At 39.3% G+C, this 72,089-nt stretch overlaps 2 protein-coding genes across 2 annotated transcripts; one reads left to right on the top strand and one right to left on the bottom strand.

Moving 5' to 3' along the window:
* Positions 1-18,029: 18,029 nt before the first annotated feature.
* On the bottom strand, positions 18,030-26,176 carry LOC107646142 (ATPase 10, plasma membrane-type). Its single transcript, XM_016350336.3, has 22 exons — positions 26,004-26,176; positions 25,830-25,902; positions 25,603-25,722; positions 22,756-22,854; positions 22,530-22,667; positions 22,275-22,409; positions 22,010-22,189; positions 21,706-21,912; positions 21,511-21,630; positions 21,319-21,438; positions 21,118-21,240; positions 20,893-20,997; positions 20,675-20,819; positions 20,390-20,551; positions 19,964-20,202; positions 19,830-19,862; positions 19,661-19,742; positions 19,350-19,510; positions 19,101-19,274; positions 18,835-19,017; positions 18,578-18,741; positions 18,030-18,318 (listed from the first exon to the last, which is right to left on the bottom strand). Exons 1-22 carry the CDS (start codon positions 26,123-26,125, stop codon positions 18,222-18,224), a joined length of 2,982 nt encoding a protein of 993 aa, XP_016205822.2. The 5' UTR covers positions 26,126-26,176; the 3' UTR covers positions 18,030-18,221.
* Positions 26,177-55,507: 29,331 nt separating this feature from the next.
* On the top strand, positions 55,508-60,158 carry LOC107646141 (uncharacterized). Its single transcript, XM_016350334.3, has 3 exons — positions 55,508-56,305; positions 57,859-58,707; positions 59,363-60,158. Exons 2-3 carry the CDS (start codon positions 58,039-58,041, stop codon positions 59,939-59,941), a joined length of 1,248 nt encoding a protein of 415 aa, XP_016205820.1. The 5' UTR covers positions 55,508-56,305; positions 57,859-58,038; the 3' UTR covers positions 59,942-60,158.
* Positions 60,159-72,089: the final 11,931 nt, after the last annotated feature.

Raw genomic sequence — 72,089 nt, 5'->3', positions numbered from 1 at the left:
AAGAGGATTACAAAAATAATTTAGAAGGAACCAACACAAGGAAATCGGTTCTAAAATCAACAAGTTATAAAAAGTAACACCTGAAAGAGACTCCACGAGGGTCCGAGAAAGAGGGTTACTAGAAATAACTTAGGCAAGACTGACATAAAGAAGTCGGCCTCCCCCAAACAAGTTGCAAGAGTAATTCCTAAAATAAGACCCAACAAGGTACAAAAGAAAAGATTGCTAGAAGTAACTGAAATGACGAAGTCGGCTCCCAAAAACCTTAACGTTATAAAGGTAAACAATAACAAAGGTCCCAACAAATAGGGTTATTAGAAATAACTTCAAGCCTACATAAGGAAGCCGCATACAAGTTAGATCCAAGCAACTACAACCTCAGAGGAATCAAGCCACAAGTATGAAGGCAATCTAAAGAGGTCAACAAAGCTCCAACACTCCGAAAAGCCTAAAAAGATACCAAGGCAGATGCAAACAGACATGATATGAAAAACATAAAGTTATAATAATAACAAGCTCAAGAGGCTGCCAAAATTAGCCCCAAGAGCTTGGAAACTATTTTGTTTTTCAAAATAAAGTTGCCAAACAAGCAACCAAAAGAGTGTCAACAGTCAGCAAACATCATAAAGAGTTTAAAAGCCCACAAGCCGGGCTATCTACACAAACATCTAGAAAACTATTTGTCTGAAGGCTTCTCGGCAACATCAACACGGGGTGAAGGAGGGCGAGTCCGAAGAGGTACTGCATCCACTATCCCATCATCCCTATTCAAGATTTGGCAATCAGGATCTGATTCAGGATGAACGACCTCAGAGGAAGGAGCTGAAGAAGTCGGCATAACAAAAGCTTTGGCCACAGGCACAGAGGGAGGCTCAACATCGTCATCATCAGGGTCGTCAGGGACAATTTGGCCATCCTTTACAACATTATCCAGACTGAATAGAGCAAGGTCGACCTCGGGAGCAAGAACCCGAACCTGCTCCTTCAGGTTCTCATAAGCAGCATTTACGCTGCCTACAAGGTAACCCTAGAGCTCGGCATAATCAACCCGGACAGACTCCAACTCCTCCCTAAGACGCATCACTTCCCTGTAGGTCGTGATATAGCTGTCCTTGTGCCTCAATGCCGTATCTTCAGCCAACCTCACAGAAGCCGCCAAGGCAACAGAACTAGCCTTTTCGACCTCCAATTCCTTCTCCAACTTGGTCACCTTCGCTTGGAGTTCCTCCTTCAAACCCTTCATCCGGTCGAACTCCTGTTTAGCCTCCTCCATGAAGGCTTTGGTGGCATGAAGAGAAAGATCTTGGGCAGTTCGGTACAGGGCAGCCCCCATATGTGACATCTTAATACTACTCCGAGTTATAAAATCTAAATGACGAAGGAGAGATACATCATCCATAGGGAGGGCACCATAAGGACCGATCTGCTGGTCGACAAAGCCAACAGCATCGAAATCAGGCGCATCCAGATTGAAGGGCTCGACAGTTCGGGGTCTTTTGGAAGGAGGAACGACAGGAGGGTAAGAAACGGCGGCAGAAGACTACAAAGGATCAAGTGCACAGACTCGAGGAGTAGGGATCATTCTCCTCGGTCCAGGTGAACTCGGTACAGATGGCTTCGGCAGAACCTGAGAGGACCCTTCTCCATCCGTCCTGGTCGAGATGTTCTGGGCCGCAGTAGCCTTTCTTGCTTTCTTGAAAGCCTTCATCGATTCATTATTCTTAGCCATCTCTGAAAAATGAAGAACAAACAGCTTTACAAACTAGAAAAAGAAGAAGGCAGCAAAGAAAAAACAAGAAACAAAATATATCAAGCAAATACCCAATGCAGTTCGGATAAGGGAGGGGTCCTCAAAAGATTTTTTAGTGTCCAAATGAGGAGGTTCCCCCCAAATGTCCTCCTCGTTCTCATCCAGAAAGAAAGGCCGAGCTCCTTCAACAGCCCGGACCTTAAAGAAGTAATTCTTAAAATCCCGAAAGGACTCATCATACATAGAAAAAACATTTTGCCCCTGGGCATACCTAAAAGAAATCCAAGAAGCCTTCTTCTTGGTAGTCCCAGGCTTGGTCAACACAAAAAGATACAAAAAGAGAGTTTGAGAAGGAGTAACAGCAAATTATCGACAAACCAACTGAAAAATCTTGATAAAACCCCAAGAGTTTGGGTAAAGCTGAGAAGGGGCAACATTACAGAACCATAACAGGTCAGTTTCAAAAGAAGTAAAGGGAAGAGTGATGTTCATTTGACTAAAAAAGAAATCATATGCATAGAAAAAGGGACGCTCTCCCTAAGTCAGAACAGGGAAGCAAACCCTATCGTCAGAATCAGGTGCTACCAACTCGTAACTATTCTCCTGATCTCCACTGCTACAAATTCGGTGATGTTTTCTAAGCTATACGCAAAATTCAGAATTGGCTAAAGAAACACACAGCAACACAAGGGAGTCCAACCAATCAGACATCCCCTCAGGAACCTTAGAAGATGCCTCAACAATATTTTTGCGAGAAGACATGGACAACTAGTCCTACAAACAAGAAAAGAAGATTGGATTACTAAAAAAAAAACATCTCGGACGAAACCAAAAGAACTCGGCCAACGTAACCCAGCGCAATACAAGCAACAAAAGGAAACCCCAGGATCCACATCAAAAAAAGATCCAGGGGCATCCTTGGGAGGCAGTTAATAGGACAAGAATTCAGGAAAACCTACAAGCTCACATACATCCTAACAGAAAAATAATAAACCCCCCTTTTGATCTGCAACTAAAGTGACATTTCAAAAAGAAAGCTGCGAGCCACAAATCGAGCAAAGTCATCAAAATAAACTACCTTCAAGACTCACCATCCCAGTTTCAATCAACAAACGAAGCTACTAAGCAACAAAATATCATCAAAGACGTAACCTTGTCCTCAGAGAAATAAAATCCCCCGAACAAGCGAAGTAAAGTCAAAACAAACACCGATATTCTTTTACAAAAATTCAGCAGCAAGAAAAAGCTACCAATAGGGCAAAAATCAAGGGGCAATCTTTGCAGAAGTAAACAAATGCAGTTTTTGAGTATCAAAAAACAACCAGAAGCAAGCAGTAAAACATGTAAAAGCCCTAAAAAGCCTTGATGAGCGGATAATTTATACGCTTTTTGGCATTATTTTTAGTATGTTTTTAGTATATTTTAATTAGTTTTTATTATATTTTTATTAGTTTTTAAATAAACATCACTCTTCTGGACTTTACTATGAGTTTGTGTGTTTTTCTGTGATTTCAAGTATTTTCTGGCTGAAATTGAGAGACCTGAGCAAAAATCTGATTCAGAGGCTGAAAAAGGACTGTAGATGCTGTTGGATTCTGACCTCCCTAAACTCAAAGTGGCTTTTCTGGAGCTACAAAAGCCCAATTGACGCGCTCTCAATTGCTTTGGAAAGTAGACATCCTGGGCTTTCCAGCAATATATAATAGTTCATACTTTGCCCGAGATTTGATGGCCCAAACAGGCGTTCCAAGTCAGCTCAAAAATTCTGGCGTTTAACGCCGGAACTGGCATAAAAGCTGGAGTTAAACACCCAAACTGGCACAAAAGCTGGCGTTTAACTCCAAGAAAAGTCTCTATACATGGAAGCTTCAACGCTCAGCCCAAGCACACACCAAGTGGGCGCGGAAGAAGATTTCTGCATTAATTACTGATTTCTGTAAACCCTAGGCTACTAGTTCTCTATAAATAGGACCTTATACTATTGTATTTTCAATCTTTGGACGTTTAGTCCCTAAACCTTGGAGGCTGGCCATTCGGCCATGCTTACACTATTATCACTTATGTATTTTCAACGGTGGAGTTTCTACACACCATAGATTAAGGTGTAGAGCTCTGCTGTTCTTCATGAATTAATACAAGTACTATTGTTTTTCTATTCAACTCAAGTCTATTTCTTCTCCAAGATATTCATTCGCACCCATGAACATGATGAATGTGATGATTATGTGACACTCATCACCATTCTCACCTATGAACGCGTGACTAACAACCACTTCCATTCTATATGCAAACAAGCTTGAATGTGTATCTTTTGGGTTTCTAATCTAAGATTAGAACCTTCGTGGTATAGGCTAGAATTATTGGCGGCCATTCCTGAGATCCGGAACGTCTAAACCTTGTCTGTGGTATTCTGAGTAGGATCTGGGAAGGGATGACTGTGACGAGCTTCAAACTCGCGATTGTTGGGCGTGTGACAGACGCAAAAGGATCAATGGATCCTATTCCAACATGATCGAGAACCGACAGATGATTAGCCGTGCAGTGACAGCGTGCGTAGAACATTTTTACTGAGAGGACGGGAAGTAGGCATTGACAACGGTGATGCCCAACATAAAGCTTGCCATGGAAAGGAGTATGAATGATTGGAAGAAGGCAATAGGAAAGCAGAGGTTCAGGAGGAACAAAGCATCTTCATACGCTTATCTAAAATTCCAACCAAAGAATTACATAAGTATCTCTATCTTTATTTTATGTTTTATTTATCTTTTAATTATCAATTCTCCATCACCATCTGAATTTGCCTGACTGAGATTTACAAGGTGACCATAGCTTGCTTCAAGCCGACAGTCTCCGTGGGATCGACCGTTACTCACGTAAGGTATTACTTGGACGACCCAGTGCACTTGCTGGTTAGTTGTGCGGAATTGTGACAAAGTGTGATTCACGTTTGAGAGCTCCAAGTTCTTTAGCGCCATTGTTGATGATCACAATTTTGTGCACCAAGTTTTTGGCGCCATTGCCGGGGATTGTTCGAGTTTGGACAACTGACGGTTCATCTTGTTGCTTAGATTAGGTACTTTTCTTTTTATTTTTCAGAATTTTTAAGAATGAATTCTAGAGTTTCAAGGTGATGTTCTTATCATCACAAAAGCTGATTGATTCTCATCAATTTAGCTGTTGAATGTAATGTCCTGCTGAAGCTTGACTAGCCATGTCTAATCCTCTTTGGACTGAAGCTTTAGACTAACATTGCATGATTCCTGGAATTCTTATTAAAAAGTTTTGAATCTCTTTATTCTCTTTTCCATATAAGTTTCGAAAATCACAAAAAAATTTATAAAATCATAAAAATTAAAAATATTTTATGCTTCTTGTTTGAGTCTAGTGTCTAATTTTAAGTTTGGTATCCTGCATGCATTGTTTATTTGATCTTAGTTGCATTTTTTTATTGTTTCTCATCATTAAAAATTCAAAAATATTTTCAAATTGTGTCTTTTCAAGTCAATAATACAGAGAATTGAAGATTCAGAACATTCAGCAGAGGAATTAAACAGAAAAGCTAGGCGTTCAAAACGCGCAATGAAGAAGGAAAACTGGCGTTTAACGCCCAAAAAGGTAGCATTTTGGGCGTTAAACGCCAGAATGGATGCCATTCTGGGCGTTTAACGCCAGGATGACACTAGAGGGAAGATTTTGTTTTCAATTCAAATCTTTTTCAAATCATATATTTTCAATCATATCTCTTCAAAATCAATTTCTTTCCATTTTTTTATTATTTTCGAAAATCCTTGCTATAATTAATGATTTACTTCAAAATTTTCAAGTTGTTACTTGCCTATTAAGAAAGGATCAAATTTTAAATTTTAGAATCATGTCTTTTAATTTCTTGTTAGTCAAGTAATCAACTTTAATTTTAAAAACTTTCTTTTTCTAAATTGATTTTCAATCATATCTTCTCAATCATATCTTGTCAACCACATCTTTTTCAAAATTACTTTTTAATCATATCTTTTTAATTTCTAATTCCAAAATCTTTTTCAAAAATCACTTAATTTCTTTCCCAATCTTAATTTTCGAAAATCTCAACCAAATTTTCAAATTTCTTTTTATTATTTCAAAATATTTTTAATTTATTTTCAAAAATTCTTCCCCTCTTCTCACATCCTTCTATTTAAGGGACTAACACTGCTCCTCAAGGTGCAATTCGAACTCTATCCCTCTTGATAAGTTCGAATTCTCTTCTATCTACCTCCTCCTTCTATTCTTCTTTTCCTCTTACACCTCAAGGAATCTCTATACTGTGACATAGAGGATTCCATACTTTCTTGTTCTCTTCTCTTTCATATGAGAAGGAACAAAGATAAAGGCATACTTGTTCAAGCTGATCCTGAACCTGAAAGGACCTTAAAGAGAAAGCTAAGAGAAGCTAAAGCACAATTCTCTCTAGAGGGCCTAACAGAGTTTTTCAAGGAAGAAGAAACCATGGCAGCCAAAAACAACAATGCCAACAATGCAAGGAAGGTGCTTGGTGACTTTACTGCACCTACTCCCGACTTCTATGAGAGAAGCATCTCAATCCCTGCCATTGGAGCAAACAACTTTGAGCTTAAGCTTCAATTAGTTTCTCGAATGCAACAGAATTGCAAGTTTCATGGACTTCCATTGGAAGATCCTCATCAGTTCTTAGCTGAATTCTTGCAAATATGTGACACTGTTAAGACCAATGGGGTTGACCCTGAAGTCTACAGACTTATGCTCTTCCCTTTTGCTGTAAGAGACAAAGCTAGGACATGGTTGGACTCACAACCTAAAGAAAGCCTGAACTCTTGGGAAAAGCTAGTTAATGCCTTCTTGGCAAAGTTCTTTCCACCTCAAAAATTGAGCAAGCTTAGAGTGAAAGTCCAAATCTTCAGACAGAAGGAAGGTGAATCCCTCTATGAAGCTTGAAAAAGATACAAGCAATTGATCAGAAGGTTCCCTTCTGACATGCTTTCAGAATAGAGTATCATAGGAATCTTCTATGATGGTCTGTCTGAACTGTCCAAGATGTCATTGGACAGCTCTGCTGGAGGATCTCTTCATATGAAGAAGATGCCTGCAGAAGCTCAGGAACTTATTGAAATGGTTGCAAATAACCAATTCATGTACACTTCTGAAAGGAATCCTATGAATAATGGGACAAATCAGAAGAAAGGAGTTCTTGAGATTAATACTCTGAATGCCATACTAGCTCAGAATAAAATATTGGCTCAACAAGTCAATATGATTTCTCAGAGTCTGTCTGGAATGCAAGCAGCAACAGGCAGTACTAAGGAAGCTTCCTCTGAAGAAGAAGCTTATGATCCTGAGAACCCAGCAATGGAAGAGGTGAATTACATGGGAGAACCCTATGGAAACACCTATAATCCTTCATGGAGAAATCATCCAAATCTCTCATGGAAGGATCAACAGAGACCTCAACAAGGTTTCAACAACAATAATGGTGGAAGAAATAGGTTTAGCAATGGCAAACCTTTCCCACCATCTTCTCAGCAACAGATAGAAAATTATAAGCAAAGCCACTCTGACTTAGCAACCATTGTCTCTGATCTAATCAAAACCACTCAAAGTTTCATGACTGAAACAAGGTCCTCCATTAGAAATTTGGAGGCACAAGTAGGTCAGCTGAGTAAGAAAATTACTGAACTCCCTCCTAGTACTCTCCCAAGCAATACAGAAGAGAATCCAAAGAGAGAGTGCAAAGCCATAAACTCGTCTCACATGGCCGAACCTGGAGAGGAGGAAGAGGCAGTGATCTCCACTGAGGAAGACCTCAGTGGACGTCCACTGACCTCCATGGAGTTCCCTGATAAGGAACCATGGGAATCTGAGACTCACACAAAGACCATAGAGATTCCATTGAATTTACTTTTGCCATTCATGAGCTCTAATGAGTATTCTTCCTTTGAAGAGGATGAAGATGTTACTGAAGAAAAAGTTGCTAAGTATCTTGGAGCAATCATAAAGCTAAATGCCAAGTTATTTGGTAATGAGACTTAGGAGGATGAACACCCATTGCTCATCAAAGAACTGGATGACTTGACTAGACAGAGATTACCTCTGAAGAGACAAGATCCTGGAAAGTTCTCAATACCTTGTACCATAGGCACCATGACCTTTGAGAAGGCTCTGTGTGACCTAGGGTCAAGCATAAACCTCATGCCTCTCTCTGTAATGGAGAAGCTAGGGATCATTGAGGCACAAGCTGCAAGAATCTCATTGGAGATGGCAGACAATTCAAAGAAACAGGCTTATGGACTTGTAGAGGATGTCTTGGTAAAGGTTGAAGACCACTACATCCCTGCTGACTTCATAATCCTAGAGACTGGAAAGTGCATGGATGAATCCATCATCCTTGGCAGACCCTTCCTAGCCACAGCAGAAGCTGTGATTGATGTTGACAGAGGAGAATTGATCATTCAAGTGAATGAAGACTCCCTTGTATTTAAAGCTCAAGGATATCCCTCTGTAACCATGGAGAGGAAGCATGAAGAGCTTCTCTCAATACAGAGTCAAACAGAGCCCCCACAATCAAACTCTAAGTTTGGTGTTGGGAGGCCACAACCAAACTTTAAGTTTGGTGTTGAACCCCCACATTCAAACTCTAAGTTGGTGTTGGGAGGTTCCAACATTGCTCTGAACATCTGTGAGGCTCCATGAGAGCCCACTGTCAAGCTATTGACATTAAAGAAGCGCTTGTTAGGAGGCAACCCAATTTTACTTATCTATGTTATTTTCCATTGTTATTTTATATTTTCTGTAGGTTGATGATAATGTGAAGTCACAAAAACAATTGAAAAATCAAAAACAGAATAAAAAACAGAACACCCTGGAGGAGAAACTTACTGGCGTTTAAACGCTAGTAAGGGTAGCAGAATGGGCGTTAAACGCCCAGCCTGGCACCATTCTGGGCGTTTAACGCCAGAAATGGGCACAGAGCTGGCGTTTAACGCCAGAAAAGGGCAAAAAGCTGGCGTTAAACGCCAGAAATGGGCAGCAACCTGGCGTTTAACGCCAAGATTGGCAGCAAGGGGCATTTTGCACACCACATGGTGCAGGGATGAAAAATCCTTGACACCTCAGGATCTGTGGACCTCACAGGATCCCCACCTACCCCACCTCTCTCTCTCTTCTTCACCCATTCACCAATCACCTCAATACCTCTTCCCCAAAAACCCCTCACCTATCAAATCCCACCATTCTCTTTACCACTCACATCCATCCTTCATAAAACCCCACCTACCTCACTATTCAAATTCAAACCACTTTCCCTCCCAAACCCACCCATAATGACCAAACCATACCCCCCCCCCTCTCCACTCCTATATCAGCCCATCTTCACTAGTTTCATTTTCACACAACATCCACACTACTTCTCCCCCTTGGCCGAAACACTAAGCCCCCTCCATCTCCTCTATTTCTTCTTCTTCTACTCTCTTCTTTCTTCTTTTGCTCGAAGACGAGCAACCTTCTAAGTTTGGTGTGGTAAAAGCTAAAGCTTTTTTGTTTTTCCATAACCATTAATGGCACCAAAGGCCAGAGAAACCTCTAGAAAGAGGAAAGGGAAGGCAAAAGCTTCCACCTCCGAGTCATGGGAGATGGAGAGATTCCTCTCAAGGGTGTATCAAGACCACTTCTATGAAGTTGTGGCCAAGAAGAAAGTGATCCCCGAGGTCCCTTTTAAGCTCAAAAAGAATGAGTATCCGGAGATCCGACATGAGATCCGAAGGAGAGGTTGGGAAGTTCTCACCAACCCCATTCAACAAGTCGAAATCTTAATGGTTCAAGAGTTCTATGCCAATGCATGGATCACCAAGAACCATGATCAAAGTGTGAACCCGGACCCTAAGAATTGGCTTACAATGGTCCGAGGGAAATACTTAGACTTTAGTCCGGAAAATGTAAGGTTGGCATTCAATTTGCCTATGATGCAAAGAAATGCACACCCATACACTAGAAGGGTCAACTTTGATAAAAGGTTGGACCAAGTCCTCATGGACATCTGTGAAGAGGGCGCTCAATGGAAGAGAGATTCAAGAGGGAAGCCGGTTCAACTAAGAAGGCATGACCTCAAGCCCGTGGCTAGGGGATGGTTGGAGTTCATCCAACGCTCAATCATTCCTACTAGCAAGCGATCTAAAGTTACTACAGACTGGCCTATCATGATTCATAGCATCATGATTAGAGAGGAAGTAGAAGTTCATGAGGTTATATCCCAAGAACTCTACAAGGTGGCAGACAAGTCCTCTACTGTGGCAAGGTTGGCCTTCCCTCATCTCATTTGTCACCTCTGCAATTCAGCTAGAATTGACATAGAGGAAGACATCCTCATTGATGAGGACAAGTCCATCACAAAGAAAAGGATGGAGCAAACAAGAGATCCCACTCATGGACAAGAGCATGAGGAAACTCCTCATCATGAAATCCCTGAGATGCCTCAAGGGATACAATTTCCTCCAGAAAACTATTGGGAGCAAATCAACACCTCCCTAGGAGAATTAAGTTCCAACATGGGACAACTAAGGGTGGAGCACCAAGAGAATTCCATCCTCCTCCATGAAATTAGAGAAGACCAAAGAACCATGAGAGAGGAGCAACAAAGGCAAGGAAGAGACATTGAGGAGCTTAAGCACTCCATAAGATCTTCAAGAGGAAGAACAAGCCGCCATCACTAAGGTGGACCCGTTCTTTAATTTCCTTGTTCTTTATTTTCTGTTTTTCAAATTTTTATGCTTTATGTTTATTTATGTTTGTGTCTTTATTACATGATCATTAGTGTCTAAGTGTCTATGCCTTAAAGCTATGAAAATGAATCCATCACCTTTCTTAAATGAAAAATGTTTTTAATTGAAAAAGAAAAAGAAGTACTTGAATTTCGAATTTTAAAATAGTTAATTATTTTGATGTGGTGGCAATACTATTATTTTTCTGAATGAATGCTTGAACAGTGCATATTTTTTTTGAATATGTTGATTCATGAATGTTAAAATTGTTGGCTCTTGAAAGAATGATGGGAAAAGGAGAAATGTTATCTGATGATCTGAAAAATCATAAAATTGATTCTTGAAGCAAGAAAAAGCAGTGAAAAGCTTGCAGAAAAAAAAGAGAGGCGAAAAAAAAGAGAAAAGAAAATGAAAGAAAAAGAAAAGCAAGCAGAAAAAGTCAATACCCCTTTAAACCAAAAGGCAAGGGTGATAAAAAGGATCCAAGGCTTTGAGCATCAGTGGATAGGAGGGCCCACAGGAATAAAATTCTGGCCTAAGCAGCTAAACCAAGCTGTCCCTAACCATGTGCTTGTGGCGTGAAGGTGTCAAGTAAAAACTTGAGATTGAGCGGTTAAATTCGTGGTCCAAAAGCAAAAAGAGTGTGCTTAAGAGCTCTGGACACTTCTAATTGGGGACTCTAGCAAAGCTGAGTCACAATCTGAAAAGGTTCACCCAGTTATGTATCTGTGGCATTTATGTATCCGGTGGTAATACTGGAAAACAAAATGCTTAGAGTCACGGCCAAGACTCATAAAGTAGCTGTGTTCAAGAATCAACATACTTAACTAGGAGAATCAATAATACTATCTGGATTCTGAGTTCCTATAGAAGCCAATCATTCTGAACTTCAAAGGATAAAGTGAGATGCCAAAACTGTTCAGAAGCAAAAAGCTAAAAGCCCCGCTCATCTAATTAATACTGATCTTCATAGATGTTTTTGGAATTCATTGTATATTCTCTTCTTTTTATCCTATTTGATTTTCAGTTGCTTGGAGACAAGCAACAATTTAAGTTTGGTGTTGTGATGAGCGGATAATTTATACGCTTTTTGGCATTGTTTTTAGTATATTTTAATTAGTTTTTATTATATTTTTATTAGTTTTTAAATAAAAATCACTCTTCTGGACTTTACTATGAGTTTGTGTGTTTTTCTGTGATTTCAAGTATTTTCTGGCTGAAATTGAGGGACCTGAGCAAAAATCTGATTTAGAGGCTGAAAAAGGACTGCAGATGCTGTTGGATTCTGACCTCCCTGAACTCAAAGTGGCTTTTCTGGAGCTACAAAAGCCCAATTGACGCGCTCTCAATTGTTTTGAAAAGTAGACATTTTGGGCTTTCCAGCAATATATAATAGTTCATACTTTGCCCGAGATTTGATGGCCCAAACAGGCGTTCCAAGTCAGCTCAAAAATTCTGGCGTTTAACGCCGGAACTGGCATAAAAGCTGGAGTTAAACGCCCAAACTGGCACAAAAGCTGACGTTTAACTCCAAGAAAAGTCTCTACACATGGAAGCTTCAACGCTCAGTCCAAGCACATACCAAGTGGGCCCGGAAGAAGATTTCTGCATTAATTACTGATTTCTGTAAACCCTAGGCTACTAGTTCTCTATAAATAGGACCTTATACTATTGTATTTTCAATCTTTGGACGTTTAGTCCCTAGACCTTGGAGGCTGGCCATTCGGCCATGCTTACACTATTATCACTTATGTATTTTCAACGGTGGAGTTCCTACACACCATAGATTAAGGTGTAGAGCTCTGCTGTTCTTCATGAATTAATACAAGTACTATTATTTTTCTATTCAAATCAAGTTTATTTCTTCTCCAAGATATTCATTCGTACCCAAGAACATGATGAATGTGATGATTATGTGACACTCATCACCATTCTCACCTATGAACGCGTGACTGACAACCACTTCCGTTCTATATGCAAACAAGCTTGAATGTGTATCTCTTGGGTTTCTAATCTAAGATTAGAACCTTCGTGGTATAGGCTAGAATTATTGGCGGCCATTTCTGAGATCCGGAACGTCTAAACCTTGTATGTGGTATTTTGAGTAGGATCTGGGAAGGGATGACTGTGACAAGCTTCAAACTCGCGATTGTTGGGCGTGTGACAGACGCAAAAGGATCAATGGATCCTATTCCAACATGATCGAGAACCGACAGATGATTAGCCTTGCGGTGACAGCGTGCGTAGAACATTTTCACTGAGAGGACGGGAAGTAGCCATTGACAACGGTGATGCCCAACATAAAGCTTGTCATGGAAAGGAGTATGAATGATTGGAAGAAGGCAATAGGAAAGCAGAGGTTCAGGAGGAACAAAGCATCTTCATACGCTTATCTGAAATTCCAACCAAAGAATTACATAAGTATCTCTATCTTTATTTTATGTTTTATTTATCTTTTAATTATCAATTCTCCATCACCATCTGAATTCGCCTGACTGAGATTTACAAGGTGACCATAGCTTGCTTCAAGCCGATAGTCTCCGTGGGATCGACCCTTACTCACGTAAGGTATTACTTGGACGACCCAGTACACTTGCTGGTTAGTTGTGTGGAATTGTGACAAAGTGTGATTCACGTTTGAGAACTCCAAGTTCTTTGGCACCATTGTTGATGATCACAATTTCGTGCACCAAGCCTCCACAGAAGTACTAGGAGTACGCATAAAGACGAAAAGGAAGCCAAAAAATACATCACAGTGACGAACAAACACAAAGACCACAAAGAGGTTCAAGCTTTCCAACATACATTCAGAATCAAAGTTTTACCAGAAAAATGATGAGAACAAGAAAGTAAGAAAAAACCAACCTGGAAAAAGCAGAAAGCCTCGAGAGAAAGTTGAAGAGAGGAGCAGAATCTGGAATCGCCCTTCCACAGCCAGAAGGAAACAATAACCAAGCAATGTCGCAAGGAAAGAGGCGAAAGCTACAAACTCCAGGCGAAACAGAAAGAGAGAAAGAACAGGGAGGTTATAGAGAAGAGAAACCGTTTTTCTGAAATGTGAAATTCAAAATAAAGAGGCTAAGAGAAACAAGGTAATTAAAACCAATTAATGAGGGTATTAAACCCTCGCACGTTCCCAAGAACAGAGCGCTAATACAAAAGCGCGCGCTTTCAGAAGAAAACATTCCACATTCAAAAAGGAAGATTCTACAAAGAAAGAAGTCAACAAATGCTCGAGTTCGGCTTCACCCGAGAAGGATCGAAGTCCTAAGACTAAGACTCGATCTCAAAAAAAAAGACCGAGCTCGAGCAGGGGCACTGTTCATACCCTGGGTCGAGTTGTCCGACCCGGGATGTTTAGCGACAAGGCGACCGACCTCTTCAGGTCCGACTATCCGACCTCTTCTCAAAGAGATCGGCCAAATTGCCAAGAAAGCCCAGTAAAGGGCCCAAATAGAGGAACACGACCCATATCCAAAAGCAGTCCAAGCCTATAGAGATAAGGGCGGTTTCCTTAAAGATAAGCTGACCTCACCCAAAGATAAGATAAGATAAGATAAGATAACTAACTTATCTTACCTAAGAAGGTCAGCCCACGACCATTATAAATACACTGGAGCACCCATGTATAACTCATACTCTGATTCTACTAAAAACCTACTTAATACCCTTGCTAACTTAAGCATCGGAGTCCCTTGCAGGTACCCCCCACCCTCCGGTGGCGAAGGATCAGCAGTGCAGCCAAGCTCAACAAGTCGGATACGATAGCTCCGGCCTCCACTCACAGTCGGACCCATCATCTCCGATCAGCACAGAAGATCTCGACCGAGATCGACCTACAGTTTCAGGTAACCCTCGGAACAAATATCGTCCATGCTTATAAAGCTATGGAGAAGGACATGTTTCTCACAAATCGCCACAGCATCAAAGCCTTAATCATATACACTCCTTGATTCGAAGGTTTTACATTTTTTAGGCTTTGGTTCGGGAAAAGGAGGTGCAAGAGAAATTGTTTGATTATCAAAGTCAGCAGGAGGAGTAAGAGGAGGCGAAGTCGGATTAGAAACAACCTTAACCAATGTAGAAGCACCTGAGTTCGACTTAGAAGGAGAGGAGAGGTCACCCGATTTACCGACCTCCTTCAGTTGAATAACTCGGACAACAATATTCATTGTACGAAGAGTTTTCAAGGCTCCCGACCCACTAGTCATCTTTTCTACAAACCCAAAACATCAAAGTCGGATTGCATCAGCATATAAATTGTCAATAAAAGAAGTATCTACAAAATACAAAGAAATACTACCTAGCTCGAGACGAACATGGCTTGACTTTCCTAGTAAGAATTTTTTGGTGTCAAGATTGGGAGCTCGACCTCAACACTCCTGGAACAAGGCAACTACACATTCCTCTACCTCATCCAAATCATCAAGGTTATACTTAATAGCTATAGAGGACTCCTCCCAGGATAAACTAAAAAGGGCTTCATCCCTCTCATTAAAAAAGAAAGGTCGGAGACCTTCGATAGATCAGATTTTGAAGAAATAATTTTTGAAATCATGGAAAGAATCATCAAAAATGGCAAAGACCTTCCTCTCCTGAATAGCTCGGAAGGAGATCCAGCCCTGCTTCTTAGAACTGAATGGTTTGGTAAGTTGGAAGAGATAAAGAAAACTTTCGAAGAAAGAGGGAGGTCGAGTTCACGGCAAAGCAGCTGGTGAATTTTCAAAAAACCCCAAGAATTAAGATGGAGCTGAGAAGGGGCAACTTTACAATGACTAAAAATCTCGAACTCAAAATCAGAAAAAAGGAAGACTAACTCCCAACTTTGTAAAAAAGCATTCGTACACATATATGAAATGGTGTTCCGACTTGTCAAGTCGAGGGAAACAAACTCTCTCCTCGGGATTGACAACTATAATTTTATATTTACTCTCATCGTCCCAATCTCTACACAACCTATGCTGTCTACGAAAGGTCTCGGCATATTCATTATCAATAACAGGGACAGCAGTAAGCACGGTTATATCTACCCAATCTAGGTTGGACGGGACTTTAGACGACATGTTAAGTATTACTAAATGAGATATAAAGCTATACCTACAAATACAACAAAAAGAAAATCATCACTACAAGTCGATAAGCCAGGCAAGACAAATAGAAACATTCCGATAAAGTCACAAGAGGTTGGACCACCTCCAACAAGCAAAAAAAAGAACTTAAAAGTTCTCAAAACCTCTTATGAACCAAATCATTGAACAACACCACTACAAGTTTGAAATGGCACCATTTCTAGAAGGGAAAAATGACACCATTTGGGCACCAAAAGGCAAAACCCCACACTCAAATGCACAACAAAAAAATAAAATTTTCAAAAAAAAAAAAAATAACAAAGCAATCACAAAGAGCATACCAACAAGAAATCGTTATCACTTACGTCAAAAGATAGTACCAAAAGTATGTCACCCAGCAAAAACACAAAAATATAGAAAATAAAGCTTAAAAGGCCAAAGAACCAACCTTAAGGAAATACGAAGCGGGAAGAATGTATGAAAATAGCAAACACACGAACGTTCTAAACTTCCCAGGAAAAATGCGAAGCAAAAATTTAGAACCTCAAGACAGAGAAATCTTGAAAAGGTTGTGATGAAGAAAATGAAAGGCTTGGAGAAAGGGAGAGTGATGCATAAAACATTTCAAAAGAAGCAAAAAAGAAGAAAAAGAAAAGGGTTTGAGTATTTATAAGACACTAGGGGCAAAAGGGTAATTTCACCCCTCCCATTTATGACGTGCAACGTTACCAAAGTAACCATAGAGAAACGTATAAATGATTGCGAAAAGACATGACACCTCAAGTTCATAAACACACGTCGAATACCCGACCTAACCCCTAGAAAGGCAGCATGCCCGACATGATGCACTAACACACATGAGACCAGTCTAATATACAAATGCTCGAGTCTGACCTCATGAAGCTCGGACTCAAGCAGAGGCACTATTCATACCCTGGCCCAAAAACATAGCTAGACCCAAAATGAATGAGGTCCAATTAAGAGAATCGATCCAGTAAATACCTACCCGACCTTGTAGAAGTCAGACACTGCGACAAGAGTCTGTCCCTACTTATCCAAATAAGTAATCGACTCCTAAGATATCTCTAATTCATTTGGAAGGGAGATCTCAATGACTTTCCTAAAAAGAGAGAACGGTTATCCACCAACAAAGGTGGAACTACTCTAAAAAATGGTTATCTATTCTACTATAAATATACTGACACCCTTAGGTATATTCAGAACCCAATCTACTAAAAACATGCTTAAACCCTTGCTAACTTAAACATCGGAGTCCCTTACAGGTACTATCCCCCACCTCTTCACAAACAATTCGGACAAATTCACCCTCGTTGGAGAAAACGTCGGACATACGATTCAAAAGCACTTGGACCTCATATTCAAGCCCAAAGCAATCCAATTTAGGTAACCCTCAGACAATATTCATATAACTAATCATAATTTTCTTTTAAGAAGAAGTTTATTCTTACAATTGGAGGATGCGCTACAAAAAGCAAATAGCACTAAATAGTTATTTTTAACTTACAAATATAAACAATTAGTTCATTTATAAAAAAATTATAAATAAAAATGTTTTAAATATCTTATCAGACATATATTCAATATTAACTTTTAACGTCTTTCTATTAAAAATAATTTTGCACAAATATTTTTTATTAAAAATAATTTAAAAATAATTTTTTTATATATAAAAATTATTTCATTTTAGTTTTGCGTAACATGTAAGTCTAAATCTAGTTGTAATTAATTTAAAAATTATGCTACATGTATATCCAAATCAATTATTAATATAAAATATATATTAAAATACAAAATACACATTAAAAATAAATTAAACAATACATATATTTATATATAAATACACAATGGTTAATTTTGATGATTAATTTTAATATACAAATAACATTTTTATTATTTTAGGATGGTGACTAGACAACACAGCCACAATCCACAAATTTTTCACTTTATTTATCGGTGTGATTATTTGGCCAAAGGTTTGTGTGATAGATATTTTATAACGTAATCAATTGTAGGTCTTATAATAGAAAAATCAAAAATGATTAGTCGCAGAGTTTAAAGATCCCCATAGATGTAGACAGAAAACCCCACGTTTGAAATGTTACAAAAGCACTTTGCAAGGGTACTGGATGGAAAATACTATAAACTATAAAGTGTGTCCGAAGGAGGGAATTGTTATACTTATTTGGAATGACACCACTTGTGCAATACATTGGCCTCAACAATAGCCATGAAGAAACATTCCATGTTCAACAATGAACATATAACTCTGATGAAAGTGATAGAACCAAAGCATAGGAAGCTAATTTCAAGTTCTGAATTAAATTATTATTATGTGTTTGTGAGACATCAATTTATAAATGCAGAGTCACGATTCAGCGGTCCTCCTAGGTAATAATTGGATCGAAGCCAATAATTGATGAATGAAACTTTCATGGTAACCTTATTATCAAAACACTAGAATACAAAATTTATGGTGTCAGGAGGAATCCCACCCGTGAAGCGTTTCAGTGAGAGTCCACTATACTACGGACAGTGTAATTCATTTGAAGTTCTGTTTGGTGTGAAATCTCTTTCATTGCCATGACATGAAGAAGAAGAAAAACATAATTAGCATATTAATTAGACTGTGTGTGCTGATTGGATCATTTTCAAATCTAACTTTTTGAGTCTCACAACAGACTCTACATGTCCTCTCAAAGTGTGCAATTCCCCCAGCCTGCATGCATTCATTATCAAATGGGACTTGTCAAGGATTCTTATATATGGGAGTGGGACTTGTCCAGAAAGGTAGCATATATAACATTTCTCATAAAATTATGTTGAAAACTCACGTACAGTTGGCTAGATGTGAAGTTGATAATTGAGAACTGTTAAATAATTTGACTAAATTACCATCTAGTGATTTTTAACTATCAACTTCACGTGAAGACACCTACATGTGAGATTCCACCTAAAATTATATTATATTAAAGTACCTGGCTATTTCGGCGCGGCGCCTGGCTTGTTCAGCTATCCAAGAAGAGCTCCTCTCGTTGGCCCCGAGGTCCACAGCCATGAGTCCTTGCAGACTCCTCTGAGAAAGAACCCACTTTGCAGCCCTGTCTTCCTTTCCATAGTCTTTCTTTGATGTAAAAGCAGTCTTTTGAAACACACAAGAACATTTCAATAAGCAAGATCATATCATATCTTATTGGGACCAAAGTCAATAAAAGAAAAAAATATCTGCACTAACCTTCTTGTCAAATACCAGATTCCAGGCTTCTCCACTCAAAGCATAGCGCACTATGAACTTAATGATGTCCAAAGGCACATAAAACACTAAACTATATAACCATATAACACCAGCCCACCGCCATCCAATTCCTCTTATATAAGCAAAACTGATGTGTGCATAGACAGCAATCAAGGTGGCTACCTGAACAGTTGGAGCGTTAAAAACAAACCCATTCGAAATTCGAGTCATACTTATTTGCAGTTGACATTTTGAGTAAACCTTACCAATTGAGCTATTACAAAGGCACACATTAGTAGAACTCCTGGTCTCTCTAGGAATGACCAGCCGCGGCTGCGAGTCACAAAAATTAAAGCTTGGCTGATGATGCTAACTTGCAGATATACAGCGGATGCAACTTTCTCACTGTCGCTGGATAAGGATGCTACATGGAAGTGAGTCTGCAGTAATGCAACATTCAGCTTTAAAAAAATGTTTGTCCACGAATAAGGTCTAATTACAAATTAGTTTTGTACCTCAAAGAAAGTGGTGTCAACTACTGCCCAGTAGAATAGGACAGTAACCAAAGCAAGGTACGTGCCAATGACAATTCCTGTGGCAAATATCTCTGGCAGCTTCCAACTATCAGGTGTAGGGGATGGCTTCACTCGGTCTTTCGATATGGTCATGATCGTACCTAAACAATAAAATTATGAGTACAAAGTGGGGGTGTTCGCGATGTGGTTTGGATCAATCCAATCTGAAGTATACTACAAAGTACGTATGGACCTTTGTAAAATCAAGTTTAAAAAATGGAAGCGAAAACCGACGTGTGAAGAAGTATTACCATCATTCAGTATTGCAATAATAAGGACCATGAAAGGTGGGAAATCAAACTCCCAAATCAAAGCTAGGAGCACAAAACCAAGCTGCAAGAGAGTTTAGGTAGATAAGTTATATGGAAGTCTAGAAAGTAGAAATGCGTGTGGAATAGAATTGGAACTTTGTTTAATTACCACTATCCTTATTGTGATGGAAACAGCATATATCTGCATGTAACAAAGCTGTCAATTTTGCCTCAAGTAAATGTGAAGTATCATGTAAGACTACTTTCTGGGAATCATGCTTTCAAGTTTAATTTCAACTCAACTGTATAATTTTTCATTCTCTGAAATATAGCTCGGCTAGTTAAGACGGCGCTGATGATGACACTTAAGCCAGGCTCAGTTAAGACCAGATCAGCGGCACCTCTTGCAGCATCTGTAGCATCTGACACAGCTATTCCAATATCTGCTTTCTTCAGTGCTGGGGCATCATTCACTCCATCTCCTGTCATTCCAACTACATGCTTCTTTTCTTGCAAAATTTTCACTATTTCATATTTATGTTCTGAAAGTATCACATTGATAAAATAATCAGTTAAACAGATCTAGCGAAACGGTATCATTTACAGAAATAATAGATAACATCATTCAAAAGAAATTCATTTGGATCACTTCTTATTTGGATGCTAAGTATGGTTTACTTTTCTTAGAACAATTCTCAGACTTTTGCACCGAGAATCAGAATAATGTACCAGGAAATACACCAGCAAAGCCATCTGCCTTTTCGATGAGCTCGTCGACTGGGAGTGCTTCATTTTCATCTTTTTCACGTCCCAATAAAGATGAAGAAGGATACATGTTTGTCCCCATACCAAGTCTTCTGCCAGTCTCCTTTGCAATTGCCAACTGATCCCCTGCATATTTACATACATTAATCTTTTGGCCTAGAAATAAATATTTCCTTGCATAATAAGGGAGAAAAGTACCGAATTGGAGGCATATGTTATATCATTTTAATATCATTACTACATACTTACCTGTGATCATCTTAACACAGACTCCCAGGTTAAGTGCTCTCCTGATGGTCTCAGCACTATCATGCCTTGGAGGATCAAAAAGAGGCAACAAACCACAAAATGTCCATGGACCTCCAGGACCATCCGTGAATTTTTCAGGAATTTCCTGAAAGATTTTACCTTGAGTAAGTCCATTCAATTACCAAGCATGGAAATAGAGGAATGGCATGCCACGCTACCTGATAAGCCACTGCAAGAGATCGCAGTCCCCTCTCAGCAAATTTGTCAATGATTGCATGCACTTTTCTAGCAATCTCGTCTTTCTCTTGGCACATATTTAGAATCTGGTTTTCAAGAAACATGTTAAAGAAGCTTTATGAATTTTTTATACAAAACTAAAGGAAATGACAAGCATCTTATACTAGGACTAAAACTCGTGTGCGAAAAATGTGTGTCAGAAACACCTGTTCGGGTGCTCCTTTGCTGGCCCTGTAAAAGTTACCATCTGTATCAATATATGTGATTGCTGTGCGTTTATCTACTGGATTGAAAGGTAGAAAATGAAGCTCAGTAATGTTTGCACGTGCCTGCAGAGAAATCATAGAAGGGGGTTTGAAAACATATGCATTGGCATTGTTGTATCAAAGTAACACGGATGTCTTTACCTCCTTTGGATCAGCTAGCATGTTAACAATGGCACTGTCAATGGCATCTTGGTTTTCCAGTCTGGATGCTCTGGCTGCTAATAGAATAACCATATCTCTGTCCATGTTTCTGTTAAAGACCTGTTCAACAAAATCTCAATAAGGACAATAACAACAGAGATAATGACCTTGTATGTCATCTCCTTCTCTTACCTCTACAAGGTTTCGATCAACGGTTAGCCGGTTTAGTGTAAGAGTTCCAGTTTTATCACTGCATAGGACATCCATCCCAGCCATTTCTTCAATGGCTGTCATTCTCTTTGTGATGGCTCCCTTGAAAGAAGAACAAAGAGCTTATTCAGTATCAAGCATAAATATCTTCCAATAACAAATTGTTGAGAGTTTTACCTGCTGAGAAAGACGATGAGAGCCGATTGCAAGTGTCACAGACAGTACTGTAGGCATGGCAATGGGTATTCCTCCAATCAAGAGAACAAGAAGGTTGTTAATTCCATCCCTGTATGAACGATGCTCCACTGGGAACATTATGATTATTTCAAGTAGCATCCCTATAGCTATAGAGCAAATGCAGAAGTTACCAATTGAAGTAAGGACCTGCACAAAAGATACCAAAAACACTCATCCATACTTAAATAATTGGGCTTGTTAAAATTACCTGATACAAAATATGTTAACAAGTTTCCAAATTTACCTTCTGAAAGTGCCCAACAACTTCTGTGCTATCTACCAAATGTGCTGCCTTTCCGAAAAAGGAATGAACTCCTGTTGCTATCACTACAGCTTCAATCTCTCCCTGCTTACATGTTGAACCCGAAAATACCTCATTGCCCGTTCTCTTTGTGACAGGTAAAGATTCTCCGGTAAGCGCCGACTGCATAAGAAAGCATCTTGATTCTTGATACCATTAAACAAAAAATAATTGTAGTATTAGATTTCTTTCTTTGAGAATGACTTGCCTGGTCAATTTTTAGAGGGTCCCCTTCAAGCAATCGAGCATCGGCTGGAATGATATCTCCTAGCTTTATGCTGATTATGTCTCCAGGTACTAATATAGCTGCATCTTGCTCTTGCCATAGCCCATCTCTTAGAACCTGCAAAATTGCATATAATGCAATTATACTCATTAATGGCAAGGAATCACTCTATGTAACATATGCATATAATATAGCTAATGAATTCCAGAAACAGATGTCAAAGAGAAAGAATAATACCTTTGTTTTAGGAGCTAAACGAGCCATTAGTGCTGCTGCAGCATTACCAGCATTATTTTCTTCTATGAAACTTATTGTTGAGTTTATTACCAGAAGGCATAAAATTCCTACAAAGTCTTGCCAATCAGGACCTTCCCCCTGAAAATATCTCTCCAAATAAGTACCCAATGAATGGTTAAAGAACCATGTGGATTGAAGAGTGAAGGCGAATATGTTCTCTACTTACTCCCCCATTAGCAAGGATAATTGCCATCAATGCTGCAGCTTCCATAACCCATGACAGAGGATTCCACATAAAACTTAGAAATTTCAGTATTTTATTCTCCTGCAATAACAGTTGAGGATGAGGTTATAGTTACAATAATTTCTTCAATTATATGCATAAGTTCTTGCTAGTCAATTAGCTATGCATGGTGACCTTTGATACCAAATCCATCGGCCCTTTCAGCTTTATAATAAATTAGTACAAAATTTATAGATTATATAGAACATAAATAATTTAAATTAAGATTTTTTGTTTCAATTATGGTTCAAAATTTTTCGATTTACATCAAATGTATCTCTGAAAACTAAATTTTTAAGACGTTTAGGACTAATGTATTAATAATACTTGACAACTAAGAGTTAATTTATTTGTGTTAAAAATTGTTCTTATGAAATTCTTAATAAATTAATCTTAAACTTCTTAAAAAATTAGTTGCTACGGGTACATTTGATATAAATCGAAAATTTTTTATACAAATTAAAATAAAATAAAACTTATGAGTATTTTTTAAATTTTTAAAAAATTTTAAAAATAAAAGATATACTTTGTCCTGAAATCAAATTTCTATAAATAATATGATACTAGATTTCTTGTGGTGGAAGAAACAAACAGGAACATCTTGAACTTTGATCAATACGAACAAATGACAGCAGCATGCTCATATTCAACCTCCAATCTATCTATTACAATTTAATAAAGGAAAGCCCAAAGTAGTGTTACCGTGAATAAATGACACATAAAATTTTAAATTTTATATAAAATTGTCACGTTATCCATTGTAACATAGAAAAATACATTTATCTTAAAATTACATTTATACTACCATAGAGAATAGCATCTATATTATCAACCTAGCATTAATCTCATAATTTCACACACTAAATTGTCTAATTCTAAAAAGAAATGATATGAAAAATATTAATTCATATCAATATTTTAAATTTTAATATTCTATATCTTATTTGAAGAATAAATTTCATTCTATGAAAATCTATTTATTTATTCATCTATCTACCTATCAATTGCCTTCTAATGTTACAACATGAACATTTTAGTAAAATTGTCATTTTAAAATTTTTCTATCGCTATATCACATCACTTTTTATTCTTTTTATATAGTATTTAGTCTTACCTTTGAATTTTTTTACTCTTTATTTTTATGTAGTTTGCTATATGCCTTTAGTAATAATGTTATTTCTCTTTAATAAATATACATTAATTAATAAATTTATTCTATTTTTTTATTCTCACTCATGTTGATGTTTACTATATAAATCAACATTTATTTTACATATTTTTTTTAACTCTTCTCACATAATGTTATGTCTCTCACTCTTTCTCCTTATCTTTGCTAATATTTTACATAATTATTTAAAAAATTTAGTTAATGATCACAATTTCTTATTCTAGTTTGTTAAATAATTTGTTCATTATATGTTGGATAATGAACTCCTAAAATATTATAATGTATGATGTTCTTACAATGTTTTTAAGTTTTCATTTTCTATTTTTGATCTAATTGTGTTTATCAATTATATATTGTTTTTATCATTTATATATCCTTTTTTTTTCACAGTTTATATTTTTAAATATTATTTAGTTGTTATAATAATGTTAAAAATATACGATGTCATGATTTATGAAAAGATGAATGTTATTTTTAATTATTAAAATATGTTTATGTTTGAATTACATTTATTCTTGCGCTATAGTATTTAAATTTGCTAAATATATATATTAAATGATGAATTTCTTCAAAAAATAAAATATATAATATCTTTATAATTTTATTTAAATTTAATATTAATTTTTAAATTTTTTTATTAAATAAATTTTATATATAAAAATGAATTCATTTTAGTTTCGCACAGCCCACGGATTTGAATTATAACAAAAACAAGAACTCTATAATTTTTTGTAACTCGTATCTTAACTATGACTATTATGACACATTGCAAATATTTCACTTACTCGTCGTTATAAAAGAGCAAGAGCCTTAAGAAATAATGAACATGTTCCCTTTCAACGAAATGATTTACAAAGGGTGAAAATTCACGCAGAGTTATTTTTATATAAATAAAATTGATAATTACAAAAATATTAAATAATAATTTAATAAAATATATTAAATTATATAATAAATTTTAATTAACTATCAACACATATTGTATCTACAAAGAGTTTGAATTCTTGCATGTTATATGTAACGTGACTTGACGATATTATTCTGTGCTTAGGAATGAAAGAATCAATACAATAAAAAAACATTGTTATTTACATAAAAACATCTTTGTATAAAAATAATAACTAAAATATTATCATTTACTATGTTTGATGTTTCTGTGTTTTAAACTTTAAAATAATCTAAAATATTCTTGCAACAGATATACAATTATAAAATATTCCACAGGATCAGAACAATAAATTAAACTCAAAGGAAAAAGAAATAAAATATTAATAGTATTTCTTTTTGCCTAGATATTAATTAAGTTTACTCATTTTGAAAAGTAATTAAAGTCTCTCTGTTGTTGTGTAATTTGCATAAAAAATTTTCACATTATTCTCATATATAGTAGTGCCTCCCTAAGATAATTATGATTTTGGAGACATAAGAAATCTTCTGGAAAGAATCTAAGCCAGGGAGACACAACCTCTTTTAATCATAACAAGCTAATTTTATGTTTGGATTAATGTCAAATTTTTTAGCCACTAAGCAGTTCTACTTCTATCAAGCTTCACATGCTATTATTGTATATGAGGAACTTGAGAAAATCAGAAAATGTTCAGAGAAGATTGTTCTTAGCTTACTTTCCTCTCTTCAAGTTTGTTGGGGCCAAATATCTGCAGCCGGGCTTCAGCGTCGTCAGATGAAAGCCCAGTTCGCGATGTTCGCAACTGTTGAAATACTTCTTCCAATGGTATGCGCTCCTGACCAAAATTATTGAGTGCTACTTATTCTACAATTTGCAAAGATTGGGGATGAAACTGAAAATGCACTATTGTACTGACTATCCTGCATTTGTTAGATTACTTACCAAATCAATACCATCTCGGTTGAAATTCTCGGGATCGAGCAGAGGCTTATCCAGTTCCTCAGCCATGTTACAACTACAGATTAAGCAGATTCAGTTCTTAGGATTAGTGAAGTGCAGTAAGTTCAATAATTAAGACCATATAATAATCCATATAGTTCAAACTTAGAGTATTACCTGCTTTTCCGAGAGAGGGGGGTTACACAAAAATGAATCAAAGAAGGATGGATAGTTCCATTACTTGCATATCTAAATGGGATTGGTGTTTGACTGGTTGGTAAAATCCATGCAGCATGCATATTGTGGGATATGGGATATAGGGTGCATCACCTTCCAACAAAGTTTAATTAGATTTGACCATGGATATGCAACACCAAGAACATAACAAGACCGTTGGTTTCAACTACCCTTCATAACTTGCCTATTCCTTCATCAACCTAACTAACCGTCTTTAATTAGTAGCATACTAACATATATGTGCTCATCTTTATATATTCATTAAAATATGACCAAAATGTTCTCTTGACAATTACGTGGAGTTTACCACGTATGGCGTATACATAGCAACACAGCACGTTTTTCCAATTATTTTATTTGTATTATATTGTTATATGCATTTCTTCTTCTATTTAAAATTAATTGAAAAATTCCTTTTTAAACTATATATATGCATTTGAACCACAAAAATAGAAAAAACTTGATAATACAAGATATATGCTACCTTGAACTAGGAAAGATATTATTGTAGTTTGTGTTCGAATGTAAATATTGTTTGGGAGCTCCAGTATCTTAAGACCATTGACAATTTGACATGAGGGAGTGAAAAATTGTTGAGAGTAGTGCTCTTAATAAACTCCTTCAATGTCCATATGTTATTATTGGTAAGTCAAAGGTTAATAAGATATTTATTATTTATTATCTATTTTATCTATTTTATAATAAAATTTTTGGATAGTCCAAAAGGAGAGGCTATCCAAGTGTCACAAAACTAGATGTGTGCTCATTTACTGTGGCATCAGCTCATTGGTCTATCATGTGTATATTAGTCTATTTGATTATTGCAAATAGGTATGCAAGGATTTTCAAATCCTTTTGTATCTCATGTGTTTGAGTGCAATCTCATATCTACCCTACATCAGTGCTTACAAATTAACATTATAGGCAGTGGAAATAGCTCCCTTTCAATCAAATTGAGAAACTAAAATATAATAATAATAATAATAATAATAATAATAATAATAATAAAAATCCGTAATCAGAAGCAAATTTCAAAATTTAAATGTCTTAAATTCAAATGGTGGAGCTATTTTCCCACCAAAATGTTTTTATATATTACAGAACAACTTGAGCCTTCTTTTCAGCAGAATGGTGGAAAACTTTTTTCCACCAAAGAAGGAATTGTTCAGCCGTTCCTGTCAAAGGTTAAATAAAAATAAGGTTCAAACATAACAATAGAGATAGTTCTTCATGATGTCAAGGTTAGTGTTTAGACTTTAGATTTTTTATTGATTGAAATAAATCATGTATATGTATTTTTTACAATAACAGAATTAACATGCTGACTTTAGTTTTGTAAAAAACAGGGAACTAATTCAGCTTCTAACCCCTACATCAGTGGTAAGTACTCCTTGAATCCAAATAGTTACTATTTTTACATTGCACCACAATTTTCCTTTTCCCCTTCCATTAGAGTAGAGAATATTTTCTTAAACCAGATTTTTAATTCTGATGGTGTTATTAATCTAATAATTATTATATTGTCCTAACAATTGCAATGTTCAAGGAAGAAGGAAAGAGAAGGGGAAATAGCAAGGACTCCTTCTCTACAGAAAACTAACTTTTTGGTTTCTTCTTTTTCTTCTATTCATATTTCAGCACTCGCTGAAGAACTATTATCAAAGCTTACAGGGACAAAAAAAAAAAGAATATAGAAGCATAAAATGGTACCACAAAGGGGAGGGCTAGAGAGGACGACAGCAAAACCACTGAGCTTGGAGAAGAGGACGGCGGGTCGGCCGCGACACTGGGCAGACGAAGGCGGCGACGCTAGAGACGGAGAGACTCGGTGGTGGCAGAACTCATGAGATGGAGAGACGACGGAGCTTGAGGCACGGTGAAACACGGACGGGGGAGCTCCAGACATAGTTAATCGCGGACGGCGGAGCAGGAGCTTGAGGCGTTTTGAATGGTGGATGCTGTGTGAGACTTGAGTGTGTGGGAGAATACAAAAGCGATGAGTGATATGTGCTGGATGATGAGAGTCAATACATGCTTGATGCATACATTCATATTAAAAATAACAATTGGTAACAAAATAGTTGATAACTACCGTGTTATTAGTGTTCAATATATTATTCGGTTCCTAGATTTTGATAAGGGTTCCTTGTGAAAATTGTGCAGAAAAAAACCCTACGGGCAAGGCTGAGGCGGTGGCTAAGTGCAGATCCAGTCAAGGGGAATGAAAGTGAGGTTAGTGTATCTGCTGACTTGGTAGCAAAACACTTTTACTAAAGAAATGCTTAACACAACAACAAAAAATTTAAAAGTCATGAGTCATTTTACAATATTATTTCTCACAAATATGAAGGACACATCTAAAATGTTCCAGTTAAAATAATTTTCTAAGCTTCAGTTAAAGGAAAGTATAGCTGCTGTTTTAATAACCAACTTCAGTCCTCTAATTAGTAGTTGTAAATCTTATCCGTTTGGGATAAATCATGTATGTATATGTATCTTTTACAAAAATACTAACATCCTGACCTTGAAAGTTTTGTGAAAAGACAGACTAGGATGCATTGCATGGTTCAGCTCTCACATCAGGGGTACGGGCTCTTCAAGAAAATTGTGCAGAACAAATACTCCTTGAATCCAAATAGTTATTTAATGGTTAATCAATGATATGCCAGATTTAGAAATTTCTTTAAAATGAGACTACCTCCTCTGCATCCACAATTTTTCCCCTCCATTAGAGCAAGAAATGTTTCATTAAACCAGATATAGAAGTCTAATGGTAGCAAGAACATATGAAAACAAAACACACATCCTGGAAAATGCAGATTACCAAGATGGTTGCTGGTAAAGGGCTGGATCAAGAAGAGAGCTGCATTCAATGAGTTACTACACCATACTTCTCTCTTTAATAACTGAGTAAGATTTTGGAGGCATGAGCGGCGATCATTCCCATTGCTGTGTGTGCCACAGAGTTTAATTTCCCTTGATTTGCATTCCTACATGATCTTGCAAAATTTATTGTAATATTTTCAATCATAATGACTTTACCAGTTGATATCAAAATGTCAAGTCATAAATTATACTTCTGTTCGGTAGGTCGGGTACCGGACGGTTCGGGTTAGGACCCTGAGGTCAACGCTTGGGATGGTGGAGAGGCTCGTCTGGTCGTGGTTTCCTGGTCCCGGGTGTGCGAGGTCCTGAGTACTTCGTATGTAGAGGGGGGTGCCACCTGCAAAGACACTCCGACGCTCTTGTCAGAATATGTGCAGGCGGAAAGGAGGTGGTGTAAAAATGTGACGTACCTTGGGGGGAGAGCCAGTCTCCCCCTTATATACATGTCAGTAGTGGGCCCCTTCAATGGTCAGGCCCATACCCTCAAGGGCGCTGTCCTTCGGCTGTGTGCAAGCCGTACGGGACGCGTGTCCAGGTCGGGTGGAGGGCGCATTATTGGGCCGGCGAGAACTCGGGTCGGGCTGACCCGCGTGAGTTTGGGCCAGGCCGTAACAGTGCCCCCGACGCGTCAGCGATGGCCGTGGGGGCCATTGGTGGCGCGTGATGTTTATACTCGTGCGTTGTCGTCGGGTCGGCTGATCGTGGGAGGGACGCGTCTCTTGCGCGCGTGTCTCTTGATCTGCTGTGGCATCTGTTTGCCGTTTCGTTCTCCGCGCTGGGCATTTAATGCTCATAATGATTTGAAAAAACCCATGCGCAAAGACTATCTTGCCCCTGCTTCCTTTCGCGCTTTTGGGGGTGGTTTTTAAACAGTTTTTCTCCCTATCCACCTCCCACTCTCACTATTTCCAACTCTTTTTCTCCCTAACATCCAAAGCTTTCTGTGCGAACTCCCTCTTGCTCCAACTTTCAGTCCAGATTTCCTTCATTGTTCCAGGTAATCTTCTGGTTTCTTTCTTCTGGTATCTGTGTTATGTTCTGTTGTTGTGTGATTTGCTGTTTGCGTTTGTTGCATGGCTGGTTTATTTTGTTGAGAGGTTTTTCAGTGCTGGGGTAGGTGAGTTAGGGATAGGGTACCATTCCAGGATAGGCTTTTTTGGGTGGTTTGTGAGGTAGGCGTAGTTTTTAGTCGTATCTGGTCATGATTGAGTTGAAAAGGTGTAGTTTCTGAGTTTTTTCGGGCTCCCGACCTCATAGACTAACGGAGTGGTACCCCGCTGTAGGTATGCCTCGCGTTGTCTCCCGGTCTTCCGGATCTGCTGCGGCTTACGACCCGTATGCTTGGGTGACTGACGATATAAGGAGTTCACCCAACCAGATGGACTTGGGGGAATTGACGGAGTTCCGGCAAGCCGGCTACTTGTGTGGGGGTACTGACGAGGAGGCCAACTACGAGGCCATTGTCCCGCTTCCTCATGAGCGTATTTATGAGCTCAATTTTCATTCCCCCCGCGTCCCCGATTGGATCTGGTTTTATAAGTCCATGTTCACGCAAGTTGGCGTTCGGATACCGTTCTCCGAGTTTCAAATGGCGCTGCTGAACCGGATATCCGTCCCCCCGTCCCAACTTCATCCGAACAGCTGGGCTTCGATCCGCTGCTTCGAGATGGTCTGCGAGTACTTGGAGCTACCGGCGTCGGTGGACGTTTTTCTCTTTTATTTCAACCTTACCAACCCTTCCAAACAGGGGAAGGCGAGAAAAGGGTTTCTTTCTTTTCGTGCTGCCCAGGGTAGGAAGATTTTTAGCCTTTTTGAGGACTCCTACCATGGTTTTAAGGATAAGTATTTCAAGGTTCGTCCCGTCAAAGGTCGTCACCCCTTCTGGTTGTCGTTAGAGGGGGAGCGTCTCATCCAGACTTACTGGAGCTTTGGCGCGGGGTCAAATCCTTTTGTTAAAGTGTCGTACAAAAGGTTGTCGGCTGTAGATAAGCAGATAGCGAACGTCCTTCTTGCTATCTTTGAAAAGAACCCCGTGAACCCCCATCTTCTTATGGGTGAACGGGAGGCCGCCAGGAGCTATATTCGTGAGTTGTTTTCCTTGTTTGCCTATGTTTGTCATTGTTTTTTCTCTTTCCGATCTAACGACTAGTCGTGCTTGTTGTTTGTTGCAGTGGAAATGTCTGCCACCGTGACCGGTCTTGAGAATCTGATGAAGACCTTTTTTGAGGTAAGTGATGACGAGAATGCCGAAGAGAAGGACGTCGGTAAGTCGGAGGGTCCTTCAGGGGAGAAAGAGGGTGAGACTTCTCCTGTCCGGGAAACCGAAACGTCGGGAAAACAGGCCGCAGGGGGTCAGGCTTCTCCTGTCCATGAGGAAGGGGGCGCTGACGGGCACGTGACTCTCACCCCTCATCCGGATAGTGACGTGGAGCTTATCCACACTCCCAAGAAGCGAAAGATGTCTTCCAGCCCGAAAGGGGCCCTTACCGTAATGGAGAGGAATTTTGATGCTTCCAAGTTCATTGACTCCCAACTGATACCCGGGACAGAAGAGCATTTTCATGCAACCGAGCTGTCCGGGCAGGCGAGGTGGATGTATCGCACCTTGCTTCCTGGGGCCGTGATAGCTCGGAAGGCCGAGTTTGAGTTATTCGGTATGGAGGCGCTTCGGAGGAAGCTTGAGTCTTCTGTTAAGGCGAACAATGACTTTAAGGCTCAAGTTGAACTCCTCCAGGGTCAGCTGTCTGAGATGGGGGGAAAGCTTAATGCTGCTGAGGAGAAGTCGTCGTTTGTTGCGGAGAGGTTGAAGGCGTCCGATGAGACCGTGGCCCGGCTTCTTGAGCGTGAGATGACATTGGAAGGTCAACTGAACGCCGCTCAGGGTCGGGTTGTCGCCTTGGAAAAGGAGCGGGAGCAGGCCGTCTCGGAGGCGAAGGCCGCTAAGGCAGAGGCCGTTGAGCTTAAGAAGAAGCTTAAGGTGGCCAAGGAGCAAGGGAAGAATGCCATCTTGATGACCGAAGATGCCCTGAAGGCTCAGCTGAAGATTGCTGCTCCTGATTTCGAGACGTCGTCAATTGGTGTTTTCAAGACTATCCAGGACGGGAAAATTGTTGATATGCCGAGGAAATGAAGTCTCATAACTTAGGATATTTTGTAATGCATTTGCTGAACAACCTGTTGATACTTTGTCGTTTTGTTTGCCTTGAACAATTTACTTGTCCGTTCCGTATTTTGACGCTTTATAAGTTATCGTCGTTTGATTGCTATGATTTTTGCTTGTTTCATTATTTTGTCGTGTTACCGTTTATTCTGGGCGGGCTTATTTCTTGTGCCCGTCTCGCCATTTTCGCATTTGGCAGTAGTTCGGACCGATTCGGTCGCGTAGTCGTCGAATTGGTTGAGGCCTATGAGCCGTCTGGCTCCCGGGGTGATCAATCCCGGGGTGCCGTTTTAGGTTTTGGTCATGAGAAACAGATATGAAGTAAGAAAGTTTTAACAAGTAAAAAATTTGAACAAGTGAAAATTACTCGTCAGTTGGGCAAGTATTTGACAAAGTAAGTAAACAAGATGAATTAATCATGTGGACAGGGCAAATATTAACTATTTGGCTAGACTCCCTGGTCGATGAGCCGGTGGGTCAGGAGTAGAACCTCTTTAGGTTACCTGCGTTCCATGTTCTGGGTACTTCCTTGCCGTCAAGTTTTTCGAGTTTGTAAGCGCCCTTGCCGAGTACCTCCCTTACCCTGTAGGGACCTTCCCAATTTACCGCCAGCTTGCCTTCCCCTGGGGTCGGGACGCCGATGTCGTTGCGTCACAGGACGAGGTCCCTTTCTTCGAAGTCTCGTTTGAGGACTTTTGCGTTGTAACGCAGGGCTATTCTTTGTTTCAGCGCCGTTTCTGTTAGGTGAGCCATCTCCCTTGTTTCCTCGATCAGGTCTTTCTCGACCGCTTCGCTCATGCCCGCGAGTAGTAGTCGGGGGCTTGGTTCGCCGATTTCGACTGGTATCACCGCGTCGACCCCGTATGTTAAGCGAAAGGGGGTTTCCCCCGTGGTGCTTTGCTCGGTTGTCCGGTAGGACCATAAGACGGAGGGGAGTTCGTCGGCCCAGTTTCCCTTCTTACTGTCTAGGCGCTTCTTTAGACCAAGAAGGATGACTTTGTTTGCGGCCTCTACCTGCCCGTTTGTTTGGGGATGTTCTATTGAGGAGAACTTTTGCTTTATCCCCAGGCCAGAGAGGAATTCCATGAACTTCTTGTCGGTGAACTGGGTCCCATTGTCCGAGATAACGACCTCCGGGATGCCGAAACGGGTTATCACCTGCCTCCACATGAACTTCCGGCAGTTGGAGGACGATATCGTGGCTAGCGGCTCAGCCTCTACCCATTTGGTATAGTAGTCAATGGCTACAATGAGGTATTTGACTTGTCCTGGGCCGACCGGGAAGGGTCCCAAGAGGTCGACTCCCCATTGTGCAAAAGGACGTGTAGTCGTTAGCGAGCTTAGCTCGGAGGCTGGTGCCTTGTGGAAGTTGGCGTTTTGTTGACACTTCGTGCATTTTCTGACAAATTCCTTCGAGTCCTTCATCATTGTTGGCCAGTAGTATCCTGCTCGGATGAGCTTCCTTGCTAGGGATTTGCCCCCGATGTGGTGTCCGCAACACCCTTCGTGGACTTCTCTAAGCACGTAGTCCGTTTGGTCAGGGTGCAAACACTTCAATAGGGGCTGGCTGAGTCCCTTTTTGAATAGTTGTCCCTGTATGATTGCATATCTGGCCGCCTCCCTTCTTAAAGCTTTGGCTGCCTTCTCATCTTCAGGCAACTTGCCGAGTTCCAGGAAGTTGGTAATGGGGTCCAGCCATGAGGGGCTCGACTCCGTCAGGTAGAGGGCGACCGTTGGTTCCTTCACCATGCCCTGGATGAGCGACCGGTTACCCGATCCTGGCTTTGTGCTCGCAAGCTTCGACAAAAGGTCTGCTCGTGTGTTCTTTTCTCTTGGAACGTGCTGGATAATGACCTCCTGGAACTGGCTTGTCACTTGCTTAACCTTTTCCAAGTACTTTTGGAGGACGGGGTCCCGGGCTTGGTAGCTTCCGTTTATCTGCGAGGTGACGACTTGGGAGTCGCTGCATACTTCGACCTTCGTCGCCCCGACTTCCCGAGCCAGCATTAGTCCGCCTAGGAGAGCCTCATACTCTGCTTGGTTGTTCGACACGGGGAACTCGAACTTGGTCGATTGCTCATAGATGACCCCTGCTGGGCTTTCCAAGATGACCCCTGCTCCTCCGGACGTTTGGTTGGAGGCTCCGTCCACATGAAGCCTCCACCGTGTGCCCGTTTCCTCGGGAGGGTCGCCTGTTACCTCCACCAAGAAGTCTGCCATTGCCTGGGCCTTGATTGCGTGTCGAGGCTCATACTGTAGGTCATATTGTGAGAGCTCGATGGCCCAGGTCATCATCCTACCAGCCAAATCAGGTTTTTGCAGTATTTGCCGAATCGCCTGATCTGTCCTCACAACTATACGGTGACTCTGGAAGTATTGTCTTAACCTTCGGGAGGATACTAGGAGCGCCAGCGCCAGTCTTTTCAGTTTGCTATACCTCAGCTCTGGTCCCTGGAGTGCCCTGCTCACGAAGTAGACGGGCTGTTGTGTCCTTGCTTCTTCTGTAACGAGGACCGCGGCAAGCGCTTCCTCGGTTACTGATAGGTAGAGGTAGAGCGGTTCTCCGGCTCTGGGTTTCCCGAGGACTGGTGGTGCCGCCAAGATTTGCTTGAAGTGGTTGAATGCCTCTTCGCACGCTGGTGTCCATTCGAACGTCATTCCCTTTCTCATTAAATTGAAGAAAGGCAGGGCCCTTGCTGCCGATGCGCCGAGGAAACGGGACAAAGCTGTCAATCTCCCAGCAAGTCTCTGGACGTCTTTGATGCAACCCGGACTCTTCATTTGAAGGACCGCTTGGCATTTTTCGGGATTTGCTTCCACTCCTCTTTGAGTGATCATGAAGCCCAGGAACTTTCCGGCCTCCATGGCGAACGCGCATTTGAGCGGATTAAGCCTCATGCCGTGTTGTCGTAGGGACGAGAAAATGTCGTTAAGGTCGCTCAGGAGATCGTCAGGTCGGGCGGTCTTTGCGAGTATGTCATCTACATAGACTTCCACTGTTTTGCCCAGGAGTTCGCTGAATATCTTATTCATCAACCTTTGGTATGTGGCTCCTGCATTTTTTAGTCCAAATGGCATTACCTTGTAACAATAGATGCCCCCTGGCGTTATGAACGCCGTTTTTTCCTCGTCGGGTCGGTGCATCGGTATCTGATTGTACCCTGAGTAGGCATCCATGAAGCTCAGGTATCTGTACCCTGCCGCCGCGTCGACAAGCGCATCAATATTAGGTAGGGGGTAGCAGTCCTTGGGACAAGCCTTGTTGAGGTCAGAGTAGTCCACGCACATTCTCCACCTCCCGTTGTGTTTTTTAACTAGAACCACATTTGACAACCAGGTCGAGTAATCCAGTTCCCGGATGAATCCCGCTTCTAAGAGGCTGGCCGTTTGCTTGGCTACTTCGTCCGCCCTTTCCTGCGACATTTTCCTCCTTCTCTGGGCCACTGGTTTGGCTCCTGCCTTTACGGCCAGGTGATGCGACATGAGCTGGGGGTCTATTCCTGGCATGTCGGCAGGTGTCCAGGCAAAGAGGTCGGCATTAGCCCTGATCATCTCCATCAAAGGCTCCTTTATTCCGTGCGGGAGGTTTCTGTTTATGAATGTGAATTTATCGTCCTCCTCGCCGACTCTGAACTTTTCCAAGTCTCCTTCTGGCTCTGGTCTGGGTTTGTCGTCTACCCTGGCGTCCAGGTCGGCCAGGAAAACCCCTGACGCTTCCTTGGATTTTTTTCTGAGAGAAAGGCTGGCGTGGTCGCAAGCGACCGCCGTTTCTAAGTCGCCCCGGAGGGATCCCACGGATCCGTCATCGGTGATGAACTTCATCACCAGTAGTTTCGTGCTGATAGCTGCCCCCAGGTCGTTAATGGTCTTTCTCCCCAAGATGATGTTATAAGCCGTCGAATCTCGTAATATTACAAAGTCTGCCATGATTGTCCTCCGTCTTTGCCCTTGTCCCACAGAGGTCGGGAGTGTGATGATTCCGTCTGGCTTGATGAAGTGGTCTCCTAACCCTACCACACCGTGCTGGTGGGTCGTCAGGTCGGAATCTCTCAATCCCAGGGCATCGAAAACGTTTCAGAACATGATGTTTGAGTCTGCCCCCGTGTCTACCAGGATTCGTTTGACGAGGCCAGTTCCGACCCTAGCCGTAATGACCATGGGCGGACTTTCCGGCACCTCGTCAAACCATTGGTCCTCCGGGCCGAAAGAGATAGGTGGGAGACCTTTAAGACTTCTAACAGGTGAGGTGGAGACCGCTAGGACCTTGGCATCTTTCTTCTGCACCGATTTCGACCTCGGGGCGGTATTCCTGGCCGTCACCACGTTTACCACCGTGAGACCGTGGTCGTCACCCTCTGGTTCTTGTCGTCGTCTTGTTGGTCGGGATCTGTCTTCGTTGTCGTTGTCCCGGTTGCGTCTCCTTGGTTCCCTTATAAGGTGGGAGAAGTCGGCGAGTTTGCCGTCCCTGATAGCTTGCTCGAGGGCATCCTTTAGGTCAAAGCAGTCTTGGGTCTTGTGCCCGTAACCCTTGTGATACTCGCAGTAGAGGTTCTTGTTTCCTCCCGTCCTGTCCTTCAGTGGTCGGGGCTTCGACAGTATCCCCTTTTCTGCTATCTGTTGGTAAACTTCAGTGATCGATGCCGTGAGGGGGGTGTAGTTGGTGAACTTCCCAACTCGGGGGAACGGTTTGGGTGGTTTACTCGGACCGCCGTCCCTGGCGTGTTCCTTTGGTCTTTCTCTGGCTTCGAAGTGCCGGGATTGGTTGTAGGCGGGCTGCCGTTTATTGGCAGCCATAACCCGGTTGACTTCCTCGTCATTAATGTATTCTTTGGCCACGCACTGGATCTCTTGCATTGTCCAGACGGGCTTTGTGGTGAGGTGTTTCCTGAAGTCCTCATTCGAGAGTCCGTTCGTTAGACACAAACTTGCCACTGAGTCTGTCAGACCGTCAATTTCCAAGCACTCGTCATTAAAACGGTCCAGGTACTTCCTGGTCGGCTCTCCGGGTCTCTGTGTTACCCCCAGCAAATTAATCAGGTGTTTGGCTTTGACGATCCTGGTTGTGAACTGAGCCAAGAAGGCGTGGCTGATGTCGGAAAATTGGGTCACCGAGCCTTGCGGGAGGTTGTTAAACCACCGTATTGCTGGGCCCGCTAAGGTGACTGGGAAGGCGCGGCACCTGACCTCATCTCCCACCCCTTCTAGGTTCATCCTGGCCTCAAAGGCCGTCAAGTGTTCCAGGGGGTCTTGCGTCCCGTCATATTTCATGTCTGTCGGTTTGTCGAAGTGTTTTGGTAGTCGGACCTCGAGTACAGAGCGGTGGAAAGGGGTCGCTCCTATTATGACGGGTCCTCGGGTAGTTCTTCTCGACTCATTGTTCTCGCGGTGGGCTTCCTCGTCGCCTCTGTTCGACGCGCGCCGCCTTTCGTGTCGGGCGTAGATGATGGGGTCGCGACTTCTCCTTCTGGGGCGTACTCGCCCCCCAGTGCTCTCCAACTCGTACTGGGGGCTCGGCGTGCGCCTCGAGCGGCTCCTCGAACGGGAACGGGTGGGGCTCCGTTCTGGGGAGCGTTGGTCGCGCTCTCTTTCTGCTAGCCGGCGCTCTAAGTCCTGCATTCTATGGCGTAGTTCTTGCATTATCCTGGCGTGGTTATCACCCGTCCCCCCGAAGGGGCGTCTCTCGTGAGTCTGTGTCGCATCCCTCGGGGGCGACCGTTGCTGTTGCCGGGATTCCGTCGCGACGGCGCCTCCCTCGAGTATGGGAGGCACTACCTCGGAACCTGTCCCAGTCTGGACCAGCACGAAATCCATGAACGGTCCCCACAGACGGCGCCAATGTTCGGTAGGTCGGGTACCGGACGGTTCGGGTTAGGACCCTGAGGTCAACGCTTGGGATGGTGGAGAGGCTCGTCTGGTCGTGGTTTCCTGGTCCCGGGTGTGCGAGGTCCCGAGCACTTCGTATGTAGAGGGGGGGTGCCACCTGCAAAGACACTCCGACGCTCTTGTCAGAATATGTGCAGGCAGAAAGGAGGTGGTGTAAAAATGTGACGTACCTTGGGGGGAGAGCCAGTCTCCCCCTTATATACATGTCAGTAGTGGGCCCCTTCAATGGTCAGGCCCATACCCTCAAGGGCGCTGTCCTTCGGCTGTGTGCAAGCCGTACGGGACGCGTGTCCGGGTCGGGTGGAGGGCGCATTATTGGGCCGGCGAGAACTCGAGTCGGGCTGACTCGCGTGAGTTTGGGCCAGGCCGTAACAACTTCAAAATAATCAGAATATAAATCATTGATAGCGCAAGCAGATCATAGTATATTGAAGAAATTTTTTTGTAATCTATTAATATTTTATATTCTCCTCTATTAAATCTTTTATGTTTTCTGTTATTTATCAAAGGGCCTCAAAGAGACATATTCAATAAGGTTCAGGAGGCAATTTCAAATACATGACCAAAAGTTTAAGGGAATGAATACAATTTGTTTGGGCAAAATTGCATATTGTAAGGTCAAGGAGTAGATATGTCGACTTAGAAAAGTTTATGAACCAATTGGCAATATTTTTAAAGTATATATTACCTAATGTTTCCAAAAATAAATTCGTGATATAAATGAATAAAGTATTCGGTAATGCTAGCAACAATTAATGAATGCTAAATAAGACAACTTCTGACTGTTTTTGGCTAAATGTTTTTTGTTATCAAGCATTTTCAAAAAGTATGCATATACGTCCATGATATCCCCAACGTTTATAATAAAGGCATTAAAACGGGGTTTAACAGGAACCCATATGCCATCTTAGTGTTTGTTGTGGGCATGGAGGTTGTGATAGAGTTGGTGAATAGTTGTCAGAACAGCCCGTGTAACATACCATAACCTAAAGGCCTACTTGCTCTTCTAATACATGGTGTAGGCAGAAAATGTAGGGATCTTTCAAAAGCTATAAAGTTAATATCTCAACACACCATTTCCCTACTAGAAACTAATATTAGAAATAGAAAAATTGAAAGATTGAGACAAGCTATAAAGGCCTACTTGCTCTTCTAATACACGGTGTCGGGAGCTCTCAAAAGCTATAAAGCTAATATCTCAACACACTATTGCCCTATATACTAAAAGAATCTAATATTAATATCTAAACATGTATGAATAGCTATCACAACTTTTTGCTTTCTCTCCCAATATCTATAAAAAAATCTTCTGTTAATGGAAATTCAAATGTTTTCCCTCTTTAAGAAAATCTACTGTTAATGTCATGTTAATGTCAACAACTTGTAATATCCAGAAAATGTCTGAAGAAACTAATTTTAGTGGGATTTCATGTGAAAAATCAGTAGAGAAATCATTTATATCTTCAAGTGCATCTTATGTCAAATGTATGTAAACCATCTCCAGCCAACTTCCCCAAATAGGAATGACAACATGGGAATAGATAAATGAAAAAAGATAAAAACAGTAAAACACATTCATTTAAAAACTACAAAAACCAAACAAGAACAAGCACAAGAGAGTAATCATGCATTTAAGACCAAAATGGAGAGTCTGAACAAGATGTGACTTACAAAACAAGGGTGAATGCTTAGTAAATTATTTTATAGAGACCTTAAGAATCAATGGCTACACACTATATACAAGATTCAAAATAGACTTTTTTAGGACCTTCTTAGTTACATAAATTTTTAGAAAGCTTTCAGTTGAACTTTTATCATTTTTATTGTTAAAATAAAATCATCTATTCAATTAGTGATAAAATAAAAACTCCATCATTGACAATGTTCAAGATATATGTAGATTAAAAAAAGCCATTGAAATTCTAGATAAATGAAGTCCAAATACCAAAAACAAAGGGGCAATGAGATTAATTAGTACTTAAGAAAAATACTAGACAACTAGAGCCCTTTTTCGCCTGGAAAAGAAGCCTTTATCTTTTAATGATTTTAATGAAAAAGTTATTCTTAAAAATATCACATCTCATATTTCAGACCAACCAAAAAGCCTCTTTTAAATTTTTTTCCTTCCAAAAATTTATTTGCTTTGCAAAAATTTGGGTTGAACACTAGAAAAACAGCTGAAATAATAGTAGGACATCAGAAAAACTGCAGGGACATGCAGATTAAGCAAGTAAAACTAATCATATGAAATGTCAACCCAAACCTTAATCAAATAGAACACAAACTCTGCAACCTAATAAAGACACACCTACTTTTTGAAAGAGCCTAGTAGCAGAAACAATACAAATATCCAATACAAGAACAATATGGAAGCACTCAACATAATATGACAGCAACTATAACAAGCAAATATAGCAAGTAAAGCAATAACAAGAACACGAGAGTTTAACGTGGAAAACCCCCCTCAATGTGAGAGGTAAAAACCACGATCGTCCATGCCAATGAAATAGCTCCACTATAATCAAATAAGGTACAAGAGAGTCTCAAACAAAGCACAAAAATGTGCATATAACCAGCCAAAACATCAAAACACCAAAGCTTATAAATGAGAAGCAAGAAGATGAAAAATACCAAAAAAATAGAGCTGCTATCGAAGCCAATTTCTCCCTCTGAAGACCTCCAATTGAAATCTCCACCATTCAAAATTAAGAACAAGATGTGAAAAATCTGCAGTCCAAATTTCACGTCGATCCAATGGTGAAAGAATGAGAATCTGCCGTTCAAATATTGTTGCTCAGTGTAAAAACAGGAAACCTATTTTCTCTGTTACAAAGCCAATTTCTCTCACTGCATACTTCCAATCAACATCTCCACCGTCCAGAATGAAGAACAAGATAAGAGGAACACGCAGTTCAAATTTCAAGCCAATCCAACAGTGAATGAATGAGAAACTGCCATTTGAAATTTACTACTTTGCATAAAAACGAAAATTCTGTTTTCCCTCTTCTCTGTCACTTGGTGGCTACTCTCTCTACCTCTCCATGACCCCAAAAATCTGATTAGGGTTGTGACACTAGGGTGCAAGAATACACCTCCAAAAAGTTGGGTTTGGGCCTCACAAAGGAGAGAAAAAAACCCAACAAATCTCCCCCTTCTCGACTAGGTGGAGGTCATCGCCACTCCGGCGATCAAACAACATGTTTCAAGCTTATCTCTTGACAATGCTTTTGTCATCATATCAGCACCATTGTCATCAGTGTAAACTTTCTCAAGTTCCAATAACTTGGAATCTAACACATTGCGTATCCCGTGATACCTAACATCAATATGTTTAGATCTTGCATGAAAAATAGAATTCTTAGCAAGATAAATAGCACTTTGGCTATCACACAACAACACATAACGGTCTTGCTTGAAATCAAGTGCTGCAAGAAAATTCTTCATCCACAACAACTCTTTAGATGCTTCAGTTGCTGCAATAAACTATGCCTCTGTGGTACAAAGTGCAACACACTTCTATAGCCTTAACTGCCATGAAATAGCTCTCCCTGCAAACTTGACCAAATAATCTGAAGTAGACTTTCGAGAATCAATATTTCCTGCCATGTCTGTATCAGTAAAGCCAACTAGTAAAGGTTTCTCACCACCAAAACTCAAACTCAAGTTAGTTGTACCTTTGAGATATCTCATAATCTATTTAACAGCATTCCAATGTTCTTTACCTGGATTAGAGAGAAAACGACTCGCAGTATCAACCGCATGAGTAATGTCTGGTCTAGTACACACCATAGCATACATCAAACTTCCAACAGCTAAGGCATAAGAAATTTCATCCATTGCTTGTTTCTCCTCATCAGTGGTTGGACACTGCTTGGTGCTCAACTTAAAATGAGGAGCAACAGAATTAGCAACACATTTGGTATCATTCATGCCAAACCTTTGAAGCACCTTCTTTATGTACTTCTCATGTGACAAATAAAGCTTCTTGGAATCTCTATAACGAGTAATAGTCATGCCCAAAATCTATTTGGCAGGACCCAAGTCCTTCATAGCAAAGAACTTGCTCAACTATTTCTTCAACTCATTAATTCTCAAAGCATTCTTTCCCACAATCAAAATATCATCCACATAAAGTAAAAGAATGATAAAATCACCATCAGAAAATTTTTGCACAAATACACAATGATCTGAAGTTGTCTTACGGTAACCATGCTCCCCCATAACAGATTTAAACTTCTTGTACCATTGTCTTGGAGCTTGCTTCAATCCATAAAGACTCTTCTTAAACTTGCACACAAAATCTTCCTTTCCTTTAACAACAAAGCCTTCCGGTTGCTCCATATAGATCTCCTTGTCTAAATCACTAGGAAGAAAAGTTATTTTCACATCCATTTGTTCAATCTCCAGATCAAGAGAAGCTGCTAATCCAAGCACAACACGAATGGATGACATCCTCACAACAGGAGAAAAGATATCCTCATAATGAACACCTTTTCTTTGGCTAAAGCCTCTGACAACCAATCTAGCTTTATACCGAGGCTTAGAATTGTGTTCTTCATTCTTGATTCTGAATACCCATTTGTTTTTCAAAACTCGCATACCCTTCGGTAGTTTCACCAACTCATAGGTATCATTCTCAAGCATGGATTTCATTTCATCTTCCATAGCTTCAAGTCATTGAGCTTTGCTTTCATCTTCAACAGCCTGTTCGAAGCATTCAAGTTCTCCCCCATCAGTCAACAAAACAAACTCATGTGGAGAATACATTGGCGAAGGCTTTCTCTCTCTTGTAGACCTTCTGAGTGAATTTGCAGGAATTTCCAAAACTGGTTGTTCATCTTGATCATCATCACCAACTTCATCAAGCATCGGATCAATTGTTCCATCTTAACCTGCACTTGTATCATGCTCATTATTTTGAGCTTCAACTCTACCATCCTCTACCATAGGCATAGAGGAAGTAATATCCAAATCAAAAAAATTATCACTAGGATGAACCATTGGCTTCTCCGCATTATCAATATCCTTCAATGTTTGGTCTTTAACAAAGACAACATCTCTACTCCGAATCACCTTCTTGCTAACAGGATCATAAAACCTGTAACAAAACTCATCCATGCCATAGCTAATAAAAATACATTACCTAGTCTTTACATCAAGCTTAGATCTCTCATCTTTGGGAATATGAACAAAAGCTTTACATCCAAAGACTTTTAAATGATCATAAGAAACATCTTTACCTGACTATACCTTCTCTGGCACTTCAAATTGTAAGAGAACACATGGTGTCCGGTTCAAGACATGAACAACAGTGCTTAAAGTTTCACCCCAAAAGGATTTTGCCAATCCAGATTGTGACAATAAGTACCTAACTCTTTCAATCAATGTTCTGTTCATCCTTTCAGCCAATCCATTCAACGGAGGAGTCTTCGGAGGAGTCTTCTGATGTCTTATACCATGCTCTTTACAATAAGCATCAAATGGACCTGAGTACTCACCACCATTGCCAGTACGAATACATTTCAACTTCTTCCCATTTTCTCTTCTTGAAATTGCTTGAACACATTCAAAACTTGATATTTGGTCTTCAAAGTGCAAACCCATAATTTTATAGAATGATCATCAATAAAGGTTACAAAATAGATAGACCCTCCAAGTGTTCTTGTCTTCATCGGCCCATATACATCAGAATACACTAAGTCAAGTATCTCCGACTTCCTTGAAGGTGGATGACTCTTGAAAGAAACCCTGTTTTGTTTTCCAACAAAGCAATGGTTGTACTTTTGCAAAGCAACCAGATAAAAGATTCCTCTTGGATAACATATTCATGCCTTTCTCACTCATATGACATAATCTCTTATGCCATAAATTAGTTCCATAAACAAACTTAGTGATGCGTGAGCATCTTGTCTATCTTTTCCTAGTGAATTTGCATCTAATTTATTGAGTTTAATTAAGAATTAATTATATTTTAGCTACTATGGATGCTATTTTGAGTTTTGTACAATACTGTTTATTTTAGGCAGCATTTGGCGGAATTTGATGGAGTTTCTGCAGAGAAAGAGAAGAAGCCAAGGAGATGACCAGCGAATACCGACGCGGACGCATGGCTCACGCGACCGCGCGGAATGGAGGAAATCGCAATGACGCGATCGCATGGACTGGAATCTGCACAAAGGACGCGAACGCGTGGACGACGCGGACGTGTCACATGTGCCACGTGCAGAAAAAAGCAAAAAACGCTGGGGCGATTTCTGGGCTGTTTTGACTCAATTTTCAGCCCAGAAAACACAGATTAGAAGCTGCAGAATGGACAGAACAAGTGGTCCCCACCCATCAACTGAAGATTTGTTAATTAATTCAAATTTAAATTCAAATCTTAAATTAGGAAAAGATATTATTTTAATTTTTAGTTTTAGATATTAGATTTTAAATTTATTAGGATTAGTTATAAAAAGGGAGAAACTTTCCTTCCTTTAGAGAGAGGTCCTGGGGAGATTCCATCTCATCCCATCATGGGAATATAATTGACAATCCTAATTTTCTCTCTTTTCTATGAGCAACTAAACCTCCACTGTTAAGGTTAGAAGCTCTGTCTATGGATTAATTTTATTGCTTTTTCTATTTTAATTTATGTATGGATTTATAATTTAAGAATTGTTTTCGCAATTTATTTTATGAATTTGGGTGGAACGGAAGTATGGCCCTTTTTCTATTTGAGTTCTTGTAAAACTTGGAAAAGCTCTTTACTTGAACAACAGCTGGAAAATATATTCTCCTAAATTTTAATTATTTGAACTTAATGGGATACGTGACATATAATCCTTTTATTTTTGGGTAATTAGAGTTTTTGTGGCATATAAACTGGAATTTGATTATCACCCTCTAATTGGAATTAATTGACCAAGGAATTGGCTGTTGATGAATTTTAGAGGAGACTAGGAAGGTCTAAGCCTCTAAGGAATTAGGGTCTAGTCACATATAGTTTGCCATAAATTAAATCCTACATGATTAAAATAGTTAATAAAAAAAGTCAATCCGAAAAAATAGATAACTCTGAAACCTTAACTATTTTCTCCATATTTTCTTCCCAATTTATTTACTTTACTATTTTATTTTCTGCACGATTGAATATTCAAATACTCTTTTCTGTTTGTCTAACTAAGCATATCAAACACTATTGTTGCTTAGTCCATCAATCCTCGTGGGATCGACCCTTACTCACGTAAGGTATTACTTGGTACGACCCGGTACACTTGCCGGTTAGTAAGTGTGGTTATAAAATACAGCACCAAGTTTTTGGCGCAGTTGCCGGGGATTGACTGTGATTAACAACTATTAGTTGTTTGATTGTTTAGATTAGGCTTTTTAATTTTAATTTTATTTAAAAAAAATTGTTTTATTATTTTTCAAAAAAAAATATTTTTCTTGTTTCTCGTTAGCTGTTACGTTTTTTTTTATTTAATATAAAAAAATTTTAAAATAATTTTTTTTTCTTTTTCTTTACGTTTTATTTTTCTTTTCCGTTACAATTTTTTTTTCTTTTGTTCCTGCCCCTCCCCTGTTCCTTCTTTTTCGTTTCTTCTTTTTTGTTTTGTTTAAAAAAAAATAATAAATAAATAAAAAAATAATAAAAAAAATTTAATACTAATATTTTTTTTAATTTCTGAAATTAAGTTTGGTGTCCCGTAGTAAATTTTCTTTTAAAAATATTTTTTTAAATACTAGTATTTTTCTTTGTTTAATTTCTTTTTTTTAGTTGACTTTTTTTATTTACTTGAATTCTTCTTTTATTTTTAGTATTTTTTTAATTTCTTTTCAAAAAATAAATAAATAAATAAATAAATTGTCTTTCTTCTTTGCTTTTCTGTTTACCACATGGTGTGTTTAATCCTTTTTGGTGTTTTGTGCTAAGAAAAAATAATGGAGAGAGATCATATGGGTTTCTACTCACACCCGAGTAGTGATTCATATCTTTATGAATGGGGAAACCACCCAAATTTTGGTTGGCAAAGTCAAAACCAAAGAAACTTCAATGCTCCATGTTCCAACTATCAAGAACCACCATCCCCATATCCATACCAAGAACCACCTCATCTCTATCCATATCAAGAACCATCATCTTTCTACCCATATCAAGAGCCACTATCTTCCTATTCATACCAAGAACCATCCTCTTTTTACATTTATCAAGAACCATCACCTCCTTCTTATTCATCTCAAATACCATCGGATCTTGAGCTTCTCATGAAAGAATGTTTACATGATATAAAGACAAGTGTCAAAAATATAGAGAAGCATATGCAGTTGATTATCAAGTACCAGGAAGAGGAACAAGCAAATTCCTTCCCAAAAGATACAATGCAAGATCCTATGGAAGAAAGTGAGGAAATCAATCAAAGGAGTTTATACTCCAGTGCATTAGAGAACTTTCCATCCTCACACATGGAAGAAGAAGAAGAAGATGCAAAAACAAAGGAGGAAGATGCACCCACAAAGGAGGAAGATACATAACCTCCCATGCCCTTGGTAAGCAATGAAGAAGAGATTGAATTAAAAGAAAGCTACCAAGAAGAAGAGGTTGAAATTGAGGAAGCTTGCAAAGAGGCGGTAGAATTCAAAGAAGAACACAAGGGAGTGGAGCTTGCAAGACCTCTTCCAAAGCCATCACCATCCAATACAATATTCAAGTGGGTAAAATTCCTATCCTTAACCTTTACTTTCCCACTTGAATATGGGCTACTAGAGACGGATGGTCAACTTAGAGCTCTCTGTGATATTAAGAGTAAGAGGAAGATGGTTAGTGCTGAGAATTGTCAAGCAAGGTTCAATATGGTTGCATGCTCCAAATTGAAGTGCAAGGATCGGTGTAGAGCTAATCTAAATAGGTCTAGAAGGTTGTTTGGATGTCTCTGTGAGAATTCAGATCGCTTGCCACCCGGTGGGAACAATGGTGATCCACAAGAAGACGGGTGTAAAAGCAAGGTTTGGGATCCTGGAATTCATTCCCACAATCAATACTCTTGGGGCTTTGTCACTTGTTTCAACTTGCTCAAAGGCGTTGTGCGCCTAGTTTGGGATCCCGGTAGCCATTGGAATTACAAACATTGGTGGAGATTCCTGGATCAGTACAAGCACAAGCCACCATGACAAGAAGCTCACACATGTCCAACTTAAGGACTTTAACTAAAAGTGCTTGGTGGGAGACAACCCACCGTGGTATGATCGTTCTTTTTTATTCTTAGTTATTTTTCGTAATAGTAGTTTTCTTACTTAGTTGATTTTTATTAAGTTCTTACTATTTTTCCGATCATGCAGCTATTTTATCACAGGAACCGAACACCTCAAGCTAAAATAAAAAAAAAGCACCCGACGCAAAAGCGTCGCTGACGCGTACGCGTCATCTAGGGGTGCAAGAAAAATAAAAAAGTTACAGAGAGTTGCGCGGAAGGGGCGCCAGAATGAAGTCTTTCGCACAAACAAGCCCACGCAAATGCGTGGCCCACGCGTTCGCATCGTTTGTGATTTTCGTCATTCACACGGTCGCGTCACCGACGCGATCGCGTGACCTGCAAATTTGACGTAACAGAGCGTTTTGGGCAGAGAGTTGTGCCAGCTTGGGGCAAGAAGTGTGCTAAACGCACAAATTTGGTCACGCGGACGCGTGATTGACGCGCTCGCATCAGTTACACATATGACCATCCACGCGATCGCGTGCCTGACGCTAACGCGTCATTATGAAGAATGCGCGACGTACGCGATCGCGTCATTGACGTGAACGCGTCGCTTGCGCCGCCCAGTTTTCTTCTCTCTCTCCCAATCCTAATTCTCTCTTATTCTCTTATCCTTTTATTTTTTTCTTTCATTTTAACATTTGTCTCTTCTATTTTCAGTTCTTATTTGCTTGAGGACAAGCAAACCTTTAAGTTTGGTGTTGACGCTTCGCTTAAGGGTTTTCTGTTTATTCCTATGGCACCAAAAGGGAGGCGAATCATCTTCACTGAGGAGCACAACCTGAAGAATAAACGATTGCTAGGATAACTAAGGTGGTTGAGTTCCTTTCATTCCTCCCCTCTTTTTCTATGTTATGTTCCGGTTTCCTGTTATTTTGCTTTGTTTGTTGCATGATCCTTTATTAGTTAGAATCCTAGGACTAGTTTAGTTTTTCTATTGCTTTAATTCTGAAAAGATGTCTCATGTATTACTCACTGAGCTTAAATCAAAAATAAAAAAATATAGGAGTGATATATTGCATGAGAAAGTGGGTCTATATTGAATAATAGTCTTATTTACTTAAATGTAGTGGTATTTTCTGTGATTCTGAATGCATGACATGAACAGTGCATATTTTTTGATAGTGAAGTTTATGAATGTTAAAATTGTTGGCTCTTGAAAGAATGATGACAAAGAGAAATATTATTGATAATCTGAAAAATCAAAAAATTGATTCTTGAAGCAAGAAAAAGCAGTGAAAAACACAAAGCCTGCGAAAAAAAATAAATAAATAAAAAAAGAAGCAAGCAGAAAAAAAAAGGAAGCAAGCAGAAAAAGCCAATAACCCTTTAAACTAAAAGGCAAAGGGTAAAAAGGATCCAAGACTTTGAGCATTAATGGATAGGAGGGTCCAAGGGAATAAAATCTTGGCCTAAGTGGCTAAATCAAGCTGTCCCTAACCATGTGCTTGTGGCGTGAAGGCGTCAAGTGAAAAGCTTGAGACTGAACGGTTAAAGTCGTGATCCAAAGCAAAAAGAGTGTGCTTAAGAACTCTGGGCACCTCTAACTGGGGACTCTAGCAAAGCTGAGTCACAATCTGAAAAGGTTCACCCAGTTATGTGTCTGTGGTATTTATGTATCCGGTGGTAATACTGGAAAACAAAATGCTTAGGGTCACAGCCAAGACTCATAGAGTAGCTATGTTCAAGAATCAACATACTAAACTAGGAGAGTCAATAACACTATCTGAATTCTGAGTTCCTATGGATGCCAATCATTTTGAACTTCAAAGGATAAAGTGAGATTCCAAAACTGTTCATGATTGCAGTTGTAAACCCCACTATAAGAGAAGACATGGGCTTAATCGAACTCTCATTCTCATGCAAATTCACATCCTAAGCTTATATTAGTTTTGGTCGCTTGAAGCAACAGTTTAAGTTTGGTGTTGTGATGCGTGAGCATCTTGTCTATCTTTTCCTAGTGAATTTGCATCTAATTTATTGAGTTTAATTAAGAATTAATTATATTTTAGCCACTATGGATGCTATTTTGAGTTTTGTACAATACTGTTTATTTTAGGTAGCATTTGGCGGAATTTGATGGAGTTTCTGCAGAGAAAGAGAAGAAGCCAAGGAGATGACCAGCGAATACCAACGCGGACGCATGGCTCACGCGACCGCGCGGAATGGAGGAAATCGCAATGACGCGATCTCGTGCCTGACGCGATCGCATGGACTGGAATCTGCACAAATGACGCGAACGCGTGGACGACTCGGACGCGTCACATGTGCCACGTGCAGAAAAATGCAGAAAACGCTGGGGGCGATTTCTGGGCTGTTTTGACTCAATTTTCAGCCCAGAAAACGTAGATTAGAAGCTGCAAAATGGACAGAACAAGTGGTCCCCACCCATCAACTGAAGATTTGTTAATTAATTCAAATTTAAATTTAAATCTTAAATTAGGAAAAGATATTATTTTAATTTTTAGTTTTAGATATTAGATTTTAAATTTCTTAGGATTAGTTATAAAAAGGGAGAAACTTTCCTTCCTTTAGAGAGAGGTACTAGGGAGATTCCATCTCATCCCATCAGGGGAATATAATTGACAATCCTAATTTTCTCTCTTTTCTATGAGCAACTAAACCTCCACTGTTAAGGTTAGGAGCTCTGTCTATGGATTAATTTTATTGCTTTTTCTATTTTAATTTATGTATGAATTTATAATTTAAGAATTGTTTTCGCAATTTATTTTATGAATTTGGGTGGAACGGAAGTATGACCCTTTTTCTATTTGAGTTCTTGTAAAACTTGGAAAAGCTCTTTACTTGAACAACAGCTGGAAAATATATTCTCCTAAATTTTAATTATTTGAACTTAATGGGATACGTGACATATAATCCTTTTATTTTTGGGTAATTAGAGTTTTTGTGGCATATAAACTGGAATTTGATTATCACCCTCTAATTGGAATTAATTGACCAAGGAATTGGCTGTTGATGAATTTTAGAGGAAACTAGGAAGGTCTAAGGAATTAGGGTCTAGTCACATATAGTTTGCCATAAATTAAATCCTACATGATTAAAATAGTTAGTAAGAAAAGTCAATCCGGAAAAATAGATAACTCTGAAGCCTTAACTATTTTCTCCATATTTTCTTCCCAATTTATTTACTTTACTATTTTATTTTCTGCACGATTGAATATTCAAATACTCTTTTCTGTTTGTCTAACTAAGCATATCAAACACTATTGTTGCTTAGTCCATCAATCCTCGTGGGATCGACCCTTACTCACGTAAGGTACTACTTGGTACGACCCGGTGCACTTGCCGGTTAGTAAGTGTGGTTATAAAATACCGCACCACTTAGCAGCATTAACAACATCTTTCACAAACTTTGCTTGAGTTAAATAAAGAGTAGAATGTCATGTACCTCTAGCAACAACCATGGAACCCTTGGTGAGCTTCCAACTATCATAAGAGAATGAGCTATCCAAGTCTTCATCACACAACTTACCAACATAAAGTAAGTTCAACTGAATATTTGGAACATATTTCACACGCTTCAAAGTCAACTTGGTACCGTTGGAGGTTTCTAAGCAAATCTGTCCAACACCAGCACATTTTGCAATACCTTGATGATCTATTTTCACATTACCAAAATCAACAGGAGTATAAGATGTAAACAAATTCCTCCTAGATGTAACATGAATAGAAGCACCATTATCAATCACCCAACTAGTGCTATTATCAACAAGGTTAACAGATTCAAACTCCTCAACAAGAAGAAAATAATCATGAGTTACATTGACCTTGTCTTTGTTGCTACTACCATCTTTATTTGTGCTCTTGTCTTTACTTGCCTTGGCTTTCTCCTTCTTTAGCTGCCAATAAAATTTCTTCACATGTTCCTTTTGACCACAATGATGACACTCAATATTCTTATACTTTTCTCGAGACTTGCTTCTGCTTTAATCTCTACCTTTAGGACCTCGACTTTTGTTTCTCCCTCTAGACTCAAAAACAAGAACATCTGAATGTGTAGTCGATGTACCTTGTGATTTTCTTCTCATTTCTTCATTCAAAACACTGTTCTTGGCAAAATTCATAGAGACTACACCATCAGGAGCAAAATTAGACAATGGCATTTTGAGAATTTCCCACGAGTCTGGTAAGGAGCCAAGAAGTAACAATCCTTGAACCTCTTCATCAAACTTGATACCCATGGAAGATAACTGATTCATTATTCCTTGGAAGTTATTCAAGTGATCTGTCATTGATGTCCCATCTGTATACTTCAAAGCCAACAACTGCTTGATCAAAAACATCTTGTTATTCCCAGTTTTCCGAGCATACAACTGTTCAAGCTTAATCCAAAGGGTCCGAGCATGTGTCTCTCCAATAATATGGTTCAACACATTATCGTCAACCTACTGCCTAATATATCCACAGACTTGTCTATGCAACAAAATCCAATCATCATCAGATTTATCATTAGGCTTCTTTGTACCAAAAACTGGTTGATGAAAATTTTTTACATAAAGCAAATCTTCCATCTTTGAATTCCACAAATCATAATTAGGACCATTAAGAGTGATCATCCTATTAATATTAGTATTAGCTTCCATTGTTCACAGAATCACAAGCCCAGAAAAATACCAACAAGCTCTGATGCTACTATGAAAGAGCCTAACAGCGGAAACAACATAAATATCCAACACAAGAACAATATGGAAGCACTCAACATAATATGGCAGCAACTATAACAAGCAAATATAGCAAGTAAAGCAATAACAAGAACACACCGAGAGTTTAACGTGGAAAACCCCCTCAATGTGAGAGGTAAAAACCACGGATCGTCTAGACCAATGAAATAGCTCCACTATAGTCAAATGAGGTACAAGAGAGTCTCAAATAAAGCACAAAAATGTGCATATAACCAGCCAAAACATCAAAGCACCAAAGCTTATAAATGAGAAGTAAGAAGATGAAAAATACCCAAAAAATAGAGTTGGTGTTGAAGCCAATTTCTCCCTCTGTAGACCTTCTATTAAAATCTTCACCGTTCAGAATGAAGAACAAGATGTGATGAATCTTCAGTCCAAATTTCACATCGATCCAACGGTGAAAGAATGAGAAACTGCCGTTCAAATATTGTTGCTTTGTGTAAAAATGCGAAACCTATTTTCTCTCTTGCGAAGCCAATTTCTCTGTTTGCAGACTTCTAATCACATCTCCACCGTCCAGAATGAAGAACAACATGAGAGAAATACACAGTTCAAATTTTAAGCCAATCCAACAGTGAATGAATGAGAAACTGTCATTTGAAATTTACTGCTTTACATAAAAACGAAAATTCTGTTTTCCCTCTTCTCTCTCACTTGGTGGCTACTCTCTCTACCTCTCAATGATCCCAAAAGTCTTATTAGGGTTGTGACACTAGGGTGCAATAATACACCCCCAAAAAGTTAGGTTTAGGTCTCACAAAGGAGAGAAAAAACCCAACATTTTTGTCCAATCCTCACAAATGACATGAAACATATTAGGAGTATGTGAAACGACTTAAGTATTTGAGAATGATAACAAAAGGATTAAATAATGGCTTAAGATCATGAAAAATCTAATGTATTTAAAGGCGGATACACAACATTAGTGCAACATGTTCCACAATAATATCCTGCACATAAAAAATAATTACTGTCATCAGAATCAAATCAAGAATAAAGAAGTGCAATCAACAACGAAGAGAGACGCTTAAGACCCTCAAGAAGATAGTGACAAAGAGCTTGAGGAGTTCCTATAAATTAAACTTGAATCAGTTATTGGAGGCTAGGAGCCTATAAATTAAAGTTTGGTTGTATTTCTATAATTCATGTTCTTCCTTTATGAAAACTTTGGCCCTCAAGAAGATAGTGATTAGCAGCTTGAGGAGTTCCTGTAAATTAAACTTGAATAAGTTATCGGAGGCTAGGAGCCTTAAATTAAAGTTTGGTTGTATTCCTATAATTTATTTTCTTCCTTAAATTAAACTTTGTAGATACACTTAGGATGTATTTGATAAACGCCTTCGGGAAGAAAGACGCGCGTTTGAACCTCTTGAAAGTTTCACTTTTATGTTTGGCCAGGAGAAGCTAAAATTTGTAGTTTCTGTGTTTCATGTTTATGGTTGCTAATTACTCTTGAAAAATTAGGTGAGAAATTTATTTCTTTTTTACCAACCCTATCCTTCATTTTCTACTATAAAAAGGATACCAGTAACTATTACCTTGACAGTAGTTCTTTGTAGTTCTTCGTAGTTCTTCCTACTTCTTCATAGTTCTTTGTTCCAATTTTTTTTATTAAAATCATTCAGATTTGTTTCAATCACTAGCAAATTGAATATTTTAATTTTTTTATTTTTTATTTATATGATAAATATTTTTATATTATTTGCATAGTATTCTGATTTCTCATGTTATATTTTTATATGAATTTTTTTTATCATTTACTATACTATTTTTTATATGTATGTTTTGTATGAAATCTTTTTTTTTATTTTTGTTTGGCTTTGTTCATATGATTTTTTATTTATTTTATTGTATTTTTTTATTCATATGACAAATGTTGTTGACTTTTTTTTTTATTTTTTATAGTGCTCTAATTTTTCAAGTATTTTATTAATTGTTATAATATTTTTATTATTTTTTGTTCATATAAATTCATTTTTTTATCTTTTACTACATTGTATTTATGTTGTGTATGAATTTTTTTATTTTTTATTTGATTTTATTCATATGAATTTTATTTATTTTTTATTATATTTTTTTTCATATGGTATATGTTGTTGGTTTTATGAAAATTTTATTATTTCTTTGATGTACTCTATAAAAAAGACAAAATAAATAAAAAAATTAATTATAAGTAACAATATAGCCATAAATAATAAAAATTTATAATTTAAAATAATACTAAATTAAAGAGTACTGACAGTGCTAGAAAAATTATAGAATATTTTTTTTGTTTAAAATTATAAAATTTATAGTACTCTCTTTTATATTTTTACTTTTTATTGTATTTATTTTATTTATATGATAAATATTTTTTATATTATTTTTGTTAGTGTTTTAATTTTGCATGCATATAGAAAAATTTTTTAAATTGATGTTTCTTTTAGTAATTTTTCATCTAAAAGTGATTTTGAGCAGTATAATTCAAATAATATTTATTTTACTATAATAAATTTTGATATAAACATAAATCACATTATATAGACACTCACCCTCAACTTAAACCGCTACTGCCTCCAACGATTTATGCACGTTCTCCAAACCGCTGCTGTCTATAGCGGTTTCTGTATTGCACACTAACCATGTAATCCGCCGCTATCTATAGCAAATTATGTTCTTCTGTAAATCATTGCTATCAAATATTATGAAAAAATGCATTTGCATCTTTGTATTTTAAAAGTTGTATTTTAAAAGATCATAACAAAACCAAGAACAAATAATCAGATTAAAAAATAGAACAAATAATTAAAAGTAGGGGTGTTCATGGGTCGGGTGAAATCGGGTTTGATGTGATTCAGATCCGACCCGAAATATATACCGGGCTTATTTGTTAGACCCGAATTCGACCTTAAATCGGATGAAACCTATACGCTTTCGGGCCACGATTATACCGGGTAAAAATCGGGTGAGAACTGTACCGTTAACATTACATTATTTTAATACCTTCTTGTAAGTTAGCATGTGAAAATATCCAAATTTTCAAGACTCCAACCATTATTTGATATGGTAAAATTCACTTAGAAAAATATAACAAGAGCTAATCCTTCTCTAAAATTAAAGCATAACCATAATCAATATTAATATTGTCTAATAACACCAAATATTTAAATCAATACAAATAACACAATATTATGCCATTAGTCTAAAGTCTTATGTATTTTAAACATAAAACATAAACTTATAGTCTTATAATGACTAATAACACAAAATATTAATGTTTACAATACTTAAATTCCATATAAGAATAGCCATCATCCATCACTAATAACACAAAATATTAATTGTGTATGATGACTGGACCACCGAACCGAGTTCGAATAACGCGAGCTATGACCCGAATCCAACTCGAAAATATGACCGAATCTATTTTTGAGACCCTTACCCAATCTTAAACCCAATAAAATTATACCAAATTAGTCTCTAAAATATTCGAAACCGAACCAAATCTTTGGATCAGGCCGAACCATATGCACCCCTAATTAGAAGGTTAAAAAAACAAGAAACAGTAATTAAACAGCAAATTGCAAATAAAAAAACAGAACCAAATAATTCACCCGAGACATCTACACTCTAGTTGAACAGATTCAGAGAGCGGGGGTGAAGGATGTGGAGGAATGCGACTGTTTACTGCGCTGATTGCAACGCAGAGGACGACAGCGGCTGCGAGCTGCGCGGAGGACGACTGGCGACGGCTTCAAAGTGCGACTGCGGGCGACGAGCGATGAACAACGGCCGCTTCGACTGCGAGGGTGGGAAAGGGTGACGCAGGGACTGCGACGGTGGAGGGGATGACCGGCGGTGAAGAGGAGACTGGAGAGGGGCCGAGTCTGAGTGAGGGTTGAGGAAGAGAGACTGGACTCTGTCACTCTGATACCTGTGAAAAATTAATTGGTCGGTTCGACCGAACCGAAACTTGACCGGGTTTTTGAAAAAAGAGGTGTACGACGCCGTTTTAACAATCAGGAAAAGGAAAAACCCAAAAAGCCCTATCTTCCCTCAGCTCTCTCGCCTCTCTCTCACAACTCCAGAAGACCATAACCACTTCGAACGCAGCAGCTTCTGTTCTTCCATCTCGTCGCTGTTCTTCAACCAGTCCAGCCACCGCCACCGGCCGCGCTTCTCCAGCGTCGTCGCAACGCCTCTGTTTCGCCGTGTTTTTGCTGCCGTTTCGCCGTGCTTCTGCCGCTATTCAGCCTCTGTTCCGTCGCGTGGTACAGCCTCTGTTCAGACGCCGTTCCGCCGCTGCTCATCCCTCTGTTCAGCCATCTTCATCGAGTTATAAAGCTTCAGCTCCCTCTCCCTCCTCTGTCGATTTTTCAGAACGTGTGAAAGCCTAAGGTAAGCTCCAGCTCCCTCTCCCTCCTCTGTTGATTTTCAGTTATTGTTTTAGTTTGTTGTTGTTTTAATTATTAGGTTACTGTTCCAGACTTCCAGTTTTTGTTTTGTTGTTGGTTTGCTGTATTAACTTGTTTTGTTAACTTGTTTTGATTATTAACTTGTTTTGATATGTTCTTGATCTTATTAACTTGTTAATTTGATAACTTATTAGCTGGTCTTGTAAATCTTAATTGGTGGATTGTTACTTTGAAGGAGGATAAGATAGGGTCTAGAGTTCTCACTGACTTGTAACTGGCTGTGTCTGGGGTATTGTCTGTTACTATCAAACCAGGATTAGTACAGGTTATGTGAATGGCTGCCTATGTCAAATATGATCAACATGGATTACATGCTTTGTTTTGGTTCCTGGCAAATTGAAACCTTTGAATTTGTCCCCCTCTTGCTCAGTCTGCTCTGTTCTAGTTTCTAGGTATTATTTTTTTTTTTGTAACTATAATTGACTAATTGTTGTTAGTTAATCTGTGAACTGTGATTTTTCATTACTGTGGTTTAGGATTGTGGATAATTTTGAATAATTGTTGTTAGTCAATCTGTGAACCTTGTTGTTGTTACTGGGTTGAATAATTGTTGAATAATTTTGACTGTTGAGATTACTGGTTGGAGTGGGTTGCTGTGATATTGTAATTGAATTGTATTCTTATTGGATAATTTTGAAGCCCTGCAATTTTCGTCCCCTGAAAACAAAAAAGGAAAAGGAAAATATCAAAATGCTTTTCTTCCATTTTTGTATTTCAATCTATTGGAAAGTTGAAACCAGATCAGTTTCTGTTCATAAGGTTTTTGTCCCTTAGAATTTGTGATTTTCTCTTTTAATCCCCGGTCCTTGTCGTTAGTTTGTCTCTTGTTAAATGTTGACGTGGTAGATGAAATGCGAGATGCAAGGGTTGGATTTCTGTATATCACGTCAGCATTTAACAGGACCTAAGACCAATCATCTTCTGAATTTTGCAGGGACTAAAAAGAAATTACGATTTTATAGGGACTAAAAACGTATTTGGGCAAGTTTTAAGTTCTATTACCCTCTGAAATCTTCTATTGATATGAAATTGTGCTTTCTCATGAAGTCTTTAAGCTCATCATATAGTTTCTTCACAAGACCATAGCCATGCATCATAACACAAGTGCACACCTATAGTTTGAAAAGCTCTGCTTAGTTTTTGTCATTAACATTTCATCGCGCAGAACATGCAGTAAAAGCATAAAAATCGACAACAGCTAATAAATTGAACAAGGTATTCAATCTGATAAGGAGAAACTTGATAAGGCCTAATCGGCGTTCATCAATCATACCTGAACAGTGTTTGCCCCAAGAAGATAATTTTGAATAATTGTTTTTTTTTGTTATTTGACTTTTGAGTGTGTATTTGAATGACATCATAACATTGTGGTTTATGTAGTATTTTTTAATTTGAATGATATTTTAAACTTTATATTAGACTATAATTATGTTTTAGTGTCTTTATTTATATTTTATTATAAAATGGTTTTTTCAGATGAATCATGGTCGAACTGGTTGAATCAGTAAACCAGTAACTAGAGCGGTTCAATAATCGGCAGAACCTTGAAAAAAATCAACCCATCCTATATCCAAGAGGGTGATTTGGTTATTTGGCAGCCTTATCTATCTCCTTACTAAAACGAAAACTGCAAAAAACAAAGCAAAGCATGAAAACATGAAGTCCCTCACAGTCACCGCCAGTGTTTTGAACCCCACAAATCAACCACCAGTCAACAAACTCCACTTCTTCCACTCTCACTCTCTCTCATTCTCACTCTTCTTCCCACACACATCATCAAACCTAAAATGCCACCATCAAAAGCCAATCATCACAGCATGCTCTTCTTCTTCTTCAATCGAAATCGACATGGTGAAGAACAACCAAGGAATCTACACCCCTAAGCACCCCAAAGTAGTCGTCCTCTGGGACCTCGACAATAAGCCCCCACGAGGACCCCCATACGACGCCGCACGCTCCCTCACACGCCTCGCAACTCACTTTGGCCACATCGTCGACATCTCTGCCTACGCCAATCGCCACACATTCATCCACCTACCGCAGTGGGTCCTACAGGATCGCCGCCAGAGAAAGCACCTCGACGTGCTGGAACGGAAGGGCCTGGTGGTGCCATCGGAGCCCTACAGGTGTTCCGTCTGCGGGAAAAAGTGTCGCACCAATCTGGATCTGAAGAAGCATTTCAGGCAGTTGCATGAACGAGAGAGGCAGAAGAAGCTTAATCGGATGAGGTCCTTGAAAGGGAAGAAACGGCAGCGTTTTAAAGAGAGGTTTATTCAGGGGAATGAAAAGTATAATGAGGCTGCTAGGTCTCTCATTAGGCCCAAGGTTTCTTCCTTTTCTTTTTCTGTTAATCATCCTTGTTTTTATTTTGCTTGCTATATGTTAGTGCCATGTAATGTTGTTCATTTTTATGCATTGTTCTAGAATCATAACCAATTTGGGGTTTGAGTCATAGGGATGGAGGAAACATATAGTGGGAGTGGTAGCCACTAGTTGCTTGAGTTAGATTATTCAGATTTTTGACAATAATAATAATAGGGTTTGGGTGTTACAAAGATGAGAAAAGAGACTACTAGTGGATGATGATCGTATGATCAATGGGGTGATATTTCATTTGCACCAGCAACTATCTTGTATGTTAAGCTGAAATGTCATTCCATTTATGGTATGAGCATAATCCATTTGAGCACTCTATGAAAACCTAATAGTTTCACAAATTATGTTGGATACATACCATATACATCAACTTGTTGAATTTGATTACATAACAAAGCAAAGTGTAGAGTTTTACATGAAATTTCTGCACTTACTCAACTTAGAGTTGGTTTGACATATACACAAGGTTGATGTTTACACGCCTCACTGTAGTTACGATGAACAATTTGTTTCTATTCCATTATGCAAACTTTTTCGGTCACATATTGTCATCTCTTTTTATATAGTATATTAGTATTTTATTTTTTGTTTCTTGTAACACAAGGTTGGTTATGGGCTAGCTTCAGAGCTGAGGAGGGCTGGGGTATATGTGAAGACTGTGGAGGATAAGCCTCAGGCTGCGGATTGGGCATTGAAGAGGCAGATGCAGCACTCAATGACCAGGGGGATTGATTGGCTGGTTTTGGTTTCAGATGATTCGGATTTCGCAGAGATGATGAGGAGAGCAAGAGAGAGGGAATTGGGGACAGTGGTGGTTGGGGATTGGGATAGGGCACTGGGGAGGCAAGCCGATTTGTGGTTTCCTTGGATTGATGTTGAGAATGGGAATGTTTCGGAGAAGGATCTGGTGATCGAGAAGAACAGGAGTAGGGCTCAAAGGGACGGTTTTGTCGTGGAAGAAGATGATGATGGGTTTTTTTCATTGTCGAGATTTGACTGTGGTGGTGGTCATGGGAGTAGTGATTTGGATGAGCTTGTAGATGAACTTGCAGCAGTGAGGACTGATTTTACTGCGGCAATTTCAGATGAGGATGAAGACGATTATATGTTGGGGAGTAGTGAGGATGAGTACATAGAAGATTATGATGAAGATAGTGATCAAGAAGATGATGGGTTCTATTGACATGGCAGCTATGAACCTTTGAGTGATTCTTTTCTATGAGCAATTCTTATTATAGCGCCTTGGAATCTCAAGTGTCGCAGTATATAATTCTAGTGGAAAGCTAACATGTGGACCGAAAAGGAAAAAATTGTCACTTTTTTGGACCTTAAGGTACCAAAAAGTGGTGGGAATGATCTATCTTTGGAGGATTGAAATGAAGTACCACTATTTTTTCAAACAGGGATATGTTAGTTTCAGAATCAATTTTTTTATTTGGGGAGGAATGGGGGCTAAAAAATTTGGATATGGAAGTAGAACGAGTGTTATACCTTAACATGATAATTTTTGGTGTTTTTTAAAATTATGGGAGGTACACAAATCGGAAGATCTGACTTGTGTTTAAAAAATTTTAAAAGTTTGGAGTAATGATTTGTGTTAAAAAAATTAAAAAAATTTGGAGTACACAAATCGAATGTACTCCAAATTTTTTTAATTTTTTCAACACAAATCGGACGGTCCGAGTACAGAAACCGGACGGTCCGATTTGTGTATCTAAAAATTGGACGGTCTGATTTCTGTACCTCTTAAAAATTAGACGGTTCGATTTGTACTCTGTACATTAAATCATCCCACATTTTAAAAAAATACCACAGTAGATAATAATTTAAAAAAATACCATTGTTAATCCAATATTAAAAATAAAAAAGTGAGGAATGGGAATAACCAATTGACTCATGGTTTACATTGCTTTGCATTGATACACGGATAGCCGACGGAGCATGGTTTCTCCTGCTATAAAAATGAGGTCTTTGTTTTAACAATGCTGCTTGCAATTCTTTTTTTCTTCAGCATTCTGCTGTAGGTAGTGCTAGTTCAAGATTCAAGCATTTGAATGTTATATATTTACTTTGAAGCATTTCAAATTATTTTTTCTTATTAATAAGACTATTTATTTCCCAAGTATATTATAACCATGTTTAACAGGGAAATTGAAGGTTTTTGTGTCATATATTACATGCTTTAGTAGTTCTATGTGATTATATTATGTTTGCATTGCAGGTTCTGTCTGCAAAGTTGTGTGGGAGACAAAACTAAAATGCATGATTTTCAACTTATCCTATACCACAATCAAATTAAAATTTGAGTTATAGTCAAGTATCTTCTTATCTTACACCAAAAATATTTTTATTATTCATGAGGTTTTGGATTAGTATTTGGTTTACAAGTTGATTCGGGTGGGTTTCGTGAGAAATAGATTAAGTGAAAAATAATAGTTAAGGTGAGAGATTAGGGGTAAGTAAACTTGTGAGGAAGACACTTCTGTTAATGGCAAATAAACAATACAAGAACTAATAGTGAGGAAGAGGGGTGGAGAACAAGTGTTGAGACCTCCACTAATGTCACAAGAGGATGAGCGAGCTTTGTTTAAAGTGGACAGGAATGGTTTACAGAGAAAAGAAGCTCTCAGAAGAGGATGAAGGTGAAGGTGAAAGTAAAGGATGAAAAGGGTTTCAAGGTCTGTGAAGAAGAAGATGATCAAGGTGAAAGTGAAAAGTGAGAGTGAAGGATGAAGGAAAAGATGATTTACAGAGGTGGCTTGAGGTCCTTTTTATAGCGTAAAACCATGATGAAGAGGACACCCCTTGGCCAATGGTTTTAGTCTGACATTTGGTTTACTGCTCTTTCCAAAATATCTTTAGGTATTTGGGATCACCTCAAGTCTTGTCAACTGAAAATGGTAGGAAGTTGATTCCCACACGTTAAACTAAAGCTCCGACATGTGACATTAGTGAAGGGATATCTAGTTTGGTTTTCTTTCAACTAGATGACACCTTTACACTCCAAATCCAACCAATCCACTTCCACCAATATAGTTCCCACTGAAGAGAAATTCAACTCCTCAAGATATTATTTTGGGTTCCATCCTTTTAGCCCAATACCTTTAGGAGGAACTTAACTCTTTTTTGACCATGTTTGTAGGTCATTATAAAAATAATTATGTACAAAAAAGGTTTATATTTTTAGTACACAATCATAAGCCCCATGCAGTCTTTGAGGGTACAAAGTATTCCCTCAAGCTGCATTAAACTTTTTTGTACTCAACAGAATAAGAATAATAATTTTTTTCTTTTAAGAAGCTAACATATCATAACTCTAAAGAATCAAATCTCCCCTCTTTTATTTATTTTTTGTTATAATAAGATATGTATTTGTAAATGATATTCAAATATAAATATGTCTATATAATTTGAATATGATAATGTACTCATAAAAAAAATGAATAAAAGAATGTTATTGTGCAAATATTTTAAATATTAATAAAATAAATAAATAGATAAATAAGATTAGTAAATGAATATATTCATAATTTATTTGTATGTATGTACTTATTTTTAAAAGTAGTGTATGTATATATACATAATATTATTATTATTTATTTATATATATATATATATAAACTCTTTTTTTTTAATGAAAAAAGAGGAAAGATTTGATTTAATATAATAATTTAATGTATAAGGAAATAAGAAGGGGAGAAACTCTTACCCTTTTAACTGGACGCGTTTTAAATTTGAATACCTGGATTTGGAGAGACACATAAGAAGGGGAGAACACTTGGGAGGATAGGGGAGAACGTGTTTCTCATCATCTTTGTTAAGGTATTTTTTACACAGCAGCACCACCATCCAAATCCTCTATCTTCTTCAACTATTGGGAGTTTTTCTTAGGGCAAAGGACACTCCCACATTCAACTTCGCTCTGTTCTTTTTACTCTGTCTTCTTACTTGGTAAGACCCTTTTTCTTCTTTTCTTGTTTTTGTCTTAACCCCTCTCAGCCCCATGTATATTGGGTTGCTAATTTTGGAGTTAGCTATAGGAATTTTTTGATAAAGATCTTTCTCCTTGCAACTTTGGATGTTATATCCTCATTTGTATACGTTTCCAATGAAATCACAAATAAAAAAAGAAATTGAATTAAAATTATGAGCAATGTTCATTTGTAACCATAAATAGATATTTAAAAATAAAAATAATTTAGTTAAATTTTTTTTTATAGTATAGTCATAAGTAATTTGTTTATAAACTTTTTCAATTAGAACAAATTTTTAGTGTTCCATATTTATATTCTTTCAAAGCTATAGACGTATAATGTTTTGCAATATTTTCATATATGTCACCAAATAAAATATGATATTGTGAGGATATGAGGAGTTAGTGGCCTTATCGAGTAAAAAATATGATGAATGATTTTCATACCTTTGCTTTTTTGTTTCATTTGAGAACTCCTTGGTTGTTTTCTTGAATGCTCTTTGGCTTTTTCAGAATTTCTTGAATGTTCTGCAATATTCTCCTTTATATTTTGAACATTTTTGTCGTTGGTATTTGCGTGATATTGATGTTCACTCTATTTTGTTGTTGCTGCTCTCCTTCTTTTCCCTTTTTTTTTAGGAATTGTTTCTTTTGTTGCCATGCCTCGTGTGAAACTTGCTGAGATAGTGGATAGTGACCCAGAGGACTCTAGTAATAGTTTGGGTACTGACTCTTCTGTGAATGATATGAACGACGTTCCTGAAGAATATGCGATGGGATTTTCTGAATCTATCCCCCAACCTTGGGTGAAACCATCAAATAAGAGGGCTACTTTTGTGGATCCTCCTCTGATGAAGAAACCTTTTTTGGACCCTCCTTCTTCTGGCTTGTTATTAGGCATGGATAAAACTATGAAACCCGCCTTTGATTCTTCAAATTGTAGAGTTTTGGGTGAATTTGTTGAGAAGCCTTCATATCAAGTGGGTCCTACTTTACTTTGTTCTCGGTTGAAGCGCCAAGAATTTCCATGGACGTCTTTTAAATCTGAGGCAGCTACTCACATAGATAAGGTTTGGCAAAAGTGGGTGTTCACAGTATTATTTGAGGAGGGTGGTAGTTTTGTGAGGAGATTAGAATCAGCTGGTGTTGCTGAGGCTATTCGCACATCTGCAGGTTGGTTGTTCCCTGCCATCTATCCTCATAATTGATTCTTATAATTTCTTTACCTTGTTGCTATATGTTGAAGAAGCACTAATTGATTTCCTCTTGGCAGGCTTGGGTGTTTAGCGAAATGGATCTGATATGAGTTTACTTTGGCAGAGGTGGTGTTCTCAGACTCATACTTTTCTGACCTCTTGGGGTGAGTTTTCACCAACTTTGGAAGATGTTGTGGTTCTTCTTCAACTGCCGGTGTTTGGTAGTGTGGATCTCACTCTTCTTCACCCAGATTCTGATCTGCTTAAGCTTGCACGACATCTTCAAATGAGTTTAAGTGATGCTGGTCGATATGCGAAAGAGTTGTCCAAGAGTAGGCAGGCTAAGAAATCTTCCTCCAAGGATGAGCATCCGAAGACTTGTCGGTCCTCGAGAGGAAAAGAGGTAGTTAGCGACAAACAAGATTCCAAGAAGAAGAAGATTACTGTTAAGTATTCTTACTCTAATTGGTCTCGTTATTTTTTTGGTGATTTCCTCAATGGTGAGTTTGTCCCTGCTCCCGCTATTTCTTCAGATCTTAGGGGAGCTGCTTTTGTTGCTTATTGGTTAAGTAAATACGTATTTTTGGGACCGGCGGATGAGTGTATGAGCCATGGGGTGTTTCTTTTAGCCTGCTTGATTGCTAGAGGAGAACGTTTACCATTGGCTCCTATGTATCTCGGCAGCTTATATACGCGGCTTGATCAATTTTTCCAGCAACTCAAGATTGCTCATGGTCGCTTTCCAGTTTTATCTTTCATTGACTAAATATTTCTTCAACTCTTTCTTTTTGAGCGGTTCTCTCTGTTTGCTCCCACCCATAAGTCCCCTACAATTCTTCCAGATAAGAAGGCAAGTCCTCGTGCTTGGATTTGGGGTTCAGCTCATCCTTCGAAATCTTTGGAGGATGTTATTGACTTGGAGGAAAATTTTTGTTTTCGCCCGTATGTAACCTCTTACCAGCCCGATGCATCGGCTATTCATCGTATATATTCTGCTTGTCTTGAGCATGACCGCAATAATATTTCCACCGGCCAGGATGGGGTTTATGACTTTTGGCTTTTGGGTACTTCTCCTACCCCTCTTCCTGGTTTGATTGTTATGGATAGGGATTTTCACTGTGGAGCTTTGATCTGTCCAATGATCTACCGTCCTGATAGGGTAAGTCGCCAACTAGGGTGGGACCAGGATCCAAAAAACGTGGAGCATATTTTTTTTCCATCGGAAAATTTAATGAAAAAGGTTCTGTTTCAAGAAGAACTCCCGAAGTACAATCCTTTCTTGGTTGTTCCTCTCGACAGGGATGGGGGAGTTACAAAGGAGTATGTGGATTACCTTATGCGTATGAAGGAGCATATTAGGCAATATGAGGGTACCTCCGTCCCTGATGTCAGATCATTTGTCCCAGTTTTGATCAAGGATCCATATTTCATGACTGGCAACCTTTCTCCTTCGACCATTACAAGTAATATTTGCTCTTTGCTAATTCTTCTTGTTGTTTTTTTTTTCTTTTTTATCTCTCTCTCCTCTTTGTGTATTTGACTGCTGTATCTTTTGTGCTGGTGTTTTATAGACTTGAACGCCAGGTGTTATAGATATCCACCTTCTTCAAAAAGAAAACCTGATGATTCAGTTGTTACTGCTGAAGTGGTCAAGCGCAGTAAAGTGGAGAGTTCAAATGTTAAGGTTGCAAAGAGGTCTCTTGAAAGACCACCTAGGCCTTCTGTTGATGCTACGCCTTCACCAATTTCCACTGGCTCAGGGATTTCTCCTTCTTCGACGGCAAAAGCTAAAGGTTGTTCTGTTGCTGCTTGCTTTGTTGAGTCATCACAGTCTCCTGGTAAAGCTGTGGTTAGCTTATCTAGAAGTGTTGTGAAGCGTAGGTCCCATCGTCTTTTGGGTAAAATAAAAATAATTCCAAATGCACCCTCTGATCCGGTAAATGTAGGCGATGAGAGCTCTCAAGAAAGGGTCAGTGGGGACTCTCCTAATTCATTTGTTGTTGGCGACATCCCTGACAAGGGTACTACCCAAGAAGTTGTGCGAGATGACCCACGAGCAATAGCAAGTTCTAAGAGCAATGTTGACATTGAGCCGGGTGTTACCTGCCAAGGGGACCCTACTAGACGTGTTGTTACTCCCATTCGAACGGTATTTCCTGGCGCAGGTACAATTGTTTTTTTTTCTGCCTCTTTTTTTTTAGAGGGGGTACATGATTTTGTTCATGCTGTTTGTGTGTATGTTTGTATCTTCAGCTTCTCATGCTGTTTCTGAGTCCACCTTTCAAGCTTCGAGCATTTCTGATATCACAAAGGAACCTTTAGCTAGTGCTTCTTCTGGTGTGTTCCATTGTATTTCTTTTCATTTGTCAGGCGTGCCAGCACTTTATAAGTTCCTGATGAAAAAAGGTTGTTTTGCTTTTCAATTTCTGTCCGCGATGAGTTTGAGCATTTCAATGGCGATGCGAAGAACTTGTTATCGGAGATTGCATCTCAGGTTCCTTCCTTCTTGCTTCCAAATGACCTGAACTGCCTTTTCAAGAAGCTTGGGTACCAAGCTTTTCTGGATGCATGGGATTTCTTTACTTCACACTCCCTTGCGAACTTGTGGGGTGCTCATCGGGATATGGTAGCAAATCATCTAAATAACCTTAAGTTATTTAAATTTAGTGGTCGTTGGCTTGAAAATCTTTCTGCAAAATTGGAGCCTCCACCTGGGATCTCTGATCTTGCTAGAGAAGAATTGTTGTCTAAAGAGCATCATGTTCTCTCTTCTGATGTTTCTGCTCTTCAAGAAAAGGTTAACAAGCTTACATCTGAATTGAACACCATGAAGGCTAGGTTAGCCAGTGTCAGCATGGAGCGAGAGCAATTGGCCAAGCATAAGGAGGCTGCTTCTTCTGCGATTTCTTACAGTGATATTTTGTGGCTGTGATAGTTTCCAGCACTTTATTTTGTAAAATATGTAATACTTTGACAAAGTATATTTTTGTCCTACTGCTTCTATGACTTTCATTGTACACCTCTTTTTGGGTGTTATGTTTCCCCTCATTTTTTTTATAATATGCATACTCCTCCAGGGGCTTTACCTGCTTGTGTGATCATTTTATTTTGGATACACACCTTTTTTTTTTGCAGGGGGAGGGTATGATTTTAAGATGAGAAGGATTATCTACTGCTATTTTTTTCTGCCTCTTTTTTTTTAGGCAAAGAAAAGGAAGGTACCCATAACTTTCTTGCCCTATTTATGCTCGACTCTTTTTAGGAGCTTGGAGGGTGGGACACTTCACTTTTTTGGAACTATTTTGTATTGCAAATTTCTTAAGATGCATCACTCACATTTTTTGAGTGTATGATTGCTAAAGCAGTTTTCTCATGTATTGCAGGATGCTTGCAGAATAATATAATATAAACATTGGCTCTTGATAAAGAAGCCTTTTGGAATTGAAATTTGAATTACTAAAGCTGAAATTAGGCATAGTATTTCTTGACATACTTGAAATTGATGGGGCCAGTGGTTGTTCCATGATCTGGGTCCAGCAGGATACAGTGTCCGTTGGGGTGTACTTCAGAAACAATGTAAGGACCCTCCCATTTGGGAGCCCATTTTGGCAAAGACATCTTCCTCATTACTGCGTCTACTGATTTTAGCACCAGATCACCCTCTAGGAACACCCTGGGCTGAACATGCTTGTCGTAAGCTAACGCTAGTCTCCGGTGGTATTCTTCCATCTTGCTTCCCACAACTTCTCTTTTTTCTTCCAATTCTTGCAACTCAGCTTCACGATCCCTTGCCTCGTCTAACAACATCCTGGCGGTGGGTACTTCAATCTCTGTTGGCAATACAGCTTTAACCCCATAAACCAACGAGAAAGGCGTTACTCCGGTTGTTCCATGTCTGGTTGTTCTGTAAGCCCAAAGAGCAAGTGGTAGGTATTCACTCCAATCTTTATGAGCATCGGTCACCATCTTTTGTGAGTATTTTCAAAAGGCTCTTGTTAGTAGCCTCTGCCTGACCATTGCCTTGCGGGTAGTAGGAAGAAGACTTGTGATGTTTGATTTGGTATTGTTCAAGAACACCCCACACTCTTTGGTTAACAAAGTGGGTTCCATTATCGGACACTAGAACACTTGGTAGCCCGAACCTGCATATTATATTTTCTTTGATAAATCTCACTACTGCTTCAGCATTTGCTTCCCTGATAGCGGCAGCCTCCACCCACTTGGTGAAGCTTTCTGTTGCAACTAGAATCCATTTCTTCCCCATTGATGGGGGGTTGATTGGTCCCACAAAATCTACCTCCCATGTATGGAATGGGTATGGTGTTTTGAGGCTGTTCTTCTGCACGCTTAGCGCATGTATCAAGTTTGCATGCCTTTGGCATTGTAGACACCTTTTGGCCCAGTTGATTGCATCCTCCTTCATTTTTGGCCAGTAATAGCCAATCCTGATTAGTTCATACCATAAGGCCCTTCCTCCTTGGTGTCTCCCACATACTCCTTGATGGACTTCTTCCAAGACTTTATCTTTTTCTTCATCTCGAACGCATTTTAGCATCTCTCCAGTAAAACTCTTTTTGAACAACTCACCTTTTTGCAAGAAGTAGCGTTCTGGTCTCTTCTTCAATCCCTCAGCTTCTATTTTCTCTGAAGGCAAAACTCCAGCATCGAGGTACTCTACGATGGGTTGTTGCCAATTGTGAACATTACATATCTGCATGCTTTCTTTTGTTTCTTGACAAGTCTTGCAGGAAGCCTGTAATTCATCACAATGAAACTTCATTTTCAGCCAATAAATACCCCACCTCTGGAGCCTTCGGTACAAACCGGGGCCTTCTTCTCCGCAAGTAGCTCCATGCAGTTGTTCTGCTTTTTCTTTCCCTTCTTCTTCTCCTACACATTTCATGAGGAGTCCATCATTGCTTTTTCTGAACATTTGCCCATTGAGGAGGCAAAATCCTCTTGTTTCTTTGGTAATGTTGAGCGTTTTGAGCTGTTCATGTATAGGCGTTCACCAATCATTGGTTTTTCCTTCTATAGACTTTCCTTCTTCTCTGGCAGGACTTTCAGCTACCCGGTGTTCCAAAGCATGTTGTCTATTTTGAAAAGTGACTCTACTCCCCAATGTTGCTAAAGCATCCGCATGCTTGTTCTCTGTTCGGGGTACATGCTCAAATGAAATCTTATCAAATACCTTCATCATGCGCCACACTTGCTCTCTGCATAAGGCCAGACTTCTTTCCTTCGTGCCATACCCTCCTAGGATTTGTTGTATTATTAGGTTGGAGTCTCCTTTGACATGGAGTTTCTTGATACCAACTTCTTGAGCCATCTTTAGACCGAGCATTAGCACTTCATACTCTGCCTCATTGTTGGTGCAAGAGAAATCCAATCGAAACATGAAGGATATGTTTCTTCCATGGGAGTCTGTAAGGACGACTCCTGCCCCTCCTTGAGGATTCGAGGGTGTTTCATCAAACATGAGGGTCCATGTTTCCTCTTCATTGCAAGCATAAACAGTCTCTATTGTTTCTGGAATCTGATCTGGCAACTCTTCAATCGTCGCCTTTTCAGGACAGATCGACAAGAGGTCAGCCAAAGCTTGGCTCTTAATGGTGGTAGGTGTCACCAATTTCACATCATATTCGCTTATTAGGAGTGGCCAACGGCTCATTCTTCCAGTCAACATTGGCTTTTCAATTAAAAACCTGAGACCTTCATTTTTCGATACGACTTCTACTTGGTGTGCTTGAAAGTAGTGTCGGTATCTTTGTGAGATGTACACCAAAGCGAGACAATATTTCTCTGGTGAAGAGTATCTTTGTTCCGGCCCTTTCATGGCTCTGCTAACATAAGCAATGGGTTTCTCTTTGCCTTCACCTTCTTGTGCAATTAACCCACTAACTGCTTCTTCTCCTACCGCTAAGTATACCTTCAATGGTGCACCAGGCTGAGGGGAAGTCATGGTGTGAGTGGACGTGAGAACGTTCTTGATCTTGTCCATCACAGCTTGGTGGTGTTGTCCCCACGTAAAGGTGTTCTTCTCTTTCAACAAAGGTCTTAGGGGTCCTAAGAGCTCCCCTAATGCTGGTATGAACCTTCGATGTACCCCAGCTTGCCTATGAACTTCTGAAGTCCCTTGATGTCTTTCGGAGGTTCCATGTCTTGGACAGCTTTAATCTTATCCTCGTCAGCTGAAATGCCTCCTTTGTGGACTCTGAATCCCAAGAACTTTCCAGATGACACCCCGAAGACACATTTCATGGGGTTCATCTTGAGTCTATACTTTCTGCATCTAGTGAACACAGCTCTGAGGTGTTCTGTGTGTTGCTTCCTGGATGTTGACTTGACAACCAAATCGTCTACATAGTCTTCTACAAAGTCATGCATTATGTCATGGAATATAGTGGTCATGGCTCTTTGGTAGGTTGCTCCAGCATTCTTTAGGCCGAAAGGCATGACAGTATAGTAAAAATTACCTATGGGTGTTCGAAATGCTGTCTTTTCTTCATCTCCCGGAGCCATTCTAATTTGGTTGTACCCGCTAAATCCATCCATGAAGGAGAACCTCTCAAATCCGGCTGTAGCATCTACCATTCTATCGACATCTGGCAGAGAAAAATCATCCTTAGGGCAAGCTTTGTTTAGATCTCTAAAATTCACGCAACACCGGATCTTCCCGTTCTTCTTTTTCACTGGCACAATGTTGGCTAACCAAGAGGGGTGTTGTATTGGTTTGACAAACTTGGCTGTGAGTAACTTTTCGATTTCTTTCTTTACTTGAGCTTCTATTTCATTGGAGAATTTTCTAGGAGCTTGCTTGACAGGAGTTGCTCCTTTCCTCACGGCTAAATTGTGGGTCACCAGGTTTGGATCTAACCCTGGCATTTCATCATAGTTCCAAGCGAACACATCTCTGAACTCTGTTAATAATGCTATCAAATCCCTTTTCTCCTTCTCCCCTAGAGTTTTTCACACGAACAAAGGCCTCGGGTGTTCTTCAGTCCCTAGATTAATCTCTTCCAACTCTTCCTCCTTCTGCTTTGCTTCATCTTGGAGTTGGAAAGGGGCGTTTTTTATGCTGCTTTGCAGATGTTCTTTTTCTTGTATACTTAGGATGTCGGGGCCAGGGGAGTTCTGGTAATTTTCCTCCGCTGGACCCCCGAGTTCCTATAGGATACACCACCGATATCCTCCACCTGGGAGAATTTCCTTACGAAGCCCTAGGTCTTCGATTGCTGTTGCTCATTTTTTGGTGTTTTCTTTTGGTGCTTCCTCCATCAGGGTGTCCTTCCGTACTGCCTTTTGTCTGGGTGTTCCGATGGTGCATTCCTGCACAGGCCTTATTTTGTTGACCCCTGGTAATGCAAGCTCTTCATAGAAACTCGCATCCACTAAATGTGCTTCTCCCGCATCAAATGGTGTTACAGTGGCTGAGATGCTAATATCCTTCCCTCTCCAGCTAGACTTTATGCATTGATGCCAACTTGAAGGAACACACCGATGTAAATGAATCCATGGACGTCCCAGTAGGATGTGGTAGCTAGAGCTTCCATCCACCACATGAAACTTATTATTGGTTTTTATGGGGCCAACCTCCAAGACAGCATTAACACACCCTCTAGATTTCACACTCACTCCATTAAAAGCATTGAGCCCGACTTGAGTAGGCCTTATCTGATCAGCAGAACCTCCCATTTCTAGAAATATATGAGTGGATATGATGTTTACCCCTGATCCAGCATCCACCAAGGCCCTTCTGACCTTCATGCCTTCTACCACTGCTTCCACATACAGTGGTTTATTATGGTAGAACTCCCCATTAAATAAGTCAGGGTCCCGAAACACCAGGGCGTTTGCATGGGCCTTTTCTAATCTTGTGAGCTGAGCGTTGATGCCCCCAAAACCTTTTTCATGCTTCTGAATGACTCCTATTAGAGCTCTGGCCACCTCTTTCTGAATGTGGGGTTCCAAGCCAAGTTAGTTGAACATGATTCTACAACCTCGAGACTTCAAAAGACCTCTTGTCAAGGTGTCTTCATCCAAGGACTCCTCCATGGTAACCATCTCTTCTGCTTCATCTACAATCTCTGTCAGCATTACCTCTCCTTCAATGCCTATCATTCCAACATCATGTTGAGGAAAAGGAGTGCTTTTTACACCTT

The sequence above is a fragment of the Arachis ipaensis genome, chromosome B6 (assembly GCF_059453495.1).
Source record: "Arachis ipaensis isolate K30076 ecotype BB chromosome B6, ASM5945349v1, whole genome shotgun sequence".
Taxonomy (NCBI): domain Eukaryota; kingdom Viridiplantae; phylum Streptophyta; class Magnoliopsida; order Fabales; family Fabaceae; genus Arachis; species Arachis ipaensis.
Note: the sequence above shows the minus strand (reverse complement) of the source record. Positions and strands in the feature narration are given on the sequence as shown.

Coding starts and splice junctions, on each gene's coding strand:
- LOC107646142 (XM_016350336.3), bottom strand. CDS start 26,125: ATGCATGCTGCATGGATTTTACCAACCAGTCAAACACCAATCCCATTT. Junction 20,552..20,674: donor CTGTGTTAAGATGATCACAG/GTAAGTATGTAG, acceptor GTAAATATGCAG/GGGATCAGTTGGCAATTGCA. Junction 19,511..19,660: donor TATTGCAATACTGAATGATG/GTAATACTTCTT, acceptor TTTATTGTTTAG/GTACGATCATGACCATATCG.
- LOC107646141 (XM_016350334.3), top strand. CDS start 58,039: ATGAAGTCCCTCACAGTCACCGCCAGTGTTTTGAACCCCACAAATCAA. Junction 58,708..59,362: donor GGTCTCTCATTAGGCCCAAG/GTTTCTTCCTTT, acceptor TTGTAACACAAG/GTTGGTTATGGGCTAGCTTC.